Raw genomic sequence first — 72089 nt, forward strand, 5'->3', positions numbered from 1 at the left:
TCGAAGATGATCATCGAGTCAGGTCAAAGTCGGCAGGGGCTTGTGGGACGTGACGCAGCAAAGAATCAGCATTAAAAAAAATTTAAACAGCTAGTATTTTAAATAATTTTGAAAGTCGAACTTTCTCGATTTTATAAGTTTTGGTAAAGTTTCATATGTTCTTACATGTGACCCACAGAAGTGGGTCACGCAGGTCGAGTATTCATGGTTCCCACCAGTGCCAGGCAGCTGGTGTAAAGTAAGAAATATTCCTACCCGATGTCGTTGCACAGCCCCTTTAATCAAAGTAATTTTTTTATAACATAAATTTTGGAATTTACCCGTGTACCTCCGAATCACCTACTGTCGATATACTCGGAACAACGAGGAGGGGCGGCGCTCATGACGTCTAATTTTCTATCCAAGAGCAGATGACGCTTCCTACTCCACGGCATTGCGCGTTGTGGTAAGTGCACGTGGTTTTGCGAGTTCCGTCTAGTTTAAGCTGTTTACGGCATGCGATGGAGGGTAGGGAGAACTGATGAAGGGCTCAAACGTGCAATACCAGCAGAAACACAAAAAATCAGCAGAGTGACATCTTATTGGCTTTTGAAAAAAAAGTGTCTCGCACCCACAAACAATAAGCCAAGATAAGAACAAAAGAAAGTTTGGAGGAGCCCAATCTAAGTCTCTGCATCTCAATAGCTCCAGTGGGAGCTTCCTTCCTTGTTCGAGGGAGTACCTGCGCTCGCTTGAGTACGTGTTCACCTATTTTCACACATGGACCTTCTGAAGCGGCGATTTTCGAAAGTGGTCTATTCCGGTAAACCAGTAAGTTGACAAGCTTGTCTCAAAGATTGAAAAATTTACTTGAGATAATGAGCACAAGGTGCTAAAAAGTGAAATTAAGAAAAAGTGGTAAATACTTTTAAGTATGTTCGCAAGATATCGAATTCCTAAGAAAAGTAATTGAAATACAGTGTCTTGAGTAGAGTATTAGAGATAGGCAGAAGTCTATGCGAAACCTTGGCAATTTCAACGCCTAGAGCTTCGAAATATTCTGTCTCCCGAAGAAAATTAGCTACGACGTTCGCATATAGCTGAATGCTCCTCTCAAGAATATGTCTTTAACATATACTTTTTACATAAATATAAAAACAGTGACCCGAACCATCATTGTACGACCTGGCGTGGAAACACCCTCAAGCCGACGTAGTCCTCGAATGCTGTTTTGACCTTTCCTGCCGGCAACTTAAATGCCGCTACTAAAGTAAACGATTATGCGGTTAGTTCCAGTTTAAAGTTTTCTTTGTTTTTCTGTGAGTGGAATCGCACTTTTTTATTTTGAAACAGGGAGAAATTCGCGGAAGGCTTACGGCCGATACCCCTTTTGTACTTCCGCGCCTCCCAGGGGCTGGTCACGTGACATAATCATGCCTCGTTAACCGCGGCGTTTACATGTGGCTTTTTTTGCTACGTCATCGTACATACCAGTGCTCATGCCTTGCCGCAGGAGGTACGTACACAACAAGGAAAGGCCTCCGCAACTGCCGCTCATGTGGCGTCAGTTCAAGCCATGATTAGTATCCACCGCGATAAGCAGACCGCTGGTGTATTTTTTTTACGTTTGAATATGCCCTTTTCAAAAGATAGTCTACCCTACATGTGCCGAGCCAAACTCGACCACCTAATGGCGGCACTACGCAGCTTCTCGTAACTAGAAAAAGCGAACGTCTTCGAAGGAATACCCTAGGAAAGGAAGGAATCGTTGCAAACAATGTGGTACCTCTAAGTCGCCTTTGAGTCACCAAGTCGGGGGTGGTTCAAGTTAGGCGACCTTGTTCTCCTATCACCGCCATTTCTGCGAAGAAATCGGAGCTATTCGCACTGCTACTAGATGGCTCTCACGTTTTAAAAGGGCCACCTGCGAAATGAATGTCACTTCCCGAATACGTCACTATTTTTCTTCGTTTTTATATTCTAAATGTTGTATATTGTGGTTGTAAAGGGCGCTGAAGCTTTTTTTTCTTTTTGAAACGGTTTCTCATGGAAATTCTTAGAGTTTCTACTCTCCATTTCTCAGCTGTACGAGTGTTGTTTCACGGTAAAATGTAGTCGGCTGCACTGATTATTTTTAGCTTTGCTACAGCTTTTGCCGGTATTGTATAGATCCTATTTATCTAGAAGCATCTGTATGCCTTGACTAAGTTACGTAAAATCGAACTTTGATTTCAATAGGAGAATTCTCCAAGGTTCTGGACAAGGTACGGCTATCATGCAGTGATAGCCTAAGAAGGCGTAGGGCTCAAATGGAGTTGAGCAATTTTACTGCAGTGATTTTATTCATAGGTGCTTTCACAATCGCTGAGCAATAAGAAGAGCAGGGTGTGGCTTAATATTATAGTTTTGATTTTTGTTTTCTAATTGGTTGTTTAGCGCTCTTATTGGCAAATCTCGCAATCTCATTAGTTGAAAAGCGATAACGAGGTGCTCTTGAGTCAACCACGCCCTTAATTTCTTAAGTAGTAAGTGATTGAAGGAGCGTCCTCATAGAATTTAATAGTGCAATATTTTCTTTAAGAAAACGTGCTCATTCGGCCTGTTTATTATGCTGGTAATTTACTATACTAAAAATTATTTCTTTAGAGACAAAGCAAAATAAAATTGCTACTAGGCTAACACAAGCCTAGTGTAATTATACATGAGGAAGATACATAGAAAGGCGGGACGGACAAAGAAGACTTCGAAGTCTTTGTTGTCCGTCCCCCCTTTCTATGTATCTTCCTCATGTTTAATTACCGTTACCAACACGCTCGTTTTGTACTTAAGCCTAGTGTCAATTTGTTTATATTTGTGACATCAAGGTTGTGGCTGAAGTTTTGGTATCGTTGTGTAGTTGCGCTAATTTTAACCTTGTCGAGATTCGTCCGTCACTTAAATTGAAGATCGCCGATTAGGTCACGATTTCCAATTTTAAACAGCTTCCTCCTCTCCTCCTTTCTATCCTGTCCATCGTTGCCCGTTTTCTCTTACCCCAGGGTGAGGAGGATGTTCTGCCTAGCAGAATATCGCGTCTGGTCGTCGGCCTTTAATCAGCATCCACACGCTTAGTGCGGACTCCAAGCTATAGTGCCGTGAACGCATATCTGTCTGTTGCCGCGATCGCGTCCTAAAATGATATCCCTCGATTCGCGTCTCATGACAACGTAGAATTGCCATGCTGTCACCTGCCGCGATCCTTGCGATGTCACAACACTGGTGGTACGGGCAAAAGTACGAGCGTTCGCTTGTACGCTTTGCTGGCACTTCTAGCGCCTACCACCGGGATCACGACATCAGAGAGCATGACACTTCGTCTCCTGTGACGTCGTTCGTTGCCAAGTTTGAACCAGTTTTGATCTATACTTCAAACTTGTATCAGCCAAGGGGCCTCAAAAACGAATAGAAAGCAAACCCAAGCTCAGAATAACGGAAACAGATGTTTTCTTATTCGACAGCTGGTGTACGTCGACTCTACGTAAAGGTCATGAGCTTTGTTCCTCCCGCTACACGAAGAAATTTACAAAGGGAGTAAACAGCATACTGACGCAGAACGCAAGTTGCATTGTACGTGCACGAAATGCGCAGTTATGTAATGCTTGTATTTCGCCGAGTTACAAACTGCAAGCAGTCCGTTATGGTTGTTGGACAATGCAGGAAATTACTCTTCGCGTTGTTTCTAGCCTCTCGTTTGTTCTGTTTAGACGGTATTCAATCTACGTTAATAGATGTGCGTGACGGCCTCTAAACGTTGTGTCATCCATCATCGTAAAGTCAAATTAGATAACCGAAAAGCGAAAGCAAGTTACGAGTATCCATAAGATTTTTATATGAACAGGTGCGAAAAACGTTAAGATAATAATGATTATTGATATAAAGGCTGGTTACAAGGTAGCCTAGATCCTTTAGTTTTTTCTAGTTTATTGTGTGGTATGGGGGCGCCCTAAGGACACATTCAAGTAAAGCGAACTAGCTTCTTTCTTTCATGATGCGCGAATTGAGGATGCACTTATCCGCTTGGCGCACATGAAATCATGAATAGCTTAAAGAAAACCCGATAAGAATTTCTGGAAAATCCCAGGACACATCGCGGAGGGGGTGTTGTAGGCCTGTTCACGTGTGCGTCCGTGACGACTCGAACGCTTTATGTATCTTCTAAGTGGCACGATTAATTTTCTCTTATCATTACGAACACAAAAAGAGGTGATCACATAGCCTGTTTCGCTTTCTTTCGACTTCTCTGGGTTTTGAAATCACAAAATGTTGATCCGACGTCAATTTTGTCTTCGATTCCTGGATAATTTCAAGTGCCGGACATTGGAAAGTCATAATGCGTCCACCAGACGGTGGGAGTGCCACAGTTTTCCGGAAGGGTCTATTGGAAGATTTAGGGGGGGGGGGGGGGGGGCACATGAATCATTGGTTTATTTCCTGTCGTCTGCTTTACTATTTTACATCACCGAAATATTGACATTGTTCGGGGGTTATTTTATTCTAAATTTATGAGCTGTGTTAATTGATTTTTGCTTGTGAATTGAAACTTTACATTAGGGTCTAGTCGCGATTTATTTTCTAAGAATAACACCGTGATATGTGACCACAAATTTTTTTTTTCATTTTCATTTTGTCAGCAAGGACACGTCACGGTCGGATGACACTAGCGGTTACGTTCTAGGTGCCGTGTATCCCGCTCTGATAGAAATTAAAAGCAGAAATCTGAGAGGCGCTGTTCAACTGGCTGAAGTCTATATCAGAGAATTCGAGGAATCCAGTTTTTTAGGGAACAGTCTCTTTTTTACTGAGGCTGGGAATGAATATATGAATCACGAATTGGTGAGGAATGTTTATCTTTCTTAGAAAGGTATGAATCTTCCTCAGGTTTTCAAACTAAGCTATATATTAGAAAACAAATATATGCCGCCTCTTCAGCCGGGCAGCATTAAAAACAAAAACAAAAATGAAATTTGGACACTCGAAGCTGGGGTGGTTAAATGATGTGGATGTCGGTCGAGAGTTATTTTATACGTCTGCTAGTACATTTAGAGGTTCTTGCATAATTTAACCCGCCATTCAAACAGAACTGTTACTGTAATTGATGACAAAATGTCACCAAACCCGGGACCATAAGTGTATATAGGCTGTCCAATCAGATCTGCTGTTCGCACGATAGATACTGTTGACTAAAAGGTTAAAAGGCGCGAACAGACAGGACGAAAAAAGACGCACGTACGGCACGTACGACGTCATTTTTAGTCTTTTTTCGTCCTGTTTTTTCGCGCCTTTTAATCTTTTAATCGATATGAACCAACTGGCCCCAACCAAAGTTTTATTAGATACTATTTCCTTTGTACTGGTGTAAGTGGCCGGTACCACGGAACAACTGCCTCTCAGTACGGTTATTATCTATTCTGATGAAGACGTGCTGCGTAGCTTGGTTGTAGCGTGTTTGTAGCTCGGGTGTCGCGAGCGCCGAGTGCATGAGTGCCCCTCTTGGGTCATTTCTACTGTTGGCAGCGTGTTTTTTTTTTCTTTTTTTGAGTCGCACCTCTCGAACGGGACTGGATATGTGGCTGTTTCTTTTTTACGGGAGATCGTTGTTAGTTTTCGAAATTTTATGCGTTTTTCGAGTGTGGGTTAGAGGCTAATATTGTTGTCAGAAGTGTGTGGTTCTAACGCTCTCGTAGATTGTTTTCTGTTTTAAAAAATGCGTTTGAGTTTTATAGGAGCAACCATTATATAGCGGGCGTATGTACGATTTCAGTATACAGTGAGTGGTCATACTTTTTAGTTAAGGAATGGTTTTCCTCCTACCTACCTCTGGAACGTGTAGCATGACGGTCTTCATGATTTGTTTTTATTTTGTGGCATGTCCAACGATCGGAGGACTTTGGTTTCGCTCCGCTGTCTGATATAACGTGCCGGTATTCGTTTTCGCGCGATTCGCTGTCTTGAATATTAGGGACCGAAACGAACTTTCAGAGCCGGCGGGTGCCTGAGTGCCCGTCCGTGTTGTGTGCTGTGGTGCATCGGACCAGGTCGTAAACCGTGCTTCGTCGCTCGCGAGCTTCCCAGTGAATCAACGTTCACCGCTCACCTGCCTGGTTTGGTGCCGCCACAATCATCATCGAGGGTGCTCGTCATCATGGGCGACACTCAGCTCAGGCGAGTTTCCTGCAGGAGGAGCTTCTCCCGGGAGACCGTCCGGCCCCTCCCGACTCAAGCCTTCCGGAGTCGGAGCCTTGAGGGAGGGGAGGTGTGGAGATCCTCTGCCCGGCCCCCCGTTCCTCCTTGACCTTCCCGTTTCCCACCGCCGTCCTGTCGTGTTATGTCTGATCCCTCCGGGAGGGACGGGGCAAGCGCTCCCTCATTCAGCGCTGACGTCGAAGGGTCGGCTCGCGGCAGGGTTTCCGATTGGACGGTTGGAGGGACAAAGCCAGGAAAGTCTTAAAAGGGGAACCGAGACAAAGGGTGGCTCTCTCTTGGTGCCGACCTGGGGGTAAACGATTGACGGAGTGCAGCTCGGACGGTGGGGGACGCTAGCGCGGGGAGTGCGGGCACTACACCGATTGGCGGACTAACAACGGACCGGACAGCGACCCTGGACGACGACGTCCCCATGACGTGGAGTGGATGACTACCGCTGGGACTAGGGGCAGCTGCCATGGCGTCGGACATCCCCAAGGCCTCGCTGTTTTACCATTCCCCGACGTCGAAACCCCCAGGGAATAAGTGAGTGAATAAACCCTTTTGCCGAGAGCGAAGTATTGCTGTGTCATGTTCATCCGGAAAGAAGGTCTGTGGGAATCGAAGTTTGATGCCCACAACACATATCCGAAAGCGTCAGTGCCCGTAATATTGCGCGGCTCAAGGGTACGTCCTCAGTTGACGTGAACATGGCCCGCTACTCTGCTGATCTGATAACCATGGAGGAGGCCAAATGTGGCCTCTCTGTGCCGACACAGATTTCGTATACCTGGAACTCGTCTCGAGCGTGCTGTTTCTCCGAGAGATAGCACCTGCGCCGGCAATCTCAGGTCGCAATCCACGAACGTCTCGGTTGGACTGAGGCTAGGCAAAACTCGAGGACTGCCATCCATGCGTCATAGCGTTGGCGGGTCTGCAGGAAGGACCGTCACAACAACGACGCCACCATATCGTTTTTTTCAACCTAACAGAAGACGTGTTCCAGGATGATAAAGGTGGTCCACTGCTGTCAAAAATTTCAAAGGCAACTAACTGCCTGCACGATCTTCAACGAAGTCACCTACAACAAAATTACATATTTTTCTTTCATACAGCAGCCTGGGTAATGTTTTACGTTCAAGGCCACACCTACAGATACACGAATACCAGATCATTCCACCGTGACGTCATGTTATCACTGTTGAGAGGGGCGCCCTTATTGAGTGGGAGCATGATGACGTTTCAATGGGATTTAGGGTGACATGAAATTGATTTGCAGGTCGAAGTCTTTTCGCATCGCTCATGAGACACACAGATAAAGTTAAAGCCTGGGCGAGTGGGTATGACATACTTAAAAAGTTAAAACAGCGCAAAAAACGACGGATAGTGTAAAGAAGGACACGGACAGAGCTCCCTGTCCGTGTCCTTCTTTACGCTGTCCGTCGTTTTTTTGCGGTGTTTTAACCTTTTAAGACACACAGAATTCCAGAGAAGTGACCTCGGTAACTCCTTGACTGAACGTTTTTGAGCCCATTGAAGACTCCTTGCCGCTTGGAACCGTACAGCGAGGCGACGTCGCTTGCCACTTTAAGGTGAAGTGCCAAGCCTGCGAGAAAGTAATTTCGTCATCAAAAACTTCCACTTCATGCTTAATCTCAGTTGGCGTCTCAAACAAATTTGTAAAATGTATCGCAGTATCAGTATTTAAGTATTTTTATTGCCGCCCTCAGTAAAATGTATTCCTATATTTGTATTTCCAAAGACTTTATGCTTATTTTTAATATGTATACGTATCGCGATAGATTTTTCCAGATATATTTGATTATCAGTATTTTTGCTCCTATTTTTATGTCTCTTAGCATTTGTATTCCCAATTACATTTTTGAGTATTTCTGCCCAACCCTGGTATGGACCTTAATTTTTGTTGACATGATTTATTGCCATTCGCGTTGCGAACGGCGCTATCATATTATTGAGAACTATAATAGTTGCGTGTCGCTGTGGCGCATACCATGTGAGATAAAACGCCGTCACAGGCTCAACGGGAACTTCAATCAGATTTATTAACCCAAAACATGACGAAAGTATGGTCCTGATCGAGGAGGCTCGGCGTGAAAGCGACGGAGTCCTGGGCTCCCGCAGGGACATGTACCGATTTTTCCGTACACCCCAGGCGCAAAAAGGTCGGTTTGGATGAAAAGCTGGATGGATGTTCCGGAAAGATTGCGGCGTGCTAAATGAGGTATGACAGATACTTTTTAAAGGGACCCTGACGAGTATTGGAAACTGCAGTGCGTCAGCCTGGAACAGTTTCTGCAACTCCATTCGAGCGTGGAACTAAAAGCCGCGCCACAAGCCGAACGGAACACAGTGATTCGCCCATTTTGTTCTTCTAAAAAAAAAAAAAAATTTTTTTTAGATGTATTACACTAAATGCTTTTCAAGCTACAGAGATACTGAAGTGTTTTTTTATTTACGGGGGCACACCCCCAAGGGGGTCAACTTTTGAACCCTTGGCGAAAAATTAATGAAATTTACAGGGCAGGCTGATAGTCATGCTAGAGGATGCTTAACAAAATTTCAGGTCTGTCGGTCAATCGGGAAGGAAATAGGAGCACCTTCTATCAGTAACACGATTACATTGTGTAGTTAATCTATCGTCGGAAAACTATCACAATATTCTAATTTTTTGTCTGCTAGATATGTAGCGGAATGCCTAGGGGGCGCGGCTATGGAAAGTTTCTTGTAAAAAGTAATTTATTTCTGTAAATGTTTTCTTCTACAAAATTGGTCAAGTTTTTGGTCTTCTGTGGCTTTGATTTTTTTAATAAAAACATCCGTAAAGTGACGAAACAATTTCATAGCCGCATTCCCTATTAAATTTGAGTCAGGAAAAGTGAAGAACGAGCCGTCCCTTTATTGCCGTTACCAAACGATAGATTGACTAAAATAGAATTTCTAGCAAAAAGCGGAACGGAGAAAAGTGTGTTCAAATTGCTGCAAACCCTACCTTTTCTTTAGCTTCGCTGGACAGAAAATAATGTATAAAAAGTTAACTATGCAATGCAAACTAATTAAACTTTCTGCGGTAAACCTCTAGATGTTAGTGGATGCAAATAGATAATTTTTCAAAATCCACTTTTCTTCCAATTTTTTTTTTTTGTTTTTTGGTTAGTGGCTTGCCTTAAGGAAAAACACCAAAATCGTCTTCATTTGGCCTCCAAGATCACAAGTATAGAAAAATATTTTTTTTAATATGGCGCACGGAGGCTGCAGAAATTATTTTTTTAAAGTTAATATCAAAGTGCTCGGGGCGTGGCGCGATACTAGGAGTTTTCGGAATCCCTGCTTAGCGCATCTTCAGCACCTGTCAAAGCTGTGCGCGTGCACTCTTGCTGTGTTCGAAAAGGTCAGAGATAGACGTCACGACTGACGTCAGTGCGGAAAAATACACCTGGCAAGCTTCCGATTCCACGCGCTGCCCAAACAAGCGACACGCGCTTGGCGGCCCAAAGATTCTAGTATGACGTCACTACTGGTCGGAGGATTTTCTTGTTTTCTCATGTTTAGTATGAATCACCGTGGAAAATGAACGTGGTATTCAAGTTAACGGGACAAAAATACTCTAAATTTCTCCTCTAAATCATTTTTTTTTTTACGAATTGTTTCTGCTTTTTTTTAAAGGCTCTCCGGTATTCAGTCTTTTCACTCCGCGTGCCTGCAGACTGAAATAATATTTTAATTTATTGTAGTAATTTGTTCTGTCAAGAATATAAAAGTTTTGTTGTTACTAAATAAGAAAAATACGAAATATTTTATAACAACTTCCGATCAAAAACAAGGGCAAGCGGACTCCGTTCATTTCGACCAATCGCCCGACGTGCCTCAATTGATGTCACGGTCCACGTCATTCATAAGCTGGATTTTCCCGCAGTCTCGGCGTCGCTCGCATCGGTCCCGGAGTGACTGTTGCTGGTTCTATTCAATTAATTTGTGCGACGCGCAAGCGCTTGGCGTTCATACGAATCGTTAAACTGAACTTCAAAGTTGTCCTCATGGTCCCTTCAAGGTGTTTTTAAGAGATTCGCGTTTGATTAATGACGAATTCCACTCGTCGTTTGTCGCGTTCCGGGATGCACTTTTTTGGAGGGCGCGATCGCCACTGGTCGTTTGAGATTAACCCGAATGTCTTTCGCACGTTCTTTTGGAGCAGCGCAAACTCTGGTTGAGGGTTCGGAACGCCCAGATCTCGATCGGCTGATCTTCCCGGAGCCGAGTGGAAGCCGATCTCTGGGAGACGTAACTTCCTGCGTCGCCGAGCATGAGGGGAACGGCGATCGACCGACGGGTGATCGGGCTTTCGGGAAATTACAATATCCGAGCGCGATGGGGAATGCCGGGACGACAGTTGGTCACTCCCCGTAGCCTGTCGTCTGATCCAAAACGACCGGCGGAATGGTCGTTTTGACACGCCTGCGACCGCTTACAAAGAGTGAACACAGTGGCGTCATCTAACGGGCAGCCCTGGATACCTCCAGGTCTCCCTACAGTTTCAGGTGTCTTCCCTGGTCATTACTGTATTATCATGAATAAAAAAGTAGGTTGATTTAAAAACTGAAAATAAATGTACAATAAGGTGAACTCGCACCCCTAACTAAAGCAAAAGGAACAGCGTGCATCCCGTGACGGTGACAAGGAACCAATGTCCGAATCTTGCCGGATTCAGCTTCTTTCGTACATACTCTGTGGCCTAGAACATTTCGAACATGAACGAGGGATACGTTACAAGTTGAGAACGTTATAGAAGAGACGAGAAAGATAAAATGAGAACTTTGGCTGGTGGGGCCCTAGCCCCGTGCATTCCCGTGGGTGACGAGCGCGATGCCAACTCGGTCGTGAATATGCCAATACAAATCACTTGAGTAAAGCTAGCCCTTGAGAGCTGTTCAGACCTTCTCTAGTAGCAAGTCAGATGCCGCTCAGAAAGTACACGATTGTTTAATCCCGGTTTTACATGCTATGACTGTTATTCAGTGTATGGAATCGCACTTTTTGATATCGAAGCGACGAGATATCAGAGGAAGCCATTTGTCGAAAACCGCTGGTGTATTCTTCCGCGTCTTCGACGGGCCGCTTTCGTGACATTAACGTGTCTCGTTAGCCGCGGCGTTTGTGTGTGGCCGGCATGTAACGTCATATTACCTACTTATTTTCATGCATTGATGCACAACCCACGTGCTCAGCCAGCAATGGCCACCAGAATGGCCGGTGATGTGTCGTAAGTGCAAGCCATATTTAGTCTCAACCGCGATAACCAAACCGCTGGCGTATCTTTTTTGACGCGCTTCGGTAGACCATTTTCAAATGTTAGTCTCCCTACCACGTGCAGTGCCAAACTCGACGCTCTAATTGCGGCGCTACGAAGCTTCTGCACTCTTGGAGAATCGAACGCCCTTGAAAGCATACCACAGAGAAGCGGAGAATCCTTTCTAACAAGTTGGCCCTTGAAAGTCGCCTTTGATTCACAAAATCGGGAGTGTTTCAAGGTAGACAATCTTGATCTTCTATCTCCGTCATCAGTGCGGAGAAATTAGAGCAATTGAGACTGCCACGAGATGGCTCTGACGTTTGAAAAAGGTCCATTGCCGGAGTTAATGCTCGTCTCGTGCAAAAGCTGCCTTTAACATATTGAATGCAACTTCCTGTGTACGTCATTTCGCCTATTGTGTTCATTATCACGCATTTTGTGTATTATGTTAAAGGGCGCTTAACCTTTTCACCCTTTAAAGAGGTTCCTGACAAAGGCATTCTTTCATTTCCAAATATAAATTTTTCCCTTAAAGACGTTTTTATGACGGAAAATGTATTCGGCTACACTCATCATTTTCAGCGTAGCTACTGCTCATGCCGGTGATGTATTCATTCTATTTACTCAGGCGCTTCCGCATCGCGTTTTTCTTAGTGACCGAAAATCTAATTTTACATTTCTCCCTAGCTTCAACTTCCGAGCTTTTGGGCACGATAAACAAATATCATGGAAATTCCGCACACAATATTACAGACGAGAAATAATTTGTATTACGGCATGCACCATGCCCCCAAAGGCTTAGTTTAAATCTTTAAATAGACTTGGGTAGACACGCTGCATTGATTGTATTCACAGATTCCTTCATAGTCGCTGACAATTAAGGCGCGCAGGGTGTGGCTTGATCTTATACTCTTGGTTCTTGCTTCGTGATTGCTTTTTTCATGTTCTTATCCTCTAATTCCGCAATCCTACTGGATGAGAAGAAATAATGAGATGCTCGTCAGTCAGCACGTCCTTCACTTAGGTTGTCAATGATTGTAGAAGCGGCGTCCTATAAATATATGCCGCTATATCTCCCGATAACATGACGCGTTGATTGGGACATTTTAATACGTTGGTATTTTATCGGGTATCAAAAATAGCGGCCAGGCTATTTAAATCTACCGCAAATTTCGGTTTCTTAAGCCATCACTCTACGATTTTGTGCGGCGTTGCCCACAGGCGGCGCATTTTTTTTTATAAAATTTGCAAAGAGCGAACTTACCTGAGGAAAAAAGTAAAGAAAGCAATAGTCTTAATTCCTGCAGAAAACCAGCGAAGCCACCGGTCTTCAGTCAATAGGGTGCCCTACTGTTTGAAGACTGGTGACTTCGCTGCGTTTCCATAGGAGTTAAGCCTTTTTTTTACATTTTTCTCAGGTAAGCTCGCTCTTTCCAAATTTTACAGAACAAATGCACCACCTGTGTGCAAAGCTGCAGAACATCGTAGAGCGATTGTTTAAAAAAAACGAACTTTTCGGTCGATTTAAAGCGTTTGGCCGCTACCTGATACATCCGGTACTATATCCAAAGGTCTTTAAAAACACAAGCTAAATGAAATTGCGTCTGGGTTAACGCAAACCTAGTGATTCTATGTTTTTTTTTATATCTGTGACATAGAAGTTGCGAACGAAATTCTTGTACTCTCAACCACTCTGACGTCATATAAGTTCTATGCCGTTGGTCAGGATCCTGGGGGTGTCGCAGCGGTGGTTGTACGAGCCAAATGTACGAGCATTCCATTTTAATTTTGCCCGGGAATTCTGGCACCAAGCGCAAGGGTTGCGACATTCGTGAGCGTGACACTTTGGCTCCTGTGAGGTCGTTTGTGAAAAATTCGAGATTACTTTTAAGGCATGGGTGCGATAGGATCCTGAACGCACCAGTCACAAACGAGTCCTAAAGGCATCGTACCCCACAGTTCTGCCAGCCAAAGGGCGTCATAAATTGGTAGAAAGCGACACCGGGGTCATCACACTGGAAGCAGTTGTTCGCGTATCAACGACTGACAAAACGTCAGGTCTTTGTAAATACCATACACTCGGTTCCTCCTATTACTCCTACAAATAAAGAGACGATGCAATTGTGGCTTTTTAATTTGGAACGCCAATTGCATTGTACGTGCACGGAATGCACGATCACGTAATGTTTTTGTTTTCCCGAGTTCCAATCTGCCAGAAATCCTTTCGGGTTGTTGGGCCTTTGAGAAAATTACTCTTCGCGCTTTTCTTAGCCTGTGTTTGTTCAGAATACCTGTACAATCGTAGTTACCAAATGGATGTGACCGTCCCAAAACGATGTTCCATTCATCATGGAGCCGTACAAATACAGCGCTGAAGAGCGAAAGGTTTGATAGATTGCCAAAAGGTTTTCTCAAGAACAGGAACGTAGGCGTGGCACAAAAGATTAAGGTTATACCCATCATTAACAAAAATTTGGCAACATGGTAATCTAGATTCTTCAGTCCCTTTCTTTTATGTGGTATGGCACTCTAATAGCATTTTGAAGTCTAGGGAAGTAGCATTGGAACATATCTTTAACCATTCTATAACAGAAGGTGTATATCCAGATTCACTAAAAATCGCTAAAGTCTGCCCAATACATAAATGTGGGAACGTTAATGAACCTGTAAATTATAGGCCTATATCAGTTTTAAGCACGATTAATACACTATTCGAAAGATTAATTGTACGACGCATTAACTCATTTTTAGAAAAATACAATATTATCACCCCGCATCAACATGGATTCCGTCCAAATAAGTCAACTGCTAGTGCTGTTATCTCTCTCTCTCAGAAAATAAATGAGTCCTTAAATGACAATAACATTAGTATCGGTGTATTCTTAGATATTAAAAAGGCATTTGATATCGTAGACCATAAAATTCTTCTTAATAAATTACAACGATATGGTTTCAGAGGTCACTCTTTAAATTTCTTTACAAGTTATTTGTCATCTCGTTCGCAATTCGTTTCTTTGTTAGATCATAAATCCTCGATGAGACAAATAAACACCGGAATTCCCCAGGGTTCTGTACTGGGACCGATACTTTTTTCATTGTACGTTAATGACTTACCTAACATGGCTTTAAACTCTGACATAATAATGTACGCTGATGATACCGTCTTAATTTACACGGACCATTCATTGCATAACTTACAAAACACAATCAATCAAGAACTTACAGTTATCCAGGAGTGGTTTAATTCTAACAAATTGACTTTAAATATAAATAAAACTAAGTATATAGTTTTTCGTTCCAATAAAAAAGATGTTAATACCGACAGCTTCCGAATTTGCATCGGAAATTCTATCCTGGAAGAAGTTAGTTCATTTCAATATCTGGGAGTAACATTAGATTCTCATCTTCATTGGCAACAGCACATTATAAATACATGTAAAAAGTTAACGTACGCTTGTTATGTCTTACTGAAGGCGAGACAATGCTTTGACACTCCCACGATGAAACTTATATATTTTGCTATATTTCATAGTCATTTAACATATTGTATTGAGGCCTGGGGCGTAACTTATGACACTTACCATTTGCCATTGATTAAATTACAGATGAGAGCCCTCAGAATCTTGACATACTCCCACTATTCCCAACCGTCTCATATCATATTTCATCAACTTCACATTTTCACATTTCTGGAAATTAAACAATATAAGATTGCTTGCTTAATAAATAATATTTTAAAATCAAACAATCCACTGCCAGCGAACATCTTAATTAAGGGTAACCGATTAACAAGGGCGAACACATCTGGTCACTTTAACATAACACGGTCTCATAACGTATACGGCGAGCGACTGATGCAATCATGCGGAACTAAAATCTGGAACACTTTACCATCTTCAGTCACCCAGTCAGGCAACTTTAACAGCGCTTTGAAATACTATATTTTTTTTAAATAGAACATGTCTCCCACCATCCTGAAACTCAATCGCATATTCTGTTATTGAATTCATAAAAATTCATTTCACTTTGAATACACTCGTGCTCCTCGTGTTTTTATTATATAATGTATAAATTACCGGATATAGTTGAACAAGTCACTTTCTACGTTTATTTTCTATTGTCTTTCTTTGTTTCTTTTTTTTCTTTTCCTTTTATTGTATTTCCAGTAATATTTCTTAAGAGTGCTGCCTTCCTAATATGTTATTATTAAAATGGGCCCAAACTAGCCAAAAGGCTATGGGCCCAGATGGTTCTCAATAAATTGTACGATGCAACTCATGACAATAAACTCGATTGATTGATTGATTGATTGATATCTTCTGATGGGCTGCATATTAAGAAATGCATATGAAAGGATAAATAGTGTTAACGAAAAACGATTGAAAGATGCCCCCCTCCCCTTCCCCGTATTTTCTAAATCTGTTCCGTTCGAACTATTCACATGAGTGCAGGCTTGCTTTACGTGGTGTGCTTTTATTGCATTTCGTTTCCAACGTCTTGTCATTGCAGAAGGGTGTTCTTATTTTTGTTGAGTTAATTGTCTTTTGTTTGTGAAAGGCAACGTTGCTGAGAGATCTACGTACGATTTTTTTATAACAAAAACACCGTGACCTGTGACCACCGTTTTGTTTCTTCCTCTGTACCGAGAAGTTTGTTGCGAGTATGGAACGGTCGGATAACAGGAGCGGTTACGTTCCAGATGTCGTGTATCCGGTTTTGATTGAAAGCAGAAGCGGCAACTCAAGAGGCGCTGTTCAACTTTCCAAAGACTACGTCATAGACTTGGAAGAATCCAGTGTTTTAGGGGACAGTCTGTATTTTTCCGAGGCTAAGTATGGAGAGGTGAATCACGAATTGGTAAGAAAAGATTACCTTTCAGAAAAAAGCATGCTTCTGCCTCATTGTTTGAAATTCACTTAATTTACTTAGAAAATAAACATTCCAGCTGTTTTTTCGCTCAGAAGCTTTTTGATGTGCCCGCTAGTGCCTTTGGAAGTTTTCGTACATTTCAAGATGCCGTTCATGCAAAATTGTCTCCGCTAATTATAACGTAAAAAACGCACATTTGTTTAAATGACGTGCCGAATCCCACGATTTCTTTTTTGCATTCTTTGAGAAACTTTTACTTCCTCGATAATTTACACAACCATTCACACCGATATTCGTTGTGCGTCTCGTTGAAATTCATTAAATGTTATCATTTACTGTGTTTTTGTAAAATGCATTAGCTTGCAAAAAAAAGCATGAGCAATTCCACTCTGAGAAGGTGGATGACCAGCGAAGCTGTTTAGCAAACGACACAGGTGTGTCAAAGAATTTTGAACAAAGGTACGACCAGATTTATGGTCTTGATACGTGGTCGTCGTGACGAGCAGGAGCTCGCAAGCGCTTGGAGCGTCTACAAGGAGATAACGGTGCGAGAGTACACATAGCTGACACGAGTAGCACAGCCCCAAATATTTAAAAAACCTTTATTATCTACGTGGGAGTCTACTGATCTTGAAAATGGAGGCTATTGATAACTAATCTACTGAAAATGCATAACCAAGTGATGAGACATAAGCTTTTGCATAAAATGAAGCTAGTGTGCCCCAAATTGAGGGCCTGAGTTTTTGTTGACGTACACAAACAATCCACGAAACCCTAGCAATAGATAGCTTGGCTATAAATATAATTGTTTAGCATTTCAGCTGCTACTAATATGAATATTCCTTCGCAGTTATTTTACTCATAATATGTTCTTTCAGATGGATACTACAGACATACGTAAAAGTGTTTATGAAAATTCGAAACACAAGGCGTCCTTTACAATTACTGAAACAGACGTGGGAATTGAAATGGTATGTACAATTTTTTTTTAAAGTATATGTTCTTATAGGAACAATAAATACGATTATACAAATGTAGAGGAGGTTATGCAATCGTTATTTATAAATCCTGTATTTGCTAACTGCATAGATTTTCGCGAACATTTTATAAACCTGGAGTGCTTTTTTAAGTTTCATAAAAATGAAGTTGTATTAAGCATATTGGAAGTTCACATCGCCACAGCGTCTAAAGAACATTATTTATGAGAACTTTAAAATATATATTTAGAATACATTCTCCATAAATTGCTTCCAATTCAATTGAATTTTTAATAAGGATAAAAAGTTTGTTTAGTGATTCACAAACGGTCTGCAACGGACTATGCTTGCAATATTCAGAAATCTTTTACTTTTTTAACAGGAAGGATACCTAAACTTTACACATGGAATTGAGCCATTGAGAATACATAAAAAATCCGGCCGAGTCCCTCACAGAATATATCCGCTACCGACGCCTGAAGAGGCGATCCACTTGGAAAGTAAGTGACAGAATCAAACACTATACACTAGATATTTGTTGAGAATTCAATCATTAAAGGCTAGATTTCCTGAAGCAAAAATGATTACAAATTTTAAACGTACGACCGAATTCCTTCCTTCAGCGTTCGCTTCACGTGCAGTGTCAATACTGGTATGCTCTCAGTTATTTGCCATATATTCTCTCGATGAATTAATTCACCTCCCGTTTTTTCTCTATCAACACATTGTGTTTAAAGCGTGGCGAAATGAGCGCATTAATTGATTATCATGGGAAAGAGAAAAGGAGAAGCTCTTGAAAAGGCGACGGCCCCTCAGTATTTTTAGAGAGCAGCTCTGAGGGCCCCGTTTCCAGCCTGAGCGGAATATACTGACAATTATAACGTCTCTTATATTTTTATTTAGTTATGGTTGCTTTTTAGGTAACACATGCAAAAATATCACTTCGTCGTCTTTTCTTTCAAACAAAAAAAGTTATGTACTTTATTCCGGCATGGTTCAGTTTTGAGGTGATGGTATTTTGATAAACATATATGCACTGATATCGGACATTTTAACAATTTGAGAAAATTATCTTGAAGATATCTTAACGACTAAAAACCGCAAAAACAGGACAGCAAAAAAGAAAAATACAAACAAAAACTAATTGACAGCAAAACACGAAGTGTTCCTCTATAATTTTGCTGACGAAGAATGCCTTTAAAAAGATACAACCTTTGAATTTGATTACATTTCACATTCAGTATCACTATGATGTTTACAGTTCCCGTTGAAGAACGTTCCGATGGAAGTCTACTGCCAAAAAGTAAGCTTATTTTGTTTTTAAAAAATTTAACTTTTTTCAGCAGTCCTCTCAACCAATTCTACAATAACCAAGAAGCAGGCTGCAATTCTAGATACATGCGCGGCATACATACTGGCCATTTTATCACCATGATGCAATTTTCTGTACACAGTAGAAACCCTAATTTTTCTGGATGAGGATTTTGCTTTTAAATAATTCGGTAGACGTCAGCACGTGCTGCGCGAGTAACTACAATTCGAGACCGCACTTTGATGATATAATGAATTTGAAAACTTTTCTTTGGAGAGACTGTTTCACTATCTTGCACAGAAAACAAGATCAACATATCTGGCAGCGTGCATACTTAAAAAAAATTATTACACAGTTCATTCTAAACTTGCGAAGCACTGAGGGCGTGCCATGATTTGAAACCTTCTAGATGACGCTGCAGAGCCACCCACTGTGTGGCGACCTGAAATGTACGTCATGATTGACAGTGTAATACACAAGGCCCTCAAGGAAAGCAAATTAATACAGGCTCAATACATCATAAGGCTGATGAACATCGTGCGTATGGTTTATATTTGTTCTTGTTCAGAAATAATATAGTAATGTCAGTTTTCATTGACCAAACAAAAAGTGCTTATTGAGGCTTTCGTGCTCCGATTACTGACACCCGTTCGAATGCCTTATTTCTTCCACGAAGGTGAATGCAATCTTCAAGACGGTTCGCAAGCCCCGAATAAACCTCCAGCTTGTTGGAATATTCCGGTTTCCAGTGCGTATTCATTGTCCAACCTCCACACATTGGTATCTTTAAATTTGAAAGTCTTGCTATTGCCGACAAGAGTGCAACACAATTGTGCACTGAAAATTTTTAGAAGAAAACACAATTTTTGTCATATAGTTCGACTTTTTTATTTGAAGCCGTTCGGATCAGTTTGCGCTTTGCCTAGGGGATTCCAGGGAGCGAAAAACAATAAGTTTTTGTTTAACTACAAATTATTGGATGCCTATGATTTAAATAAGATTGTTTGCGTTATACCAGATTAGTGTATTTTACATTAGTAGAGCTATAAAAGAGTGCATTTGATGACTAGATGTATTACTGTAAATTTGCATTAAGGGACTGTTTTTTTTAGTAAACTTTGACTTTCTAGTAGAAAAAATAAACAGCTTAATATTGTGTGGTTCGATTTGGTCAGGCGCAACTTTATTTTGGATTTCAGTGCGTTATGAGATTTTTTGTTTTGATTAGCGATTCCTTGATTAAAAAAGAAAACAAGTAATATACAATGCATGATAGAAAGTAGTAACTTAAAAAAAAAACTATTTTAGTATTATTTTTGTGGAAATGTTTTTATTCATAATATTGTAGTGAAGCAGTATGATTTAAAGCACTTTTGAAATTATGACACAAATCACGATTTAAATCGTCCAGACTTTTATTATCCACCATGCTGTTAACGCTCATGTTTTCTGGGTTGCAAGAATATTGTATTGCTCAGCTTGATGCAATGTTGTGTTTTTGATATAATAGTGCTGCAGAGCAGGTTTAAAAAATTATACCGGATGAAAAAAATATGTTCAGTATTGTGATTTATATAATAGGTAAATAATGTAAATAATATTAGATACTAGAGAAACTACCCAGGTTTAGCAATTTGTACAAAAAGACAAGGGGCATGGCAGTAAAATAGATAAAAATGTCCGCAAGTGATTTACCGTTTCTACTTAGACAACTTCTTTCCTGAATTCGTGCGTTGGTCACGTGTCACAAAGTTACGGGACGTCATTTCTTCTTCTAAATTTAGCGGAGAAACTGAATTGGTGCTGAGGTCACGTGGCGTCAATTTTGCTGCTAAATCTAGCAGGCAAATAAAAATTTCGTTTTGGTCACGTGACCAAGTCACATGACATCACTTTTTCCGCCATATTTAGCGGAGAAAAAACATTGTTCTATAGGTCACGTGACATAAAGTCATGTGACGTAATTTCCCCGTAAATTCAGAGGGGGAATAGCAGAGGTCAAGCAAAAATCGGGACCCGGAATTCCATTCTTCTTTTTTCTGAGATGCATCGTGGGCGCTGCAGCAGTATTGTAGGCGTTACCGAAAAAAGTAACGAAATCCGTTACTCATTACAGCAGATGATATCAAGGCCATACCAATCATAGCTGTCGCGCATCTTTTGTGTTCTCCTCTACAGCATATATGTAACATTCCATTAGCAACTAGAGCGCCGTTCACATATATGCAACCGAGCACGGCCGAGAGAGACCAGACCGGTTTTTTAGCCGTTTGCGGTGTCTTTGGACCAGCCCCGCCGCAGTGGAGCTGCTCCTAAGAAGTCGCAAGAGGATTAAAAACCGGTCATGTCGCTCTTGGTCGTGCTCGGCTGCAAGAGTGTGAACGAGCCTTAATACTTTTCCCCATGGCATGGCACAAAGCCTAGGTTCTTTTGGCAACATTAATAACTATTGGCCCATATCCGTACTTCCCTTATTTTTAGATGTATCAGAACATCTGATAAAAAAACGCTTATGCAAATTGTTGAATGAAAGAGATGTCCTTGTAATGCAGCAATACGGTTTTCAAGAAAAAAAAAAGTCAACAGAAATGGCGGTACTTAGTACCAAAGAAAAATCATTCAACATTTTCAAAATAAACTATTTACCACTGGAATATTTTTAGACGAGAGAAAAGCGTTTGGTCTCATTAAACATGATATATTGTTTTATAAACTACTGTTTTTTTTAGAATTCGAGGCGTTGCTTTAGATTTGGTACGTAGTTACTTATCTTGACGGTCACAATATACGTGTTTTAATGGTTACCGGTCCAAGCCAGAACAAATTTCGCATGGGGTTCCATAGGGGCTTATTTTAGGTCCTCTGTTTTTTTCTAATATTTATGTTAATGATATTGTATCTATCCTAAGCACTCCTAAAATAGTTTTAGGAGCTTTAGCCGGAGAAAGAGGTGTGTGAAAAAAGTTGCAGTCGATTCGTTGTACCAGTGTGTGATGTGTGAGAAATAAAACCAAGATACGTTTATCGGAAACAGATGGTATCCCTCTAATCGAATACAGAGAAATGGTTTCGAACAAGCCTGAAAGGAGGGAGGCGAGGGGGGGGGGGGGGGGGCGGTGCTAGTGCGTGCCTGCACACATATCTTATATCTGATGGTATGTTGGTGCCCCGAACATGGTAAGAAAGGAGGGTCGGTCTGTGTTGCGAAGAAGGGTTCTAATGGTTCGGTGAAGGTAACAAAGAAACAACTTATTTCCGCCATCACCTTGCAGTATTTTTATGTCGCGATTACATAACACCTTCTATATAAATAAGAAAACGAAGACATATGTCTCAAAGTGATTGTGTCAATCAAGAGCAATTGGGGATTTATCGGTCTAAATGAAAGTTACGAAATCGCTTCTGTTCGCGCAGTCGAAGCCGTCAGTTTTATTTCGAAGTAACCTTCCATTTTCTATTTCAATTTTAAACAATTTTAATTTTCGTCGTGACAGATGGCGCAGTCAAAACAAAACTAGCTCCATCCTAATTCGTTTTCGCAAAGGCCTGTATGTTTCATTTAGCTTATTTTACGTAGTAGACTCAATGTCAAGCATTGCACATTTTTATAAGCATCGGACCTTGAAACATCATTGCATCTAGAAAGTACTACTTTTCGATGATACCCAAGCGCCCTTTTCAATGGCGGTCTAATTTATGATTGAGAAAGTAATATAATATGAATATTTTCGTCTAATTCTTTATGTTTACAGACGAAAGAAGATGAGTATTTCATTGTGGAAGAAGATAATATAGTCTCAGCGTATGAGTCAATAGAAGCCTTTGGACAATTCACCGAAAACACCACGTTCAAAAGGCCTGCTGATTTCTACCTGATGCTCGTTGGGTAAGCAAGATCACGTAATTCCTGAGGTCTAGTTGTGCCGTTGAGGCAGAGATAGCATATCCTATTTCCTTATGGCGATTCAATGCTTCCGAAGGATATGTGATAGATTAAGGCGATCGTAATTTTCGGGCTTACAATAAATTACGCACTGCTTAGATCAAATATTTGACTTTCATAACCCCCCAAAGCACAGATTAGCTTTTATTTCAACGCAAAAGCAGTCATAGAATTTTTGTTTTACGGAAACGAGCACAGTTGCTCCTTCTACTCGTGGCCGGAAGAAGTGGCCCCATGATCTTCTATTACGGATTCAGGCAGGCAAGTGGCGAAACCTTGCAGGAGGCCAGAGGGGTATTACTACAGGGGGATTCAAGGAGAGGCTAGGCTCTTTAAATCGACCGCAAAATTCGGTTTCTTAACCGATCGCGCTACAATTTTGTGCAGCGTTGCCCACAGATGGTGCATTTCTGTTTGTAATATTTGCGAATACCCTACTGAAAATTCTCATTTGTATGAGAAATTTCTTGTGTCCAATAAACACATATGAATCATACACGATATATAAGAACATATAAGAACATATAAGAACCGTATAAGAACCATATAAGAACTATATAAGATATATGAGAACACACAAGCACCATATGAGAAACTAGTGGGAACTTTCTTATAAGTTTCTTATGGGGTTCTTATATATCTTATATAATTCTTATATAGTTCTCATATAATTCTTATATGGTTCTTATATGTTCTTGTATGTTCTTATATATCTTGTATGATTCATATGTGTTTATTGGACACAAGAAATTTCTCATACAAATGATTTTTTTTACTAGGGTAGCGAACCTACCTGAGGAAAAAGTAACAAAAGAAAAAGGCTTAGCTCCTCTGGAAACGCAGCGAAGCCACCGGTCTTCTCTGCGTTGTATTTACCTTACCTAGTGATGAACAAACTCGCCTGCATCGCCACTTTTGCTACCCTCGTGCGTCTGTCGGACTCGTGCCAGCAAGCTTGTGTGAATAGCATATCAATCCAAAATTGTAACATGCTCTCTTTTTTATGTGCCGCTTGATTGGACTTTACGGCAAGGCGACAAGAGACGTGTAAACAAGTTGTGTTGCCCCTCGAAACGAGGGGTAGAGGTGCATAATTTCGGTTAATGCGCGCTGCATGCTACAAGTTATTCAAGTATTATTTCCGATAATATCAAAGTCTTTATTTATGCGAATCCTAGTGATCTCATATTGTCAGTAATAGGCTGTCGCAATCATCGCAGTTTCGGTTTTAAAATGTTCTGTCAGCAGACATTAAGAAACAATTTCCTGGAAACAATATTTCTCTTGCAAAGGTTAAGTAAAGTCTTCAATTTTGTCGATTGTATATGCATAGTAAATGTGTCTAGCGGATATTTAATATTTCTTGCGGTATCTTAATGTTCTAAATACAAAAAAGCTTATGCTTTTCTTGATGCACAATCTTTTTCTCTTTCTCTACGTTTGGTTCAAAGCGATAGCCTAGAGAAAGGCGTGGTAAGGGCCGCGGGAAAATGTTACGTTCAAAATCTTGTTTTTTTAAATTGGCAGGGCTGGTGACGGGTAAACGCAGACAATTATATTCTCATCCGAGAACCTTGCATCGATTTTACGGGTGGTAACGTCAGCGCGCCATAACCCTTCCTAAATGTTCCAAAATTTTCTAAAATCGACTGACTTAGTGCTTCTTGATTAGAATGATATGTTTTTTCTTACAAACCTGAACGTTCATTCACAAGTTTTAGTTAATAATCTTACTTATCGTGACAGCTGCTCTGTTACGTCCCCATCGCCTTGTAATTCACCTGCCGAGACTGTAAAAGTGTAGCCTTCACGGCTTTTCTAAAAAAAGACATGTAAAGCATAAAAAGCACAAGCTATATGTAAATTTATTTTTTGACGTGATTAATGTTCATATCAGCAGGAATACGCATAATTAGTATTTTCATATTTGCATTTCAGGCGCCGCTTAGGGATGCGTAACGAGAAGACTAAAAAATTATCTCCTAAGGGTTACGGTAAGAGAGCGGGGTCAGACGATGCTGCGGACCACACATTTATGCTGGATCTTGAGAAAATCGGAGTTTAACCAGTTATTTCTGAGAGATGTCTAACAAATAACGAATCATATACGCCGTTTCTGCTAGTTAGTAACACGAATTACTGAGTGGGATTTGGAAGTTGGTAGCCGTTTTTACAGAAGATGGCCTTTGCTGCATAAAATGAACGTCGCTTGATATGAAGCAGTTGAAGAAAGTCAAGTTCAAAATATTTTATAGCAAGTTTTGGCTACTTAATTCACAAATAAAATTTGACAAGAAGGGTTTTCGTCAGATGATGGACATAAAAATCACATTCAACAAATATCTCTTGGAAATTTCACTTATATTCGTGGTGAGTTTTGTAAAATACCAAACGGGAAAATCAACTACAAATTATGACTGTACATTTTCATTCTACGTAAAACTTTAAGGCCGCATGTGTACGTGTGTTCGCAAAAAAATTGTGATTTTCATGACAAGACAGCCTACGCGTTGCGCAACACTTATTGCCCTCTAACGGTACAACCTCATGCCAAAGTTTTAAAAGTCACTGTTTGCCGATTCAAAAGTTAGAAGCCATTTTTTTAAATTTTACATTTGCAAGAGGAGTCCTGTTTTTGGTAGCCGACGTCCCTTATTTTCGTGTGTTGCTATACTTCGTCGACTGCTCTCGTCCTATTGTGAATTTCCTAAAACTGTTCATAATCTTTCAGAATAACCTGATGCTAAAGTTCTAAAACTTTAGCATCAGGTTCGAGCACCGAGCGCTACATTTGGCCAAAGACTGAGCGTTTAGTTATTTGTAATTTAGCTTTGCGCTAAAAAAATAAATGTAGATGTTTGTTTGCATGTTTGCTTTGCTTGTATCTTTCTGAAAAAAAATTTTCCCTGTAAGCACATCGCACGACTTCTAGATACGACTTGTTTCCTAGGCATTTGAGAATTTCGCACAAGCGGTCACGCCTCGGCTAATTTTTAAGTTTTAAGGCTGACGTCTCATAATTCTAAATAGCTGCTTTTCCAAAAAAGGGGATTTTCATATCACAGCGTATTCTTACAGCTTGAAAAAAACGGTATTGAATGTATTTGGTAAGCAACAGATGAATTATTATTTCCAGGTATCTCATTTTTTGCAATGGTCTGCGTGAAAGGCGCCAATGTAGCAATATCCGAGGAAGAACCTGCTGTTTACTATAGTTTCACCACTATAGCCCACGAAATCGGGCATTTGTAAGTATCTTGTCACTACCTTTAGAAACTCATGTGCTCAGCGTATCATCCGGGAAGAGCTTTTTTAGTCACCCTTAGTGAATCCCTTGCCTTTTATCGTCGCTACGGACAATGCGATAAGCGCCGATAAGAAGTGTGACCATAATAAGACTTGCTTTGCATTTCTTAATCTGTCCCTGATTATAGTGTTGAGGATTAGATGGTTTTTTTAACATGTACAATACTTTCGCAGGCTCGGGAGCATGCACGATGGAAGCGGTCCCTTGGGGTATCCGCCGAATCATCCTGGTGCTGTTGCCTGCAAGTTACCAGAGAAATACATTATGAAACCTCGAGGGCCTCATGGACCGCCTTTCGCGTTTTCTTATTGCAGCGAGGTGCAGATGCAATTTGTTTTGAAGTAAGTATTTGCTTTAACTTTCTTAGGCACTGGTATCGTCGAACTTTTATTCTTCTTTTGACCCGTGATACTTCCTATGCTATTATTTCACCCTAATTTTGAATGTATCGTTTGCCAGTGTACAGGGATGTTACTTCCAATCGTAGTTACTTAAATCGTAGTTCACTTAAAGGGTAGCTGAATCCGCGAAACGAATGACGACAAGCGTTAACATAATAGGCGCACTATGTTCCTTAAGCTGTCAGCAATAGTTGAAAGAAACTTGCAGCTAACCTGTCATTGGAGAAGCAACGAGGCTGCAAGTTCACAACGACAATACATAGTATTGTGGTTGTGCTGTTATTCTCGAAATAAACAAACTGTGGCCATTATATCGACTTTAAACGTGACAAATAACCATTAAACTTGACAAATAATCTCTCTTTTTAGAGTCCTAGTACGTCCGTCAGTTGCTTAGTGTAAACGAACTAATTATCATAGTGGTCGTTTTAATGCTTTTATTTTTAACCTTTGTTTTTTTGCGTTAATTTAATTATACTTTATCAGCAGGCGAGTATAGGCATGCCATTTTATTTCACTAGCAGTAATGTTAGGTGGTTCTCTCGGTAGTTCCAATTTCAACACCAGTCTGAACGTTCACGACCGCCGCTGTGACCATTTCGACAAGCAGTTGCCATAATTATGCAGTAAAAACATTCATAAAACTATTTTAGCTGCACGGCAGCCTTAATTATTTATTGGATAACGTTTTTCAAGCCTTTATTTCAGTAAGCTCGTAAGAAAAGGACGTTGATTAAAAACTAGCTCTGCCCTTAAAGCTATCTGTGTTGTCTTGTTGTCGGCCTGAAATTCGCACAGCCAGTCATCAGAGCAGCACACGTTGTCCAACACAACTTGCTTCTGTTTTTGTTTAGGAAAGCTGTCATACCAAAGTAACTTTTTCGTTGTCATCCATGTTGTGCTAGTGTTGCCGCGATCTGACAGGGTTTTCGGACAGCATGGGAAGGGAGCAACAAGTTGCACGAATGTTGGACAACGTGTTGTGTTGCTGTTGCCGTCGTGTTGCCTCAGTGTGACACGGCCCTTAGAATTTTTGTAGCCACGCATTTTGGATAATTACACCAATTAAAGAGGCATTAGTATATCCGCTGCCTTACGCTAGTGGAAGGATACTTTTCTCCTTTCTTCGGGTGTGTTCATTAAAAATTTTAATGTTGTATTATTATTCTAATCTCATGAATCTGGAAAACATCCGTTATGAAAATATTCCCTGGAGAAGACGAACAAGGGGGAACAAAGGACAAACACATATCTCCAAACACAGTTAATTTCTCCTAGCTGTGTTGAGATTTGTTTTTGTCCTTTGTCCTCTCTCAGGTAGCACGCCAGAGGAATGCCCAACTTGAGCAAAGGTCTGGCAAACATAAGGGCCCAACTTTGGCGCAGTTAGGTTTTTGCACCATGACACTCATCAGTGCCAACGTACGGTGCCTAACTACAGCCTTAGTTGGGCGATCCTAAGGCATGCCAAAGTTTGGCTCTTCTCTGGTACGTCAGAGTAGTGCCAAAGTTGGTGCCATACTTGAGCCATACCTGCCATAGCAAATCCCAATCTGGGAATTCGGGGCAAGCCAAGGTTTGGCATTTCTCTGGTCCGCCAGAGGAGCGCCAAAGTTGGTGCCATTCTTCAGCCATTACTGCCAGAGCAACGCCTAATTTCGGTATTTGGGATGTGCCAAAGCTTGGCTTTGCCCTGCTCCACCACAGGAGGGCCAAAGTAGTGCCATACTTGAGCCATAACTACCAGAGCAACGCCCAATTTTGGTATTTCGGTCATGCCAAAGTTTGACGTTGCCGTGGTCCGCCAGAGGAGCGCCAAAGTTGGCGCCATACTTGAGCCATAACTGCCATAGTAAATGCTAACCTGGGAATTTGGGGCATGCCAAGGTTTGGCGTTTTTTTCTGATCCGCCAGAGGAGCGCCAAAGTTGGTGCCATAATTCAGCCATAACTGCCAGAGCAACGCATAATTTGGGTACTTCGGACACGGCAAAGTTTGGCTTTTCTCTGGTACCCCAGAGGAGTATCGAAGTGTGCCATTCTTGAGGTATAACTACCAAAGCAAAGTCTAATATCGGTATTTCGGCCTCGCCGAGTTTGGCTTTTCTCTGGTCTGATGCACTTGTGGCAAAGTAAGTGAGAAACTTGAGCCTTAATTGCCAAAGCAACGCCTAATTTGGGTATTTCGAACATGCTGTGTTTGGCTTTTCTTTGGTGCGCCACAGTTCTGCCAAAGTAAGTGCCATACTTGAGCCATAACAGTTGCAGTAAATCTTAATTTGGCGATTCGGGGCATGCCGAAGTTCGGCTCTTCTCTGGTTACCTACTGAAGTGCCAAATAAGTGCCAAAAGTGTCGAAGAAAGCCGAGAGGGCTGCCCAAGTTTCGAATATCTCTGGTGTGTCACAGAAGTGCTCTTTCACGTGTCCCAGAAGATAAATAAATTAAATAAGCGTTGGAAACACGATGGTAAGATGTCATCACCTCCGTTCCCAAGCAGCACGGCAATACTTTGCAGTATCGTGCCAGTGCCGGCCGAAAGTCGGTCCATTATCGCTCAAATGTCCAGTTTTGCACCACCGTTTGATATCCGGCAGGTATTGCCGTAAAACTGTTTCGCCCCGGCGTAGCGTCCGTGCAATATTGTGCGAATACCCTACGATGCGTCTGGTCCGTATTAGCCGAACGTCGTGCATGTATGTGTAGGCTGCATATCATTTGTTGCATATCCAATCACATATACGGATAAACAATTTTTTTCTATGGCTCCCAGATGTTTATTAAACCACTATGATCACACACAGTGCATTTGCGACATATTTACGAAGGCCACACTTTTCTGCAAAACGAAAAGCAAATTATAAAATAAAATTAACACTGTCCTCATGTCAAGCAAAACTCATCATACAAAAAACCGCGGAGATTGAGGAGAAAACAAGACTACTAAAAGAAGAATGCTTTCAGTGTACTTAGTAATAAAAGAGCGATATCAGGTAATCCTTGATAGATGCATAATCCAACTCAGGCACCCCACAAACGCACTCGAGAAAGAAGGTTGCGCACATTCAACTGACGTCTCGTCGTCGGCGATCAGCAGTTTTGTCGAAGCGTTTCCAACAAACTAATCACAGGAATTCCACGAACTTCGGTGAAATAAAATGGCTGTTACCAAAAAATTGGCATGGACGTATTCCGACCGTTTACGACGAAAAAACACGGCCGGGTCTGCAACGCACGAAAGCAACAGAACACTGAAGAGCGGCGTTCGAAAACCGGACCTACGTGGCCCGCCTATTTCTATAACTAGGCAAACGGCGAAAACAGCAGCCCCAGAGATCCCATCAGCGTGACAGAAAAAGTCATGTGACAAATTTTCGTCCAAACGTTTTTGTCGTACGCGCCCTACGTAGAGAGGTCATGCCGGGTTACGCATTCGGCGCCACCCTTTTGATTTGTTTAAAGCGGCTGTCGCGCTCGCTGAAAGCCACACGAAGACACAAAAGCAGTTAGGGAGGATTTGCAAAAGGCGAGGTCGAAGGGGCATCAACAACGCATAAAAGGAAAGGCCGCTTTTCCCGGTGACCTTGTCGCCTTGCCTAGTCTGTCAGCGATCGGCTTCCATTGTGGGACTCAGAAAGATAATCCCCTTTCTTGAGAGCGAAATGAAAGGAGTGCTTTGTTTTGCGAGCTTGTCGCCATCCAATAGGCCTCAATTGTTGCTCTCCCGTCTCGCTCCCAGTGGATTCCCATGGCTGTAGTGCCGGCGAAATTAGGAGCGCAGCCGGGACATTTTCTCCCGTGAATGATGATCGGGTACTTAGAATTCGAAGCAGCTCTTTCGGCGTACATTTGATGTTATCGGAGTCGGTCGTTGAGGCTTTGGACTGAAGAAATCAAGAGACACCCAAAATCAGATAAAGTTGCCAGCCGAATAAAACTTGATTTATATTTAGTTAAGATGAAGACCACCCGCGTACATCAAATCCCTCATCAGCCGAACTCTAAGCCAATAAGCCAAGTTCTGGCACTTGTTTGGCAACTCTGGCCCGTAGCTGCCAGATGACAGCCAGACTATCGCATCGGGAGCGAAGCCTAACTTTGGCACTTGTTTGTCGACTTTGGCCTGTAGCTGCCAGATGACAGCCGAACTATCGGAAAGCGAAGCCTAACTTTGGCACTTGTTTGGCGACTTTGGCTCGTAGCTGCCAGATGACAGCCGAACTATTGGAGAGCGAAGCCTAACTTTGGCACTTGTTTGCCGACTTTGGCTCGTAGCTGCCAGATGACAGCCGAACTATCGGAAAGCGAAGCCTAACTTTGGCACTTGTTTGGCGACTTTGGCTCGTAGCTGCCAGATAACAGCCGAACTATCGGGAAGCGAAGCCTAACTTTGGCACTTGTTTGTCGACTTTGGCCTGTAGCTGCCAGATGACAGCCGAACTATCGGGAAGCGAAGCCTAACTTCGGCACTTGTTTGTCGAATTTGGCCTGTAGCTGCCAGATGACAGCCGAACTATCGGAAAGCGAAGCCTAACTTTGGCACTTGTTTGGCGACTTTGGCTCGTAGCTGCCAGATGACAGCCGAACTATCGGGAAGCGAAGCCTAACTTTGGCACTTGTTTGTCGACTTTGGCTCGTAGCTGCCAGATGACAGCCGAACTATCGGAAAGCGGAGCCTAACTTTGGCACTTGTTTGGCGACTTTGGCCTGTAGCTGCCAGATGACAGCCGAACTATCGGAAAGCGAAGCCTAACTTTGGAACTTGTTTGTCGACTTTGGCTCGTAGCTGCCAGATGACAGCCGAACTATCGGGAAGCGAAGCCTAACTTCGGCACTTGTTTGTCGAATTTGGCCTGTAGCTGCCAGATGACAGCCGAACTATCGGAAAGCGAAGCCTAACTTTGGCACTTGTTTGGCGACTTTGGCTCGTAGCTGCCAGATGACAGCCGAACTATCGGGAAGCGAAGCCTAACTTTGGCACTTGTTTGTCGACTTTGGCTCGTAGCTGCCAGATGACAGCCGAACTATCGGAAAGCGAAGCCTAACTTTGGCACTTGTTTGGCGACTTTGGCCTGTAGCTGCCAGATGACAGCCGAACTATCGGAAAGCGAAGCCTAACTTTGGAACTTGTTTGTCGACTTTGGCTCGTAGCTGCCAGATGACAGCCGAACTATCGGGAAGCGAAGCCTAACTTTGGCACTTGTTTGTCGACTTTGGCTCGTAGCTGCCAGATGACAGCCGAACTATCGGGAAGCGAAGCCTAACTTTGGCACTTGTTTGTCGACTTTGGCTCGTAGCTGCCAGATGACAGCCGAACTATCGGAAAGCGAAGCCTAACTTTGGCACTTGTTTGTCGACTTTGGCTCGTAGCTGCCAGATGACAGCCGAACTATCGGGAAGCGAAGCCTAACTTTGGCACTTGTTTGTCGACTTTGGCTCGTAGCTGCCAGATGACAGCCGAACTATCGGGAAGCGAAGCCTAACTTTGGCACTTGTTTGTCGACTTTGGCCTGTAGCTGCCAGATGACAGCCGAACTATCGGAAAGCGAAGCCTAACTTTGGCACTTGTTTGTCGACTGGCTCGTAGCTGCCAGATGACAGCCGAACTATCGGGAAGCGAAGCCTAACTTTGGCACTTGTTTGTCGACTTTGGCCTGTAGCTCCCAGATGACAGCCGAACTATCGGAAAGCGAAGCCTAACTTTGGCACTTGTTTGGCGACTTTGGCCTGTAGCTGCCAGATGACAGCCGAACTATCGGAAAGCGAAGCCTAACTTTGGCACTCTTTTGTCGACTTTGGCTCGTAGCTGCCAGATGACAGCCGAACTATCGGGAAGCTAAGCCTAACTTTGGCACTTGTTTGTCGACTTTGGCCTGTAGCTGCCAGATGACAGCCGAACTATCGGAAAGCGAAGCCTAACTTTGGCACTTGTTTGGCGACTTTGGCCTGTAGCTGCCAGATGGCAGCCGAACTATCGGAAACCGAAGCCTAACTTTGGCACTTGTTTGTCGACTTTGGCTCGTAGCTGCCAGATGACAGCCGAACTATCGGTAATCGAAGCCTAACTTTGGCACTTGTTTGTCGACTTTGGCCTGTAGCTGCCAGATGACAGCCGAACTATCGGAAAGCGAAGCCTAACTTTGGCACTTGTTTGGCGACTTTGGCCTGTAGCTGCCAGATGACAGCCGAACTATCGGGAAGCGAAGCCTAACTTTGGCACTTGTTTGTCGACTTTGGCCTGTAGCTGCCAGATGACAGCCGAACTATCGAAAAGCGAACCCTAACTTTGGCACTTGTTTGGCGACGGGCCTGTAGCTGCCAGATGACAGCCGAACTATCAGAAAGCGAAGCCTAACTTTGGCACTTCTTTGTCGACTTTGGCTCGTAGCTGCCAGATGACAGCCGAACTATCGGGAAGCGAAGCCTAACTTTGGCACTTGTTTGTCGACTTTGGCTCGTAGCTGCCAGATGGCAGCCGAACTATCGGGAAGCGAAGCCTAACTTTGGCACTTGTTTGTCGACTTTGGCTCGTAGCTGCCAGATAACAGCCGAACTATCGGAAAGCGAAGCCTAACTTTGGCACTTGTTTGTCGACTTTGGCTCGTAGCTGCCAGATGACAGCCGAACTATCGGGAAGCGAAGCCTAACTTTGGCACTTGTTTGTCAACTTTGGCTCGTTGCTGCCAGATGACAGCCGAACTATCGGGAAGCGAAGCCTAACTTTGGCACTTGTTTGTCGACTTTGGCCTGTAGCTGCCAGATTACAGCCGAACTATCGGAAGGCGAAGCCTAACTTTGGCACTTGTTTGTCGACTTTGGCTTGTAGCTGAAAGATGACAGCCGAACTATTGGGGAAGCGAAGCCTAACTTTGGCACTTGTTTGTCGACTTTGGCCTGTAGCTGCCAGATGACAGCCGAACTATCGGAAAGCGAAGCCTAACTTTGGCACTTGTTTGGCGACTTTGGCTCGTAGCTGCCAGATGACAGCCGAACTATCGGGAAGCGAAACCTAACTTTGGCACTTGTTTGGCGACTTTGGCCCGTAGCTGCCAGATGACAGCCGAACTATCGGAAAGCGAAGCCTAACTTTGGCACTTGTTTGGCGACTTTGGCTCGTAGATGCCAGATGACAGCCGAACTATCGGGAAGCGAAGCCTAACTTTGGCACTTGTTTGTCGACTTTGGCTCGTAGCTGCCAGATGACAGCCGAACTATCGGAAAGCGAAGCCTAACTTTGGCACTTGTTTGGCGACTTTGGCTCGTAGCTGCCATATGACAGCCGAACTGTCGGGAAGCGAAGCCTAACTTTGGCACTTGTTTGGCGACTGGCCCGTAGCTGCCAGATGACAGCCGAACTATCGGAAAGCGAAGCCTAACTTTGGCACTTGTTTGGCGACTTTGGCTCGTAGCTGCCAGATGACAGCCGAACTATCGGAAAGCGAAGCCTAACTTTGGCACTTGTTTGGCGACTTTGGCTCGCAGCTGCCAGATAACAGCCGAACTATCGGGAAGCGAAGACTAACTTTGGCACTTGTTTGTCGACTTTGGCCTGTAGCTGCCAGATGACAGCCGAACTATCGGGAAGCGAAGCCTAACTTTGGCACTTGTTTGTCGACTTTGGCCTGTAGCTGCCAGATGACAGCCGAACTATCGGAAAGCGAAGCCTAACTTTGGCACTTGTTTGGCGACTTTGGCTCGTAGCTGCCAGATGACAGCCGAACTATCGGGAAGCGAAGCCTAACTTTGGCACTTGTTTGTCGACTTTGGCTCGTAGCTGCCAGATGACAGCCGAACTATCGGAAAGCGAAGCCTAACTTTGGCACTTGTTTGGCGACTTTGGCCTGTAGCTGCCAGATGACAGCCGAACTATCGGAAAGCGAAGCCTAACTTTGGCACTTGTTTCTCGACTTTGGCTCGTAGCTGCCAGATGACAGCCGAAATATCGGGAAGCGAAGCCTTTGGCACTTGTTTGTCGACTTTGGGCTGTAGCTGCCAGATGACAGCCAAACTATCGGAAAGCGAAGCCTAACTTTGGCACTTGTTTGGCGACTTTGGCCTGTAGCTGCCAGATGACAGCCGAACTATCGGAAAGCGGCCTAACTTTGGCACTTGTTTGTCGACTTCGGCTCGTAGCTGCCAGATGACAGCCGAACTATCGGGAAGCGAAGCCTAACTTTGGCACTTGTTTGTCGACTTTGGCCTGTAGCTGCCAGACGACAGCCGAACTATCGGAAAGCGAAGCCAAACTTTGGCACTTGTTTGGCGACTTTGACCTGTAGCTGCCAGATGACAGCCGAACTATCGGAAAGCGAAGCCTAACTTTGGCACTTGTTTGTCGACTTTCGCCTGTAGCTGCCAGATGACAGCCGAACTATCGGAAAGCGAAGCCTAACTTTGGCACTTGTTTGGCGACTTTGGCCTGTAGCTGCCAGATGACAGCCGAACTATCGGAAAGCGAAGCCTAACTTTGGCACTTGTTTGTCGACTTTGGCTCGTAGCTGCCAGATGACAGCCGAACTATCGGTAAGCGAAGCCTAACTTTGGCACTTGTTTGTCGACTTTGGCCTATAGCTGCCAGATGACAGCCGAACTATCGGAAAGCGAAGCCTAACTTTGGCACTTGTTTGGCGACTTTGGCCTGTAGCTGCCAGATGACAGCCGAACTATCGGGAAGCGAAGCCTAACTTTGGCACTTGTTTGGCGACTTTGGCCTGTAGCTGCCAGATGACAGCCGAACTATCGGAAAGCGAAGCCTAACTTTGGCAAATGTTTGTCGACTTTGGCTCGTAGCTGCAAGATGACAGCCGAACTATCGGGAAGCGAAGCCTAACTTTGGCACTTGTTTGTCGACTTTGGCTCGTAGCTGCCAGATGGCAGCCGAACTATCGGGAAGCGAAGCCTATCTTTGGCACTTGTTTGTCGACTTTGGCTCGTAGCTGCCAGATAACAGCCGAACTATCGGAAAGCGAAGCCTAACTTTGGCACTTGTTTGTCGACTTTGGCTCGTAGCTGCCAGATGACAGCCGAACTATCGGGAAGCGAAGCCTAACTTTGGCACTTGTTTGTCGACTTTGGCTCGTTGCTGCCAGATGACAGCCGAACTATCGGGAAGCGAAGCCTAACTTTGGCACTTGTTTGTCGACTTTGGCTTGTAGCTGCCAGATTACAGCCGAACTATCGGAAGGCGAAGCCTAACTTTGGCACTTGTTTGTCGACTTTGGCTCGTAGCTGCCAGATGACAGCCGAACTATCGGGGAAGCGAAGCCTAACTTTGGCACTTGTTTGTCGACTTTGGCCTGTAGCTGCCAGATGACAGCCGAACTATCGGAAAGCGAAGCATAACTTTGGCACTTGTTTGGCGACTGGCCTGTAGCTGCCAGATGACAGCCGAACTATCGGAAAGCGAAGCCTGGCTTTGGCACTTGTTTGGCGACTTTGGCTCGTAGCTGCCAGATGACAGCCGAACTATCGGGAAGCGAAGCCTAATTTTGGCACTTGTTTGTCGACTTTGGCCTGTAGCTGCCAGATGACAGCCGAACTATCGGAAAGCGAAGCCTAACTTTGGCACTCGTTTGGCGACTTTGGCTCGTAGCTGCCAGATGACAGCCGAACTATCGGGAAGCGAAGCCTAACTTTGGCACTTGTTTGGCGACTTTGGCCTGTAGCTGCCAGATGACAGCCGAACTATCGGAAAGCGAAGCCTAACTTTGGCACTTGTTTGGCGACTTTGGCTCGTAGCTGCCAGATGACAGCCGAACTATCGGGAAGCGAAGCCTAACTTTGGCACTTGTTTGTCGACTTTGGCTCGTAGCTGCCAGATGACAGCCGAACTATCGGGAAGCGAAGCCTAACTTTGGCACGTGTTTGTCGACTTTGGCCTGTAGCTGCCAGATGACAGCCGAACTATCGGAAAGCGAAGCCTAACTTTGGCACTTGTTTGGCGACTTTGGCCTGTAGCTGCCAGATGACTGCCGAACTATCGGAAAGCCAAGCCTTTGGCACTTGTTTGTCGACTTTGGCTCGTAGCTGCCAGATGACAGCCGAACTATCGGGAAGCGAAGGCTAACTTTGGCTCTTGTTTGTCGACTTTGGCCTGTAGCTGCCAGATGACAGCCGAACTATCGCAAAGCGAAGCCTAACTTTGGCACTTGTTTGGCGACTTTGGCTTGTAGCTGCCAGATGACAGCCGAACTATAGGGGAGCGAAGCCTAACTTTGGCACTTGTTTGGCGACTTTGGCTCGTAGCTGCCAGATGACAGCCGAACTATCGGGAAGCGAAGCCTAACTTTGGCACTTGTTTGGCGACTGGCTCGTAGCTGCCAGATGACAGCCGAACTATCGGGAAGCGAAGCCTAACTTTGGCACTTGTTTGGCGACTTTGGCTCGTAGCTGCCAGATGACAGCCGAACTATCGGGAAGCGAAGCCTAACTTTGGCACTTGTTTGGCGACTTTGGCTCGTAGCTGCCAGATGACAGCCGAACGATCGGGAAGCGAAGCCTAACTTTGGCACTTGTTTGGCGACTTTGGCTCGTAGCTGCCAGATGACAGCCGAACTATCGGGAAGCGAAGCCTAACTTTGGCACTTGTTTGGCGACTTTGGCTCGTAGCTGCCAGATGACAGCCGAACTATTGGAAAGCGAAGCCTAACTTTGGCACTTGTTTGGCGACTTTGGCTCGTAGCTGCCAGATGACAGCCGAACTATCGGAAAGCGAAGCCTAACTTTGGCACTTGTTTGGCGACTTTGGCTCGTAGCTGCCAGATGACAGCCGAACTATCGGGAAGCGAAGCCTAACTTTCGCACTTGTTTGGCGACTTTGGCTCGTAGCTGCCAGATGACAGCCGAACTATCGGAAAGCGAAGCCTAACTTTGGCACTTGTTTGGCGACTTTGGCTCGTAGCTGCCAGATGACAGCCGAACTATCGGGAAGCGAAGCCTAACTTTGGCACTTGTTTGGCGACTTCGGCTCGTAGCTGCCAGAGGACAGCCGAACTATCGGGAAGCGAAGCCTAACTTTGGCACTTGTTTGGCGACTTTGGCTCGTAGCTGCCAGATGACAGCCGAACTATCGGGAAGCGAAGCCTAACTTTGGCACTTCTTTGGCGACTTTGGCTCGTAGCTGCCAGATGACAGCCGAACTATCGGGAAGCGAAGCCTAACTTTGAAACTTGTTTGGGGACTTTGGCTCGTAGCTGCCAGATGACAGCCGAACTATCGGGAAGCGAAGCCTAACTTTGGCACTTCTTTGGCGACTTTGGCTCGTAGCTGCCAGATGACAGCCGAACTATCGGGAAGCGAAGCCTAACTTTGGCACTTGTTTGGCGACTTTGGCTCGTAGCTGCCAGATGACAGCCGAACTATCGGAAAGCGAAGCCTAACTTTGGCACTTGTTTGGCGACTTTGGCCTGTAGCTGCCAGATGACAGCCGAACTATCGGGAAGCGAAGCCAACTTTGGCACTTGTTTGTCGACTTTGGCCTGTAGCTGCCAGATGACAGCGGAACTATCGGAAAGCGAAGCCTAACTTTGGCACTAGTTTGGCGACTTTGGCTCGTAGCTGCCAGATGACAGCCGAACTATCGGGAAGCGAAGCCTAACTTTGGCACTTCTTTGGCGACTTTGGCTCGTAGCTGCCAGATGACAGCCGAACTATCGGGAAGCGAAGCCTAACTTTGAAACTTGTTTGGGGACTTTGGCTCGTAGCTGCCAGAGGACAGCCGAACTATCGGGAAGCGAAGCCTAACTTTGGCACTTGTTTGGCGACTTTGGCCTGTAGCTGCCAGATGACAGCGGAACTATCGGAAAGCGAAGCCTAACTTTGGCACTAGTTTGGCGACTTTGGCTCGTAGCTGCCAGATGACAGCCGAACTATCGGGAAGCGAAGCCTAACTTTGGCACTTGTTTGTCTGCTTTGGCCTGTAGCTGCCAGATGACAGCCGAACTATCGGGAAGCGAAGCCTAACTTTGGCACTTGTTTGGCGACTTTGGCTCGTAGCTGCCAGATGACAGCCGAACTATCGGGAAGCGAAGCCTAACTTTGGCACTTGTTTGGCGACTTTGGCTCGTAGCTGCCAGATGACAGCCGAACTATCGGAAAGCGAAGCCTAACTTTGGCACTTGTTTGGCGACTTTGGCTCGTAGCTGCCAGATGACAGCCGAACTATCGGGAAGCGAAGCCTAACTTTGAAACTTGTTTGGGGACTTTGGCTCGTAGCTGCCAGATGACAGCCGAACTATCGGGAAGCGAAGCCTAACTTTGGAACTTGTTTGGGGACTTTGGCTCGTAGCTGCCAGATGACAGCCGAACTATCGGGAAGCGAAGCCTAACTTTGGCACTTGTTTGTCGGCTTTGGCCTGTAGCTGCCAGATGACAGCCGAACTATCGGAAAGCGAAGCCTAACTTTGGCACTAGTTTGGCGACTTTTGCTCGTAGCTGCCAGATGACAGCCGAACTATCGGAAAGCGAAGCCTAACTTTGGCACTAGTTTGGCGACTTTGGCTCGTAGCTGCCAGATGACAGCCGAACTATCGGGAAGCGAAGCCTAACTTTGGCACTTGTTTGTCGGCTTTGGCCTGTAGCTGCCAGATGACAGCCGAACTATCGGGAAGCGAAGCCTAACTTTGGCACTCGTTTGGCGACTTTGGCTCGTAGCTGCCAGATGACAGCCGAACTATCGGGAAGCGAAGCCTAACTTTGGCACTTGTTTGGCGACTTTGGCTCGTAGCTGCCAGATGACAGCCGAACTATCGGAAAGTGAAGCCTAACTTTGGCACTTGTTTGGCGACTTTGGCTCGTAGCTGCCAGATGACAGCCGAACTATCGGGAAACGAAGCCTAACTTTGGAACTTGTTTGGGGACTTTGGCTCGTAGCTGCCAGATGACAGCCGAACTATCGGGAAGCGAAGCCTAACTTTGGCACTTGTTTGGCGACTTTGGCTCGTAGCTGCCAGATGACAGCCGAACTATCGGGAAACGAAGCCTAACTTTGGCACTTGTTTGTCGACTTTGGCCTGTAGCTGCCAGATGACAGCCGAACTATCGGAAAGCGAAGCCTAACTTTGGCACTTGTTTGGCGACTTTGGCTCGTTGCTGCCAGATGACAGCCGAACTATCGGAAAGCGAAGCCTAGCTTTGGCACTTGTTTGGCGACTTTGGCTCGTAGCTGCCAGATGACAGCCGAACTATCGGAAAGCGAAGCCTAACTTTGGCACTTGTTTAGCGACTTTGGCTCGTAGCTGCCAGATGATAGCCGAACTATCGGAAAGCGAAGCCTAACTTTGGCACTTGTTTGGCGACTTTGGCTCGTAGCTGCCAGATGACAGCCGAACTATCGGGAAGCGAAGCCTAACTTTGGCACTTGTTTGTCGACTTTGGCCTGTAGCTGCCAGATGACAGCCGAACTATCGGAAAGCGAAGCCTAATTTTGGCACTTGTTTGGCGACTTTGGCCTGTAGCTGCCAGATGACAGCCGAACTATCGGAAAGCGAAGCCTAACTTTGGCACTTGTTTGGCGACTTTGGCCTGAAGCTGCCAGATGACAGCCGAACTATCGGAAAGCGAAGCCTAACTTTGGCACTTGTTTGTCGACTTTGGCCTGTAGCTGCCAGATGACAGCCGAACTATCGGAAAGCGAAGCCTAACTTTGGCACTTGTTTGTCGACTTTGGCTCGTAGCTGCCAGATGACAGCCGAACTATCGGGAAGCGAAGCCTGACTTTGGCAATTGTTTGTCGACTTTGGCTCGTAGCTGCCAGATGACAGCCGAACTATCGGGAAGCGAAGCCTAACTTTGGCACTTGTTTGTCGACTTTGGCCTGTAGCTGCCAGATGACAGCCGAACTATCGGAAAGCGAAGCCTAACTTTGGCACTTGTTTGGCGACTTTGGCTCGTAGCTGCCAGATGACAGCCGAACTATCGGAAAGCGCAGCCTAACTTTGGCACTTGTTTGGCGACTTTGGCTCGTAGCTGCCAGATGACAGCCGAACTATCGGGAAGCGGAGCCTAACTTTGGCACTTGTTTGGCGACTTTGGCCTGTAGCTGCCAGATGACAGCCGAACGATCGGGAAGCGAAGCCTAACTTTGGCACTTGTTTGGCGACTTTGGCTCGTAGCTGCCAGATGACAGCCGAACTATCGGGAAGCGAAGCCTAACTTTCGCACTTGTTTGGCGACTTTGGCTCGTAGCTGCCAGATGACAGCCGAACTATCGGAAAGCGAAGCCTAACTTTGGCACTTGTTTGGCGACTTTGGCTCGTAGCTGCCAGATGACAGCCGAACTATCGGGAAGCGAAGCCTAACTTTGGCACTTGTTTGGCGACTTTGGCTCGTAGCTGCCAGAGGACAGCCGAACTATCGGGAAGCGAAGCCTAACTTTGGCACTTGTTTGGCGACTTTGGCTCGTAGCTGCCAGATGACAGCCGAACTATCGGGAAGCGAAGCCTAACTTTGGCACTTGTTTGGCGACTTTGGCTCGTAGCTGCCAGATGACAGCCGAACTATCGGAAAGAGAAACCTAACTTTGGCACTTGTTTGGCGACTTTGGCTCGTAGCTGCCAGATGACAGCCGAACTATCGGGAAGCGAAGCCAACTTTGGCACTTGTTTGTCGACTTTGGCCTGTAGCTGCCAGATGACAGCGGAACTATCGGAAAGCGAAGCCTAACTTTGGCACTAGTTTGGCGACTTTGGCTCGTAGCTGCCAGATGACAGCCGAACTATCGGGAAGCGAAGCCTAACTTTGGCACTTGTTTGTCGGGTTTGGCCTGTAGCTGCCAGATGACAGCCGAACTATCGGGAAGCGAAGCCTAACTTTGGCACTTGTTTGGCGACTTTGGCTCGTAGCTGCCAGATGACAGCCGAACTATCGGGAAGCGAAGCCTAACTTTGGCACTTGTTTGGCGACTTTGGCTCGTAGCTGCCAGATGACAGCCGAACTATCGGAAAGCGAAGCCTAACTTTGGCACTTGTTTGGCGACTTTGGCTCGTAGCTGCCAGATGACAGCCGAACTATCGGGAAGCGAAGCCTAACTTTGGAACTTGTTTGGGGACTTTGGCTCGTAGCTGCCAGATGACAGCCGAACTATCGGGAAGCGAAGCCTAACTTTGGAACTTGTTTGGGGACTTTGGCTCGTAGCTGCCAGATGACAGCCGAACTATCGGGAAGCGAAGCCTAACTTTGGCACTTGTTTGTCGGCTTTGGCCTGTAGCTGCCAGATGACAGCCGAACTATAGGAAAGCGAAGCCTAACTTTGGCACTTGTTTGGCGACTTTGGCCTGGAGCTGCCAGATGACAGCCGAACTATCGGAAAGCGAAGCCTAACTTTGGTACTTGTTTGGCGACTTTGGCCTGTAGCTGTCAGATGACAGCCGAACTATCGGAAAGCGAAGCCTAACTTTGGAACTTGTTTGGGGACTTTGGCTCGTAGCTGCCAGATGACAGCCGAACTATCGGGAAGCGAAGCCTAACTTTGGCACTTGTTTGGCGACTTTGGCTCGTAGCTGCCAGATGACAGCCGAACTATCGGGAAGCGAAGCCTAACTTTGGCACTTGTTTGTCGACTTTGGCCTGTAGCTGCCAGATGACAGCCGAACTATCGGAAAGCGAAGCCTAACTTTGGCACTTGTTTGGCGACTTTGGCTCGTAGCTGCCAGATGACAGCCGAACTATCGGAAAGCGAAGCCTAACTTTGGCACTTGTTTGGCGACTTTGGCTCGTAGCTGCCAGATGACAGCCGAACTATCGGAAAGCGAAGCCTAACTTTGGCACTTGTTTAGCGACTTTGGCTCGTAGCTGCCATATGATAGCCGAACTATCGGAAAGCGAAGCCTAACTTTGGCATTTTTTTGGCGACTTTGGCTCGTAGCTGCCAGATGACAGCCGAACTATCGGGAAGCGAAGCCTAACTTTGGCACTTGTTTGTCGACTTTGGCCTGTAGCTGCCAGATGACAGCCGAACTATCGGAAAGCGAAGCCTAATTTTGGCACTTGTTTGGCGACTTTGGCCTGTAGCTGCCAGATGACAGCCGAACTATCGGAAAGCGAAGCCTAACTTTGGCACTTGTTTGGCGACTTTGGCCTGAAGCTGCCAGATGACAGCCGAACTATCGGAAAGCGAAGCCTAACTTTGGCACTTGTTTGTCGACTTTGGCCTGTAGCTGCCAGATGACAGCCGAACTATCGGAAAGCGAAGCCTAACTTTGGCACTTGTTTGTCGACTTTGGCTCGTAGCTGCCAGATGACAGCCGAACTATCGGGAAGCGAAGCCTGACTTTGGCACTTGTTTGGCGACTTTGGCTCGTAGCTGCCAGATGACAGCCGAACTATCGGAAAGCGAAGCCTAACTTTGGCACTTGTTTGGCGACTTTGGCTCGTAGCTGCCAGATGACAGCCGAACTATCGGGAAGCGAAGCCTAACTTTGGCACTTGTTTGGCGACTTTGGCCTCTAGCTGCCAGATGACAGCCGAACTATCGGAAAGCGAAGCCTAACTTTGGCACTTGTTTGGCGACTTTGGCCTCTAGCTGCCAGATGACAGCCGAACTATCGGAAAGCGAAGCCTAACTTTGGCACTTGTTTGGCGACTTTGGCTCGTAGCTGCCAGATGACAGCCGAACTATCGGGAAGCGAAGCCTAACTTTGGGACTTGTTTGTCGACTTTGGCTCGTAGCTGCCAGATGACAGCCGAACTTTCGGAAAGCGAAGCCTAACTTTGGAACTTGTTTGTCGACTTCGGCCTGTAGCTGCCAGATGACAGCCGGACTATCGGAAAGCGAAGCCTAACTTTAGCACTTGTTTGGCGACTTTGGTTCGTAGCTCCCAGATGACAGCCTAACTATCGGGAAGCGAAGCCTAACTTTGGCACTTGTTTGTCGACTTTGGCCTGTAGCTGCCAGATGACAGCCGAACTATCGGAAAGCGAAGCATAACTTTGGCACTTGTTTGTCGACTTTGGCCTGTAGCTGCCAGATGACAGCCGATCTATCGGGAAGCGAAGCCTAACTTTTGCACTTGTTTGTCGACTTTGGCCTGTAGCTGTCAGATGACAGCCGAACTATCGGGAAGCGAAGCCTAACTTTGGCACTTGTTTGTCGACTTTGGCTCGTAGCTGCCAGATGACAGCCGAACTATCGGAAAGCGAAGCCTAACTTTGGCACTTGTTTGGCGACTTTGGCCTGTAGCTGCCAGATGACAGCAGAACTATCGGGAAGCGAAGCCTAACTTTGGCACTTGTTTGGCGACTTTGGCTCGTAGCTGCCAGATGACAGCCGAACTATCGGGAAGCGAAGCCTAACTTTGGCACTTGTTTGTCGACTTTGGCTCGTAGCTGCCAGATGACAGCCGAACTTTCGGAAAGCGAAGCCTAACTTTGGAACTTGTTTGTCGACTTCGGCCTGTAGCTGCCAGATGACAGCCGGACTATCGGAAAGCGAAGCCTAACTTTAGCACTTGTTTGGCGACTTTGGTTCGTAGCTCCCAGATGACAGCCTAACTATCGGGAAGCGAAGCCTAACTTTGGCACTTGTTTGTCGACTTTGGCCTGTAGCTGCCAGATGACAGCCGAACTATCGGAAAGCGAAGCCTAACTTTGGCACTTGTTTGTCGACTTTGGCCTGTAGCTGCCAGATGACAGCCGATCTATCGGGAAGCGAAGCCTAACTTTTGCACTTGTTTGTCGACTTTGGCCTGTAGCTGTCAGATGACAGCCGAACTATCGGGAAGCGAAGCCTAACTTTGGCACTTGTTTGTCGACTTTGGCTCGTAGCTGCCAGATGACAGCCGAACTATCGGAAAGCGAAGCCTAACTTTGGCACTTGTTTGGCGACTTTGGCCTGTAGCTGCCAGATGACAGCAGAACTATCGGGAAGCGAAGCCTAACTTTGGCACTTGTTTGTCGACTTTGGCCTCTAGCTGCCAGATGACAGCCGAACTATCGGGAAGCGAAGCCTAACTTTTATTTATTTATACAGTACCTACATCGCCCAGAGGGCATTACAGTAGGGGGGTTAAAATACATAAAAGATGGTTACATCACACTTGTTAAACGCAAGTAAAACATAGTGCTTGAAAGCACCAATACACAAAAAAATGCAAAAAACATCAAAGATCTGTTGCAAGAAAAAAGGAATACAATCAGCAAGCACATTACTAACAGAAAACACGATACCAGTATAACCAATAAACAAAATACAGGATATTGAACACTGAGGGAGTTTTATAGGTCCAATAGGAGAGAAGAAAACCTGGCATCTGAGGTTTCTGCCACCACAAGTTCAGGAAGGGCATTCCACTCATGAATGCTCTTTGGAAAAAAGGAATGTTTAAACAGTTCTGTTCTACATCTAATTTCTTTTATTTTAAGCGAATGATCTACCCTTGAGGAAATGTAATCAGGACTATGAAGATACTTATCCTTGTTAATGCGTGTGCTCTGTAGGAAAATACTTCTAAAAAGTTTTAATCGCAAGCACTTTCGCCGTGAAGCCAGCAAGTGCCAGTTAAGTTGCTCATTAAGTTTGGTGAGGCTTGACCGAAAGGCGTAGGTATTTGTAACGAAGCGCGAAGCTCTATTTTGTACGCGTTCAATTTTTGAGGACAAGTTGAGGAAATGAGGGTCCCACACTGAACACGCGTACTCTAAGATAGGCCTTACGTTAGTAGTGTATAGCAAAGCTTTTATATCTTCAGGAGCCATTTTAAAATTCCTTTTTATAAAGTTTAGGACACGGTTCGCCTTAAGTGTTACTGTGTCCACGTGTTTGGCCCAGGAAAGAGTGCTGCTAAAATAGACCCCTAAATACTTTACCTCCGTAACCTCTTTAAGGTCAGTGCCGTTTAGATTGTACCTTGATAGAAAAGGGTGGCGTTTTTTGGTAAACCGAATATAATTGCCTTTATTAATGTTTAGGCACATTCCCCACCTGTTACACCACGCCGCCACTGTTTCAAGGTCAGTCTGGAGTAAGTAGGAATGATCGTCGTTGCAAACTTGCCGGTAGATAACGCAATCATCCGCGTATAAACGAATACTAGATGTTAAGTTTTGAGGAATGTCATTAATATAAATTAAAAAGAGAAGAGGTCCAAGTACGCTCCCCTGGGGAAATCCTGACGTAACCGCTGCGTACGGGGATTTAACACCATTGACAACTACACACTAAGTACGATCAGTTAAATAATCTTTCAGCCACTTGATAAGATAACCAGGTAACCCCAAGGATGACAATTTGTGCATAAGAAGGGAGTGGGGCACTTTGTCAAAAGCTTTTTGGAAGTCTAAAAGCAATCAGTCAGTTTGTATATTTTTATCGAATGAGAGAGAAATATCATGGACAAATTCAATCAACTGCGTAGAGCACGACAAACCCGAGCGAAAACCATGCTGCTGCGGGGTAAAATAATTATTTAACTCTAGATGAGATACAATATTTGAGTATATGATGTGTTCTAGCAGTTTGGAACAAACACTAGTCAGCGATATTGGCCTGTAATTAGATACCTTGCGTTTAAGACCTGCCTTATGGACGGGTGCAATATTAGCAGTCTTCCAATCCGACGGCAGCTTGCTCGAGAAAAGCGATTTGTTAAACAATATAACTAGGAAGGACGTAATCGCGGTAGCACACGATTTTAACACGTGGTTAGGGATTCCATCGGGTCTTGTGGCTGAATGAGGTTTTAAATACAAAGAAGTTTAAATACACCATTATCCTCAATTACAAATTCTGGCATCCCATTAAGTTCTGACATAGATGGGGCCAATTCGTCTGTCTCTGCTGGACTAGAAAAAACAGACTGAAAAAAATTATAGAAGCAAACCGCTCTCTCTAAGTCGTCCGAAGTCAATTCATTGTTCTGAAGTATTGGGGGTATACCTATGCTTTCGTTATTACCCGTTCTTTTCACAATTTTCCATAATTCTTTTGGGTTGTTAAGCAACCTGGGACCCAGGGTAGAGAAGAAATGCAGTTTAGCTTCCTTAACCTCTTTTTTAAAGGCGTAATCGAGGCATTTTAGTTCACTTTTCGTTGCCGGGTTTTTTGTTTTTTTATACTTAAGAAACAGACGTCGTTTTTTATTTAGGAGGCAACGCAAGCTTTTGTTTATCCATGGTTTATCGTGTCTACACCTTCCTGATAACATTTTACAGGGAACATATTTATCGATAAGAGCCATAAGTACACTTTTAAACAACAACCACAAATCTTCAATGTCAAGTGACGTACATGAGCATTCAAACTCGGGGAGGAAAGCCAACAGGTCAAAAGACAAGTTATCATAATCACCCCGATCGAAAACATACACTTTTTTGGGGCGTGACTTGATGATGACATCGCGCCTACAAGTTATTTGTGTAACTACAACTTCATGGTCACTGAGGCCCGGTGTCGTCATTACTGAGGACACACAAGAAGGACGATTTGTAAAAAAAAGATCTAGAATAGATTCCCGTGCACTATATCTTGTTGGAAGGGACACGAACTGCTGCAACTCATGAGTGTTTATCAGTTCGTCAAACGTGGTATAAAGAGAGAGTGAATTACGCAAATTAGGTATATTTTCCACCCAATCTATATCGGGAAGATTAAAGTCTCCACTAAGTATGACGTCATCAGGGGTTATTGCTGACAAAGTATTAGATAAACACAAAAGGGGATCCAGTGCATTATTACCCGGGGGTCTATAAAATGAGCCGACTGTGAGAAATTTCGAGCCTCGCAGTTTGATTTTACACCAAACAGATTCGCAAATACAGTCGTGAAATTCAAGGGCTGTGCTTGGTAGGTCTGTAGACACAAGTAAGAACACACCCCCGCCCCTTAGATTTCTATCTTTGCGGTAGACCTCATAGTTAGCTAGAAATATTTCAGAACTGTCTATAGAACCATCAAGCCACGACTCCGTACCAATAACCACATCAGCCTGTGTTGAATTCAGAAGAAAGGCAAGTTCGTCTTTTTTGTTTTTAACACTTCTGCAGTTGACAGTTATGAAGACTAGTTTTTGAAAGCTAAGTTCTCCATTTCCGCTTGAATGCTTTGGTGGTTACCGGGCACTTTCGAACACAGTGTCATTATCTGGATCGTACATATACGTTCTGTTGCCTATAGTTAACTTGTTGTATCGCAATTTAAATTGCGCGTTCTGCTCACTGGCGTAGTCTAGAAGTCTGCGTCTTGCAAACTGTACTGCAGGGGAAAAATCGTCGCTTATAGAAAAACCACTTCGTTTTAGTTTGAAGGCCTTGGAAAGAACCCTTTGCTTGTCTTTAAATGACAGGAACTTCGAAATCAAAGGGCGGTTTTTATCAGCAGCAAAGCGGCCAATCCTGTGCGCTCGTTCAATGCTAGTAGCTTCAAGGTGTATATCGAGCTTATCGGCGAAAAAAGATAAAGCCTTAGCCTCTGAAGCTTCCCAGGTTTCAGCCGCCACGTCGGGCAAACCGTAGATGAGCAGGTTGTTTCTCCGAGATTGATTTTCCAGTTCTTCTTGACGTAAAGCTGTTGTTCTAAGCTGCGTATCGAGTTCCCGATTTGACGCTTTAAGCTCTTCAAATTCTCCCCTCAGTGGTTTAATTGCAGCCACATCGCTCTCAATTATGGCTATACGAGAAAATAAGCCCTCCAGTTTTCTTTCGAATGTGGTTTGCAAATCTTTGATGGCTTTCAGTTCGTTTATTACAGTCTTTTGTCCTTCGTGCATACTAGGAATTAGTTGCATTGCTTCAACTAGCTGATTTTCTTGCGCGGCAGAAAAAGGGCCGGGATTTAATTTAACGTCACCGCACAGCAGTAGCAATAAGAAATAGAAAGCGTAATTGTGCAACAACACGAAACCTCTCCGAAATCGGCAGGTCAAGCCGCGTGATCTAACGTCAGCAAATACAACATGGGGTGGAACCGGCAGAAGAGCAAAACGAAATTTAGAACATTTAGAGAAGCTGGCACCAACCTGCATGAGCAGCAGAAAACGAATATGCGTGGAGGGATTTTGGCAACACTAAAAAAAATTTTGGCGCATGTTTGGCGACTTGGGCCCAAAGATGCCAGATGTCAACCTAACTACAAGGTAGTAAGCCTAGGTCTGGCACATCTGTGGCAATTTTGGCCCGAATGGGCCAGATGACAGCCGAACTATCAAAAGTAAAGCCTAACTTCGGCATTAGTGTGGCGATTTTGGTTCGAAAATGCCGAAGATCTGCCGAACTACAGGGAAGTAACCCTAAATCTGGCATTTGTTAGGCGATTTAGGCCCAAAGATTCCAGATGACAGCCGAACTACTAGGCAGTGAAGCCTAAGTTTGGCAAAGTTTTGGCGAATTAGGGCCAAAATACCCAGACTGTTGCCAAGGGAGCTCAGGTTTGGCTCTACTTTGACTACAGACGCAAGCCAAGTTTTGGCCCAGAACTTGGTGCTGCCTGAGCTTGCTCTTTTTCTACAGCGTTTATTTTCACCATTCTTTTCCAGCTCGCTTGCACCTTTGCATTAATTTCGTTATTATAATTACCTTGATATGCTGGACATTTACCCTTCCGTATTGAAAAATCTCATTTGTATGAGAATTTTCTGCGTCCAATAAACAGATATGAATCATTCAAGATATATAAGAACCACATAAAAATATAAGAAACTTGTGAAACGTTTCCTATAGACCCATTTCGGAATTTTGGCAACACTAAAAAAAATTTAGCCGGAATAGTAAAACATCTAGCAACATTGGGTGATCGCCGCCATTACGCAGGGTTCGACTCGTTCGACCGGTCGGCGCGCAACCTAGCCGCCGTAGCGTTTCGAGCTATGGGTTGTGCGGGTGTTTTCCCGATCACCTGTTGGACTAATGATCTATCGAAACTGCTACACATAAGTGACAGAGAGGTGTAGCAGTTTCACAGGAGCCGGTCAGGCACAGACCGGTGCACGGAAAGAGGCTACAACTTCTTCGTCGAAGCATACGTGGTCCCCGCATCGATAAAGGCTAACTACTCACGGTCCAGGCAAGTTCTTTCTTGTTTTGTAGTGATTTTTTAGTAACATTCTATAATTTTAATACAGTTAATCATGGTGATCGCGCTTTTAGCGTGGCCACTCCGAACGACCCGGTACGCTGCCCCTGTCGTGAGCTTGTCGTTCGGCGACAGCAGAGAACTCGCTCGTTTCGTTTTTTTGTACCCCTCCAATAAACTTACGTCCGCGTACCAGTAACTGCAAAAGATGCCTCACGAGTCACAACCTTGAGTGTTTGAGAAATCGCAATTGCAAATCGTACAGAACAGCAGAAAAGTTTGTAGGTGTGGGTGGCAGGCAGGCCATTTTTAAAATCCTTCCTCGGTAACCTTTTGAAGACTACGAAATTACGCGGTTTGTGGCATTCATCACAAAGCTACAGAGTAGACTTTCCAGAACCACTGATGTATTGGGTTTATTTCACGGCGTTTGTAAACGTACCACGTTTGTTCGAACCAACTCGAAATGCGACATTGCAAAAAAAAGAAAAAAAAGTGCACTGGAACTGATTTTTATTTGCACAAAAAATACGCACAGCTGTTTCAAGTGTAAAACCGGTGTTTTTTTGTTTTTTTTATTTCATTCAGTGCAGGAAGTTTCTTCATCAAGGGTTCCTGCTACCGAAGCAAGAAGACGACCCAAGAACAACATACAATGTGTTCAGGAATAAAAACCGTTGAACAGAATAACAATTGTTGAACATGCTCTAAACTCTTTGGCTGCATTATCATAAATTTACAAACTGATCAGTAGCGTAACGTCCCTAAACGTCTAGCGGTACGCCCTTGGCACTCTGTTCAGGCCACCACTCCAATAGTTCCCACGATCGCAAGGCGGGTTCGAGTGATCTTCAGATTCGGTGTACACTGCATTTAGTCTGTACACCCCCTCCACCCGACGTCTGTTTTCTGGAAAACTCTTTACCGGCGTGAGTAAAGAATACGAACTTGCGGAAAAGTAATCATGCATCTACACACCGAACAAGTACCTAAAATGGCCTCGGTTGCAATGAAGAAGCACTGAAGGAGGGAGCCGCTCGCAGCCGCGCACTGAACCTCGACCATACCTCTCTAGTTAAAGACGGGGCGCGACACACAACCACACTACTACAACATATAATCGCTTGCGATGCTTCCGCTTACGGATGATAAGAGCGTTTTCTTGTCTAACCCGCGAAAGTTTTGTAAACTACACGAGGACTAGATTTTTCCTTTTAAACACTTTAGAACTTGTCTGACACGTTGCAGTTGCGTGCAACAGGTGGCGCTCTACTCCGAAAGGGGTCTATATGTTCTTATATATCTTATATAATTATTTTCACGGTTCTTATATGTTCTTTTTCACTAGGGTTGTTGGTGTTCGACCGGCGGCAGTTGATAAACCCGTTTGCTCTACTGACGCCTAAACCCTGGTTAGCTCAGTTGGCAGAGAGCTCCACTGGAAATAGAGAGGTTCCTGATTCGATACCAGGACCAGGCGGACCTTTTCTATCGTACGCCAGTCACCCAGCTGTGTTTGGAGAGCGGTGTTCTTTTCCTTTGTCCCCGATGTTCCTCTTCTCCAGGGAATATTTTAATCATTCTAGTGAAGCTCCCTGGCACCTTTGGATTAATTGCATTATTATCAAAAACATCCGTATTTCTCCCATTGGACACACACAGATTTTGATATATTATTTTAAAACATATAACGATCGATTCTTGTTTATTCGCAGGCTACGTGGAGAGGAATGCTGGAAAACCCAATCCGACTATGACTTTTTTACCGTCACCAAGGAGGTTGCGGGCCATTTGATCACACCGGAGACGTTCTGTCGACGCATTAACCCAGAGCAATACTCATCGGCCGTGAGCATCACTCCTCTTCCCCTTTGTATACCTTTCTTCACCTGAAATTCGCTCCCCTACCTCTCGGCAATGCGCGCAGCATGCTGAAGGTCTGTCCAAACAGGACACGTTTTGTGCAGCCACAGCATTTGCTGTCGCTGGAAATAAATGGTTTCCTTCAGTTCCGGCCCGCTTGCGAACGTTGCTTGCTTGCGAACGTTGTTTTTTTGTTTTTTTTGTTTTTTTCCGCTGGGAGAAATGCTATTCATGACTTGGGTTCTTGGAGAGGGGCTTGAAGGGTGCTCATCACGTGGATCCGAAGTCACACGCTCTGCTGGCTGTCGTCAAGACCCCAATGTTGTTGGCAATCGCCAATCTTCCGAAATCAAAGGAAGGAAGACGACGATAGTGGGAATGCGAGGAGGAAAGGCGTGCTGTTTGTATGCTTGATGCCCTCACTGAAAACGCAGGCGCGCGCAGCAAACTTCACGCTTTTTAGAAGCGTGCACACTTCTTTGGGTTTTTTTTGCCGCGTACGGGCGTTTTTTTTCTGTTTTTTTTTTTTTTTTGGGGGGGGGGAGTTTTTGAGTCCTGCCTTAATAAACACGTTTCCAATAAGAAAAGTTAGCTTTCAAGTAATGCCGATTATGTCTCTGCTGTTTCATGAAGGCTCGCATCGAGCGCAGGCTCGCATAGAGCGACGTTCTTTATGGTTGGAGAAGTACAATATCGATTTTTGGTCTTTGTAAGAAAGAACAAACACTTGTTTAAAATTTGTTTATTCACATTACCTCAAATGCCTCTTAGGTATTGCATATATAGGGACTAGACCGTTGGAAATGAAACCTAGACATAAACGGACGTGAAATCGCTAAACATATATCGAAAATAGAACCTACTGCACGACACATTATCTTCTATAAAAAATAATACAAGTACCACTAAAGTTTACTGTTTTAACCCAGTTAGGGATCTTACAGGCCCATAGGCAGAAAATATGTCAACACCTCCCCATTCGCTGACCATCTAACTCAATTGAAAAAGCCATCGCTTTCGGAGGCCCTTAGACATTTGCTGTAGCATCTGTGGTTATGTGCACATATGTTCTACACAATTTGAGGTCAAAATAATATTGAAAACGTAATCAAACATTCGTCCCACAACATATACTTGAAGTTAACTACCGTTCTTGCTACAAATATTTTCAGAGTATGAAGAACTGCGTCATAACGTGCCGTAATAATGTGCCCACCAAAAACGGTTACTTCCAAATAAAAGAAAACACCCACTTCGCTCCATTTGGCTACCCATGCGGAAATAATGGAGAGGTAGGACATCCCAAAATACTTTTCTTCTCTTAGTTTTTAAGCAGCTTGGGAGCATGGGTGTTTCTGATGAGTGCAAAGAAGGTAACATGTCAGTTAGGGGAGCTAGAGCACCAACAATTTAAGAAACGCATTAAGTGCCGGGTTCTGAACATCTTACCATTGCTCGGTAGCCCATAAGATCTCGGCATCAGTTTATAAGAACGTCGAAGAGCCGATCACGCTCTCAGAATCGAGGCCATAATGGTCCACACCCTGCGACCTTTCAACTGACAGCGACTCTATGTGTGCTTCAAGAACGGCTTACCAGTATATCATCTCCTAGAGAACACTACGTAGACAATTAGTGTGATATATATTTTCAGTTAGCTCGACTCTTTAGAGGTGCAAGTAATGTCCGGCACCAATGAGTCTTCAGTTGTATACACAGCCTGTTCTTTTAGGCTTTCTGATTTTGTTTTCAAAAAGGCAGAGATTGCTGCATTAATAAAGTCTGCCATCTTTAATGGTGAGAAAATATAATGTCGCCCCCAGCGACACCTAAAGGGACTAGATGCAAACTACCATGCTTGACGTACTACATTTTTCGTAAATAAACCCGGTTTAGCTGTGATGGTGCTTTTTAACTTTTCGTACCAGGTACACCTGAGTCACCTAGGGTGGATAGATTGGACGAAAGAAAAAAGCGGAACTTCTCTTTGTTGCACCATCAGAGGAAGATAAGCTACCCCACTCTTGATGCTTAGAGGTTTCCTTTTCCCCACTCTCCTCTTCTCTGGAGTTCCCTTTGCTATTGTGGAAAGAGTGAAGGAGTTCGTGAGCGAAGCTTATTGTGCGATTTTTAAAATCTGCTTTTCTCCGAACCAGTTTTAAAATAGAATTGAGGCCTTTTTTTTTTGTAAAGGGGAATGGGGCGAGTTCACCAAAAAAATGTTTTTCTTTTTTTAATTTGTGGTAAAAATCGGACAGTTAAACTCGGCATCGAATGTAACGAGATAACTAAGCCTGTCACGGTTTTGCAATGCAAGTGGTACATCGATTTTTCTTTCTTTTTTTAGGACTGAGATACAAATTCATATTTCTCATGTAGCTTGAAAGAAAGATACAGACACTCAAAAGGTTCTCTAAGATTCTATCGGGATACCTGTGTACCCCGACACTGCCCAGTTCTGTATATCTCCAGTTTCACATTGAACCGTGAGGATCGCCAGCAAGAGCAGTCTTTCGAACACCGTAGAAGATAAAAAAGACAGCAGATTTATCAAGCGCCGCTTTCCCATTTCAAGCATTCTTAGTCTGATGTTAATTACCAACCACTCTTTGACGTGAAGCTCAAATTAATTGAAACTGTGCTATCTGATGACTCGTTCAAAGAAACCAAATCCATTCGGCACGCACACCCATTGTAACCGGGCGGGAAACAAATAAGGAGAGTTCGTCACAAATTGCAAACAGCTCAAACCTACGTAAACTTGATACTGACGCATGAGGCGCTTTTCCTATGTCAGTATATAGTGTGAATACGCGTGTGTTTGTTTTGTCTTAAGTTGTTCGCACATGTATATACAAAAGTACTACAACTATATGTATTCAGACAAATCTTTTTGCTAACCTTGTAAGATTTTTGCTTAATGCTTAATTTTAACGTATATTACGCTCCGAAAACCGAAACCATACCAGTACGAGTAATTGAGAGATCCTACTTTAAAACTTCTGCGTGGTGCTTAGAATCGCGTACAAAGCATACATTGACGGCTGGCTAACATTTCTCGGTGTTTCCCCGCGACGAATTTGAGAAACCTGATATAAAAATGTTCCCTCTTTTTCAGCGGTGCTGGTTCGGAAACTGCACAAATATTGACAGCGAGGTTTCTTAAACAGTTACAAGGTGGAAAATTGCGGCCTCAAATATCCACGCCTCTGAAGAAGTATAAATAAAAGCGTTTCTTTTTGCCTTTCGCATTGAGTGTTATATTGTCACGGGTGGTGACTAAAAAAACAATAAATAAACAGGAAGAAATAAACGTTTAATGTGGCGAACTTGTGCCAAAAATAAAAGATTACAAAAGATAATAATAGAGCGTCGCGGGCGTCGAAGTCGGCGTGGCAGCAGCGTCGAACGATGGGGCGAGACTGGCTCCGGCTTGCCCGCGGAGCCGCTTTTGTACACACGTTGGCTTCTGGAGCATTCGACGTAGAAGGTTCGACGCGTAGAACATTCTGACCTCGAATCAGTTAGACGGTTCTCGATTTCACCAGAACATCACATTACAGTGTTAACAAAAATGCATAGTCGCGGCCAGGAATCGAACCCTGGCCCTTCGCGAGGGAGGCAAGCGCGATAACCGTTAGGCTACGGCCGCGCTGCCTACTTGGCGCGCGGCATTACTCCCCCCTTAAAAAGTGCATCGCCCCGATGCATCCCAAAACAAAACAAAGCACATAAAAAGAACGGCAAACTAAAGAGTCACTTGAAACACATAAGATCCACAGTCCTATCGAGCATAGTACGGCTTCAGGCGCACGACGTGGACGACTTCAGGTCGTGGTGGACGGCGTGATGATGTTCTTGTTCCGTCGGGCATCACCTCGTAGTTCAGCTCGCCGAGGCGACGAAGTACCTTGTATGGTCCACAGTACCGTTTCAGCAGTTTCTCACTGAGGCCGCGGCGACGGATGGGCGTCCACACCCACACCCCCGTCTCCGGGCTGGAAGTGAACGTCCCTGCGACGAAGGTTGTAGCGGCCCGCGTCGACACGTTGCTGGTCTTGAATCATGAGTCGGGCGAGCTGGCGGACTTCTTCGGCGCGTTGAGCAACCGCCTGGGCGTCGTCGCTCTCATTGTCAGATGGCTCATGGGGCAGCATTGCGTCCAGCATGGCCGTTACCTTCCGACCATGTACCAGCTGGAAAGGGGTGAATCCAGTGGTCTCCTGAACCGCCGTATTGTAGGCAAACGTGACGTAGGGCAACACCTCGTCCCACGTCTTGTGCGCTACGTCGACGTACATAGAGATCATATCGGCGATTGTCTTGTTGAGTCGCTCGGTCAGCCCGTTGGTCTGCGGGTGGTATGCAGTGGTTCGACGATGGCCGGTGCCACTGAGACGAAGGATCTCTTGCGTCAGCTGGGCCATGAACGAAGATCCGCGATCTGTAATCAGAACTTCGGGAGCGCCGTGCCGGAGGACGATGGATTCGATGAAAAACTTGGCGACTTCCACAGCAGTCCCTGAAGGAAGAGCTTTCGTTTCGGCGTACCGCGTGAGATAATCTGTGGCGACGATGATCCAGCGGTTCCCCGACATCGAAGGCGGAAAAGGACCAAGTAGATCCCTTCCGATCTGCTGGAAGGGTGTAGTTGGAGGAGAAATGGGCTGCAGAAGTCCGGCCGGCCTCGTCGGCGGTTTCTTGTGTCGCTGGCACTCGTGACATGATCGTGTGTATAGGGGGACGGTCTTGGGGAGCTTCGGCCAGTAATACTTTTCACGAATACGGGCCAGTGTCCGGCTGTAACCAAGGTGTCCGGATGTCGGGTCGTCGTGGCAGGCTTGGAAGATCTCCTCTCGAAGGTCACTCGGGATTACCAGCAACCACGGTGTGTTGTTGTCGCCGAAGTTCTCTTTGTAGAGTACACCTTGTCGGATGGCGAAGGTCGGCAGTACTCGTGAGAAGACACGTGGCACGGTACTCCTGCCCCCTTCCAGGTGCTCGATTAATGCGCGCAGCTCAGGATCGTCCCGTTGACGTCGTGCCATATCGTCGGGGTTCACTGCTCCTAGGAAGCACTCGTCGTCATTGTCGTCGCTGCAGCCAAAAGGGGTTTCGACGGGGGCTCTGGACAGGCAGTCGGCGTCGCTGTGCTTGCGGCCTGACTTATAGACCACTGTCATGTTGAACTCTTGTAGTCGAAGACTCCATCGAGCGAGGCGTCCTGACGGGTCCTTCAGGTTCGCAAGCCAGCAGAGCGAGTGGTGGTTTGTGACTACACGCAACGGGCTCCCGTACAAGTACGGACGAAACTTCGTTATTGCTCAGACGACCGCAAGGCATTCTTTCTCAGTCGTGGAGTAATTTTTCTCCGCCTTGCACAGTGTCCAACTTGCGTAGGCGATGACTCGCTCGATGCCTTCTTGCATTTGGACTAGTACTGCGCCTAGTCCCACGTTACTTGCGTCCGTGTGAATTTCTGTTTCCGCATCCTGCTCGAATTGTCCAAGCACAGGAGGAGTCTGGAGTCGTCGTTTCAGTTCGTCGAATGCCTGCTGTTGCTCCTCGGCCCATTCGAACTTCTCGGCGTCTTTCGTGAGATTCGTAAGTGGTGCGGAAATCCTTGCGAAATCCCGAACGAAGCGTCGATAATAGGCACAAAGTCCAAGGAATCTTCACACGGCCCTCTTATCTGTCGGCGCTGGAAATGCCCAAGGGCTACACCCGGAATACGGACTTTTACCACCCAGGACCAGGCAGCCGACGATGGCCAACCAGTCGCAGACCCCCGCCGCTCCTACCGTCGTCTACCTACCCGTCGCTCCTCGGACACCGGCTCCATTAATCGCGTGACCTGCCGGTGGGGCGGGGCGACACAGGGAGCTCAAGGTCGCATGACACTCCCTCAACGCCGCATTGGCTGGGGTGGCTCCTAGCGTCCGCTGTGCTCGGACGGAAGGTGAAACGAAGTATAGACGGTTCTCGATTTCACCAGAACATCACATTACAGTGTTAACAAAAATGCATAGTCGCGGCCAGGAATCGAACCCTGGCCCTTCGCGAGGGAGGCAAGCGCGATAACCGTTAGGCTACGGCCGCGCTGCCTACTTGGCGCGCGGCAATATGAGAAACTAATCACAATAAATTTATGTATTTACAATATCTTGGTTACAATAAAATGCCTATTAGAACTTTTTATGAACTTCATTTAGCGATAGCTGCAAAAGTAACACGAAAACCGAAATACAAAGACTTGACCTAACGGGTCGTTTTCTTTAATTTTACTAGAATGTAAAAGATTCTTCGCGGCAGTCATTAGTCTTGGTTTTGATACCTGCCCTGCTACAAATCGATGAAGAGCGAGAGCACTGTAGCAACTTGTATCAGATCAATCGAGGTCAATCAGTTTTATTTCTGAAATACACAACAGCCTGCACATATAAAGCCTTTATTTCGGATGCGCAGGATAGCTTTCTGGTTATCGCGTATCCTCTCGCACGTGTCAGCATATTTCGTCGCTATTGCAACCCAACGTCTTCATCACGTGACAGAAATATAAAGTGAGCAAGAAGTAGATCAAAAGAAATGATGTCTCATTTGAAGGAGTCCTGGGTAAATTGAAGATACTATGTTAGTTCTAGGAAATAAAACCGGTTTTACTTTTTGCACAATAAAACTAAGTATCTCAGAAATTGAGATCTTCGTTAATAAGGCGAATTCGAACGCATTCAAACGCCGCTGTGTGTAGGAACATTCTTTTTTGTCGACACCGTTTATTGCCAATCGCGTTGTGAGCGGCGCTATCCCATTACGAAGATCACTAATCGTTGCGTGTTGCTGTGGCGCACCAAGTGAGACATAACACTGTGAGAGACTGAACGCAGAGTTCAATCAGCTTTGCTAACCCAAGACATGACACAATTGTGGTCCTGCTCGAGGAGGCTCGGCGTGAAAGAAGCGCAGTCTTGGGCTCGCGAAGGGACGTGTTCCGATGTTTCAGCACACTACAGGCGCAAAAGGGTCACGGATGAAAAGCTGCATGGATGTGCAGGAAAGATCGCGGCGTGCGAGAAAAGGTCTGACAGAAGATTTTTGACATGAACTCGCGAAAGTACAGGAAACTCCAGGTGTCAGCCTAGAATCGTTTCTGCAGATCCCTTCACGCCTTGAACCAAGAATTGGGCGAAAAACGGGACAATACACAATGATTCCCCAGTTTTGTTTTTCTCAACAGAAAACAAAAACAACAACAACACGATCTTATGTTGATACCAAACTAAACGCTTTTCAAGTTACAAGCCTCTCGGCTCTTCAGTCTTTTCCCTCTGCGCGCCCGTGGACTGAAATATTGTTATTTTTGTAGTAAAAATTAGTGCTATCAAAACAAAAAATTTTCGTTGCTACTAAATAAAAAAATGACACGAAATATTTTAAAGAACTTACAATCAAAAAACAGGAGGAGGGGACTACGCTCATTTCGGTCAATCACCGTACGAGCCTCAATTGATGTCATGGTCCACCCATAAGCTGGATTTTCTCGCTGTCTAGGGCGCCAATCTTCTGGGTCTCGGTGTGATTGTTGCTGGTTCTCTAAAATTAATTTGTGTGACGCGAATCAACAACCCGAGGCCAACCTGGTTCTTTCACGGGAGCGGCATTCCGCTCCCCATTTATTGGTACAATGAAACACAACGCTACAAAACACCCAATCTAAAGTGCAAATAATCCCGGCATTATACAAATATTTGCAAACGCACGTTAAGCCCCAAGCTAAACACAAAGAGGGCCCCCAGGCCTCGTGTCCCGCGATTACTCTAGATCCGGTCGCCCTATACTTGTTTGGGCTCGGTAGCGTCCGAAGTTCTAAGAGACATTTCGCCCCCTGTCTACCGAGTATATCTCGATCGATGGCGAGAAGCCTTCTCCTCGCCCGACGATGGATGGATGGATGATTACGGCTGAGCCCTTTGAATCGGGCGGTAGCTTACGCCACCTAGCCATTTTGTTTTACCATTTAAGCAGCTTTCTCTCCTAGCCACTCGGTAGCGTTCGAAGCTTAGGAGACTCTTCGACCCGTGTCTACCGGGTATAGAGCGATCGATGGCCACCTCGCCCGCCAAGGGGCGCCTGCAGCGCCATCCAGTGGCTAGGAGAGAAAGCGGCTCGTCGGGAGCCGAATTCGAGATCCCCATCGACGCCGCGGCGACACGACCATGTGATCATATCTGAGGCGAGGCAACTGCATAGCTGCCTCGCGGCCGAGGCGGCAGAGTGGTTTGATGGGCGTCCCCGTGAATGCACGGTGCGCCATACAACGTAACACAATGATCATTTGAAGAATTTGGGTATAGCACGAGCGAAGCCATCTGTGAGAAGTTATTTCTGTGGCACCGACGAACCTGTATCCGCGGGCTTTATGTTTACATGTTAATCACGTCAGCAGACTCCGTTTTGCATTTGGAACTCCATCCAACCCAAGTTTTGAATATGCCTTTTGCATCTTGGACTTAGTAGTGATTTTGCTGTTTCACTTAAGGGATAGGTAAGAAGAATGCTTATTTTGAGTGCCGTACCTAACACCTGGTGGCACGAGGACTCCCCTGTCCCGACGCTAACCAAAAGTCACAGGCAGGGAGATACTGCGATGTTCTTGATGCTAGGATTTCCTCCCCCTTGGATCTGGCCAAACCACACAAAAAGAGTGAGTCCGAGCTCCCAAGTAGCTGAGAATAAACACAAATGAAACTTAAGTACTTGGCAGAGATACATTACAAAGGCTAGCATATTCGTTTGAATCAGCACATATATCCTTTTATTTTTATACTTTGTACTTGTACTCACAAAAAGAACTGCTCCTTTACTGCTACAGCCATAGTCACTCCCGAGGACAAGGCAAAATAGGCCTTGAAATGACAGGAACCTAATTAAGTTAAATGATTAAACATGTTTATTGAACCCTTCTCCGTCCCAAACCTGAGATATTTCTGTCGACTATTAGCATTCAAATGTAAGACTACAAAAAAAAAAAAAAAAAACTACCACTGCAATGGAAATTTTTCCTAACCTCACGCTCAACCAGTGTCGACTGGGAATAAAACTCCAGTTCATGCACTCACTGGGCATGAGGGTAGAGTGTACCAGCAGTGGGCAGGTGTCTGCATCGAAAGAGTTAAGTTGGCGCATTAAGAGGGTAACTGATAAAAATTGGTGCTACTTACAGAAAAATCCCAAAAAAGCGCCGATCTCGACTTGGCACTAACAGTGGCACACAGTATCGATTTTACTGACTGGGTACTCAATCATTATTTTCAGCTACCTAATCAAACTAAATATTCTTTCCGGCTTGCTTTTTAGGAAAATCTCTAAATACCGTAAACCACTAAATTTTCGGGAGGACCTAATTTTTGCGAATTTCCCGAATCGCCTACAATTCGCGCAAAATACGTCTCTCGAAACATTCGGGCAATACGTGAACGCTACGGAAGCTATACTCGATTCGTGAAAATTAGAACCTGGGAATAATTTTAAGATTCCTGCTTTGGCCCGATTCGTGAAAACTTGAGCCCGCGAAAACAAAGTCGTTTACATTATTCAATAACTGTTGCTATTATTCAACAACTGCTAAATAAAGCAATGGAAAGCTAACATTCGATTTTGCCTTCTCTCTCCAGTAGCACAAATCTATGGCATGCAGGCAAAGCTACATAATGAGCAAACAGTCTAAAAACAGGGTATGTCTTATGCAGTGCCTAAAGTCTCCCGTAAGTTGAGGGGGTGCCTACAAAAAGGTGGTGGTAAGAGGAGCCAGGGTGTTCTGTCGAGATGTAGTACATGAAGAAAAAATAAAACCCACTATTCATTCTGTCCACACTTTATTTGCAACCCTCAAATTGCTAATTCATGTCACATCCGTAAAAAACAAGCTATTTTATTGCAATATATAATTTTGCTTTGCCAAATGCTGGGGCTTCGGAGAAAGATCTCAGACTACCCGTTAAAATCAGTGGGGAGTCTGAGACCCCCTGAGACCCCCCCAGACTTTAAGCCCTCACTCTTATGTATATATTTTATCGCGCTGCAGAGCAACTGCCGGAAGGAAGTTTAACGCAACCATTTTTCTGCGATCAGTTGAGAACAAGTTCGAGCAGTGAACTTGTCCTTGCCGCAGGCTTAACGTTTTATTGCTGCCCACGGAGAATTTCAAACAAATTTATAAATAAAAACAACAAAGACCAACCTTCATTAAAAATCTGTAAGTTTGGCAAAGATAAATGATCTTGACGGAGATATGCGGGATACTGTTTCCCAGCGTCTATTCGTCTGCATAACTAATTTTGAGGCGAATTGGCGACAATGAAAAGAAAACACCCGAATACCAGGGAAAGACAGAGGATGCATACCTACAACAGAAAATTTTAGAACTAACGACAACGGGCAGGGAACTCTGGTGATGCTCTCGAAGTGACTTCCTGCAATGGGCCTGCGCAAATCACAGAACAAGATCCACTCTGGTTGCAGCCATAAGGTGCTTCATACCATAGTGCACGAGAAGGCGCTTCAATTGGATGTAAGGCGCCTTGAATTTCTCTGCAAAACGGAGAGTTTAATATCTATTATGCATCCATTAGGCGATACTATCATGAACGCGCTGACATTTAAATGCATCACTAGATCAACAAATTGTTATCTATGGCGGGCAACACAAAAACCGGAAGCATTATTCCAATACCATCTCAGCTTAAACGGAGGGGCGGGGGGTTGCAACGATTTCCGGTCTTCAATCAGAAACTCGTGTAAGTTGCCCTTTAACACTTCTGAAGTAAAGATCAGAAAACCGATTTCGCCTGCGTCACCTAGTTGCTGTGTAAAAAAAAAAATAAGAGACGACCATTGACATTTTTGCACCCCTTAACTCACAGTCTTCAGCAACGTTACTAGAACACTCTGTTGGGAAACTCGCCGTCGAAACTTGGGCCTCTGGCGTCCACCGAGACCGAGCTAAATACGACAATAGCGCCACTTTTTATCATTTGTCTGTACTGTGGTCATCTTGAGCTTTTAGAGAGCATGTTTTTGCGTAAAAACAAACATAAAAGACTTTTTGTATGAACTTTATTGGAGTGTAGTACCAAATGATGGGCGCGTGATGTTTTTAAAATCTTTAGGTTGCAGGGTTTTGCTGCACAATTAATATTGTTTCTATACATCCATGCCTCACCGGTGCTTTCAGGTAGCGCGTCCCGACCTAGGTGCCTTTTAACTTCGGTACTAAGTCGCGAGGCGTCCACTGGGGAGACGGGGGTGGCATCCCTGAAACCTCTTCCGCTGTATCTGCTTCGGCTCCACGATGGCCGATTAAAGCCGTAATTGAAGTCACGAAAAGTTCTTTGAGAGGAGAAATGGCGGCGTTGTGTTCGTCATTACCTCAGTTCTTGACGACAGATCGGGGCCACTTTTTCTGATTAGACTCTATGCCAGTTTCCCAACTGAGTGTTTTAGTAGCGTTGGTGTTCAGGGTCATACCTGGTCTCACTCCTAGTGACGTAATTCGGGGTGGCGTTATGGTGCCTGGAGCGCGTCTTCAAATGGTGTGTTTAGCTCCCTATCCCGCCCATAGATCAAATGTGATCCCAAAGTGGCAACAAATGACGTCACAGAAGCCGGCGTGTCATGCTGTTGCCTGTCGCGATCCAAGCGGTTGGGCGTAGAAATGCTGGCAAAAAAGCACGAGTGAGCGCGAGTGTCGCTGTCGTCACGGCGTCCCAGGCGTCCCAACTTCCGGCTGCTTCAACTTCCATGGACTGTCACAGTGGAGAGCGACCTACAGCAGAACAGGCGTCTGCCATATACACCACAACTGTTGAGACGCCGCCAGGATCTCGATCGGCGACAGCATGACACTTCTATAACGTCATCAGGCGGAAATCAAGGGACCACTTTTTTGGAGGCGGTAAACACACCAGTCGGAGACGCGTTCCAGGCACCATAGTGCCGTGTAGGTTCGCGTGTGCTCTCTCGGAGGACGCTAACCCTTCCTCTGTCTGCTGACATTAGCGGGCGTTATGCTGAAGCTTAGAGCCAAGCGAGATCAAGCAAGCTACTCGCCCATTTGAAAAATGTAATAGATTACAATTACAAGTTACCGAGCTTCAAATGTAATGCATTACTGTTACCAATCACTTTCGCTGAAAAGTAACGGATTACTTTACTCGACACGTTACAAATTATTTTCACTTTACTTTCTCCGTACACTTATCCAGAAAACAATAAAAAAATTTTACATTTTTCACAATGTGTCACAAAATTTTTTACAAAACGTTTAATGAACTAAAATAAAATTCATATCATTCAATGAACTCGGATGGGCTCAAAAAGTGACGACAACATGATTGTTGTTGTTGGTTTTGCTCCGGCATACAAAGAAAAGTGACTCTTCTCTTTCTTTATGTACATTAAAATTCCTTATCTTCGCGATTCTTCTTCTTCTGGAATCGGTCACAGAAGACGTAATGGTGGGCACTAAACATCGTGAATTTAAAGGCCGCAATGAAAGTCTTAAGGACCGAAATTTCCCCGCGCCCTTTTATTTCGCGAACTTCTCAATTCGCGAAAATTAAGGCCTGGTGAACATTAAGGGGTTTACAATTTTTCTGTGTGTCACGGCATGTTAACGTTTGAAGGAGGCTGAACGTACTGGTTTAAGAAAAAATTGGCCTCTACAACAAAACACCCCTTCTCCAGGTTAGACACGCGAGGCTCCTCCGTATTACCTATAAGACGGCAGAACCGTTTTGGCATAGCTTTTGGTAAAACGGAGTCTCAAGATAATATAGTAAGGGTGCATGCGAGCTGGTGAATGTTCACCCTGTTGAATAACCTGAGACTGGAGCAGAAGTGGACAAATAAGTCGAAGGAATAGAAAAGGAGAGGACGACGTCTCCAACTCAGTTTACAGGTGCTAGTCAAAGCAACAGAAAAGGACAGGACAACGTTTGAGACGTCGCCTTGCCCTTTTGCGTTCCTTCAACTTGTTTGTTCACTTTTTCCCCAGTCTCAGCTTATTCAACATGAGTCTCAACACTAGCTATACTCGGCGTCAACTATTTTGTGCTGCATTGTCAAGGCTAGAGTAGCTCCCACAGTGCTTCGTCCCAGCACTGCTGTGACAGTGTGTGGTTTAGTGTTGCACCTCATTTGCATGCTCTAGAGAAACTAGCATTGACAGAGTTGGAGCACTGCGGAAGCTACTCTAACCTTGACAGCGTAGCACATTATAGTTGATGCCGACTATAGGAGAATCGAGGAATGTGCACATGCAAACTGTGCATCTCTTAAAAGAAGTGGATTTGAGCAAAGGTAAAAAAGAGTATGAGTACTTACGGCGGCTATACTTGCATTTCTCAAGCATGATCAGTTGTCTCTCGGTAGCACCATTCGGTAAGAAGCAAGAGCAACACCCCCATGAAGCACCGCTGACTCCTGGATTAATTGACAACGACGCGCCTGAGGTCTTGGAAGGAGATCTGAAATACTGCTATATGCCAGATGTTGTATCTGACAGAGCAAAGGCTAAAAGTAGAAATTTGCAGATTTATCAGAAGCGATAGATTCCTATAGCATAAACTCTAGGATAGCAAGATTTTTCAGGTCAGCGATGTGTTTTAACCAAAGAAAGAAATGTTTGGCTTATGTGATGAACCGGCAGTCCCCGTTTTTCATAAATGTGATCCAGAGGGTGAAACACATCGCTAGTATGCGTTGGTCAAGAGAACGCTCGCGGTGTATAAAAGCTTGGTTCGATTTACATGCACCTCCTGCACCGGTGCAGAAACGTATAGGGTGGTGTACAGTCACCGGCAATATGAAAGACCCACTGGGAGCGCGTGGCCGAGGCGGTGGCTGGCGGAGGCGCTGCGAGCACTCCGGACAATTACATTCTGCTTCAAGGAAAGGACGCTCACTCGGGCTCAGCTAAAGCGGAGCGCGCTTATCAGACTGTGCTGAGCCCCGAGAGAGCGTCCTCCACCCGAAGCAGAATGGAATCGCCCGGAGCGCTCGCAGCGCCCCCGCCACCCACCGCCTCGGCCACGCGCTCCCAGTGGGCCTTTCATATTGCCGGAGGCTGTACTTCATGTAAGCGACTTGGCGAGCGACAAGACAAGTGGCAGCGACGAAGACCCGCTGTCACTCAGTCAGTCGCGTGACGAGACACACCTTATGAAAGCGATGGGTGCAAGTGACCAAGGCGATGAGCGACGTGTCTAGAAATCTAAAAATAAGCTGGTGGCTGGCACTCGTAGCTTGTCGCCGTCGCTGGTCTTTTCGCTCACTAGGTTGCTGGAATGCGGATCAGAAAGGTGCTCTAAGTGCTTACGGCTGCATTGGGAACAACGTAGCATGCAGCCATAACCACTGTTCTTTTTGTTATTTTATGCCGCCCAGGTAGAAGTTAACATCGTACACTGCTTTGAAGCATGGCTCCGCGTTCATTGGCGCGATTTACATTTTTGGTAAATGAAAAACCGGGATTAAGCAGAGTTATTTTAACCCAAAATTGTGACGAACACTTAGTGCACATGTTTACATTAAAGCGCACCTAATACAACTTAAAAGTAGAACGAAAAGGGGACGATATTTGCTTACCGCTTCACGGAAAAACGCCTTCGATTCCGTGACGATCGTAGGCCTAGCTTGGAAGTCGTCGGGCAGTCGGGCGAAGCCAGGCGGCCCGTCGACCCGCTTTGTCTTCTGCCACGTCCAGCGTCTCTGTGACGACGTAAGGCACGGAAGCGGAAACGGAAGCCACTGTGGCGTAAGCTTCTTGTTTCACTCGTCGCCGACGCCGGCGGCGGTGGCGGGGTTGTAGCTGATTGCGGCGCCGAGAGGCGCTCCTCCGCTCTCAATAGCACAATAATGTAAAAAAAAAAACAAAAAAAAAACGGTCCGACGGTTGGGTTTAAGGAAATTCGCAAATCTGACCAGTGCTCTTCGGTGGAAGGAAGTCACCGGGAACGTCGGACGCATGGGTATTACACTAAGAGAAGGCCACAGATACCTACGCTTCAACAGTAGACGTAGCGGTCGTTTATTTGCGGTGGTCAATTGATAGTGGCACGTTAGTAGGATCATAATGGCTGCAAGCATTACATTTCGAAGTATGTTGGCACCTTAGTGGAATCTCGATGTTTGCATTTGATAAACATGACAGAAAAATACAGGAACCAGTGTGGCGGCATGCATACCGATTATAAGCATGACAGCAAGATAGAGGAACTGGTTGCATGTGTAGCGATTATAAGCATGTCGTCACGATACAGGAACCGTTTTGGTTACATGTATGTATGACAATGAGATTACATGTTGGGACCTTGATGGAAGCATATGAGCTGCTTGTTTGTTTCCGCTATTTTTTTTTTAATAGGGAAACGGAACTTGAAATTCGTCTTAATGGTCTCTTCAAGATTTTTTTTTTCACAGATTCGCGTTTGAGTGATTACGAATTACACTCGTCGCTGCTGAGCGCTCCGGGATCGACATTTTTGGAACTGGCGTTCACTCCTGGGGCCGGACCCCCGAAACTTTCTTACGACAAAAAAGTTCGTAAATTTATCTTACGACAAAGTTACAAACTTTCAAGTATTCCCGAAGAAACAGGTTTGTAAGTTTTGTGTAAGTTACGGATTTCGCCGTAGCTTACGCAAAACTGACGAACATTTTGCTTCGCAAATATTCAAAAGTTCGTGACATTGCTGTAAGATAATCTTACGAACTTTTTATCGTAAGAAAGATTCGGGAATCTGGCCTCTGGTCTTTTGGGATCAACCCGGATGTCTTTCGCAAGTCTTTTTGGAGCAGCGCCGACTCCGGGTCTCGTTTCAGAACGCTCAGATCTCGATCGGCCGATCTTCCCGGAGCCCAGTGGAAGCCGATCTCTGGGGGACGTGACTTCCTGCCTGGTCGTGGATGACGGGAACGGCGGATCACAGACGCATGCAGGCGCTTTCCGGAAATGACGATAGGCCAGCGCGATGGGGAATTCCGGGGCGACAATCGGTCACTCCCGGAGGCCGAAGAATAGGGTGGTTATAACATTGGAAGCCGAAACTACAAGACCAGCAGCAATAAAAAAAGAGTTAGACAGGGTTGCCCATTGTTTCCCCTGCTCTTTATGATATACCTCGGTCAGATGAAAAAAAAAAAAGATAAAGCAGTGCAACCTAGGTTTTGACCGGACTTACATGGAGGAAGGACTTACGAGCAAATAAAGTATTGCCAGGGTTAATGTATGCAGACGATATTGTAGTCGTATCAGAAAGTAGTGAAGCAATACAGGAACTCATTAGGATTTGCAGCAGGGAAGGGGACAGTTTAGGCCTAAAATTCAGTAGGGAGAAGTCGGGTATAATAGTTTTCAGCGACGAGAAAAGAGACCCCCTGGAGATACAGGACACAGTGATAGAGCACGTCGGAAAGCTCAAATATCTGGTAGTATTTTTGAGTGCGGGAAGGGAGTATCTAAAAGAACTTGAACATATTGTAATAAAGAAGGGGAGACGGAGATTCGGCTGTCATGAAACACAGGGCACTCCGCAACTATAATATATATAAAGTCGTTAGGTGTGTATGGAAGGGAGTCATGGTCCCAAGACTTCTATTTGGAAATGCGGTATCGTGTATGAGCTCAGAAATCCAGGCAGCTTTAGAGATACAGCAAAGGAATATGGGTAGGTTGGCATTGGGAGCACATGGGAATACACCAAATAAGGGTGTACAAGGGGATGCGGGTGGGGCATCTTTCGAGTGTAGAGAAGCGATTAGTTAATTAAAATGTTAAAAAAAGAATAGCTGGGAATTGAGGACAGACGGTGGGCAGCGAAAGGCTGTAGAAGTATCGATATATGAAAAGACTAAACACTAAGTGGACAAACCGAGCCCGCAAGCTGAGATCTAATTACATTCAATGAGATGGTGCCGATCAAAGAATATCAGTAGAAAAGGGAGTAAAGGAAACACAGAGGAAATTGTGGAAGAGAGATTACAGGGGGATCAGCTTTAGCAATATACAGGGCACAAAAACACGAAATAAAGAAGGAAGAGTTGTATGATAATTCATTGGGCAGCTCGTTGTTGTTTGAATCTGTAGAACAGGGGTGCTAAGAACGAAAACATATAGGGCTAAATTCCAGGAGATACACTCCATGCGTCATATGCAACCGCGAAAGGGGAAACTATAGAACTTTTTCCAGCTTTTTTGGGGGATGACTACGGATTTGGAGGGGGCACTGGGGGATTTGCTGACTTGGATGTACGAATGGATAGGGAAAGAATTCCGGTAACTAAGAGGAGATTGGAAGATTGGCGGAAAAGATCTAGGGAGGAGTGAAAATACAAATAAAAATAAGCAATAGAATCACTTTAAAAAGAGGAGGGGGGGGAGGGTCGTTTGGGTCGTTTTAGAACAAAATTCATATGAACTCTAAAATAAAAGGGATGCCGAAATGTTAGGCTAGGTGGCGCAAGCTCCGACCCGTTACAAAGGGTACAGCCATTATCATCCATCCATCCAGACAACGCTCTAGAGGCGGCGCCACGCAGCGTCTCCACCTTTGGAGAAGCGAGCGTCTTCGAAAGCAAACTATAGAGAAGCGGGTAATCCAATCTAACAAGTTGGTCCTTGTAAGTCGCCTTTGATTAAAATAATCGAGGGTGTTTGAAGATAGACGATCTTGATCTTCTGTCACCGTCATTAGTGAGAAATTCGAGCTATTAATACTGCCCCTAGATGACTCTGACTTTTGAGAAGGGTCAATTGCCGGTGTTAATATTTGTCTCGTGACAAAGGACTCTTTTACGGCCGAACGAATGAAACTTCCTGTGTACGTCATTCGACTTTGTATTTTCATTTTCTCGCATTTTGCGGAATGTTTTGTAAAGGGCGCTCACCCTTTTCACCTTTCAGAGGTGTTTCTGACAAAGGCATATTTGACTTTTAACTATAATATTTTCTCGCCTTTACGCCCGTTTTCACACGGAAAATGCATTCGGCTACACTTATTATTTTTAGCGTTGCTACTGCTCATGCCGGTGATGTATCGATACTACTTATGTAGATGTTTCTGCATGACATTTCCAAGGTTACAAACAATCAAATTTTACATTTTTCTTAAGCTAAATCCTTCCAGCTTTCGGGAAAGATAAACAGTTATTGTGGAAATTCCGCGCACGTTATTCCAGACGAGAAATAATTTGTATTACGGCATGCACCACACCCCCAGAAGGCGTGCGGTTTAAATAGGCTTCGGTAGACCTACTGCGCTGATTGCACGTTGAAACAGTGACCACTTAGCGTTTTTATTGCTACTGGAGCAGAGCCGCAATACATACGGCCCGTGTACTGCATGCGGCAGTCAAGTGGTTCTTCTCAAGAACGCGAACGCGTCCCCGCTGACCGAAAACCTGCGCACCCGTCGGCAGCACTCTGACCGGGGATCTTGATATACATTCTCAATTTGTTTTTTAAGCCCACAGCCATTTGATGTTTTTGACCGGTCTCTTGTGGTCCGAACTGTTTTTCACGTATGCAGTTCTAGAGCTTTAACGACTTCGTAGATAGTGGATTGTTGGTGAAGACCTTTTTGGGGTCATGCTTGTCAGTCACGGATGCCGAGTAGTTAGCGAAAATTGGCCTGAAATACCTAGTACACAGAAGTTACAGGAAATCTTTGTAATGGTTGTCATATTTCTCTACCTTTGCGTATTTCAGAGCGCCATGGTGCATAAGTGTATCCACCGCAGTATCACCAGCTGCATGCAACGGCTTTTTCAGCATATTTCGTTTTCTCTGTAAAACCTCTACAAAGTTCTTCAGCTCACACAACACCCTTACCAGCTTCTCTGATGGATAGTATAGTCCTCCCCTGTCCTGGTGCCTGAGGAGGGAATTACAAGGAGCCATAAAAGCCTGCTTAATGACCAATACGAAGTGCAACTTGCGAGTCCGAGTTGCACATAGGCACACAACAGTAAGGTATCAGGCAACTTAGAATGCAGCACAAGGAGTCAGGGCTAAGTACAAGTTGCTTATGTGCCCACGATCAATAAGTGGAATGAAATGACCGCGCGTGTACGTGTGCCGTCGCGGTGTGCGTGCCACGAGCCTCAGACAGCCTCGTGCTATTGAGCTATGCCGGCAATTTGCTGAGCGCTCTTTCTATCTGCCGGTCGAACGACGACCGAAAGATTTTACTCGTGTCACAAAAAATTACATGATCAAGTGACCTATTTGATCACGTAAGGTCACGTTACCGCGTAACTTAACATAGGAAACTTACGTTATCACGTAGCTTAACGGATAACGTACCTTACGCTAGCTACAGTGAACTGTAGCAGCAGGCAGCGGACAAGCGTCGTCTGCATTTCTGTATGGTGTTTTGGCGCCCCTAGTAGCCAATCTGTGAAGTAAGCGCGATGACGACAAAGCAACCATTGGGCAGGCATTTTCAGTATAAAGGAGGCTATGGTCAGGTATACGTAAAGATCAAGCACTTGGTTTCTCCGCTTACACCTTCAAATTAAGAGAGGGTGCAAATGTGGCTTATTAATGCGGAACGACAATTGCATTATACGTGCACAGAATGTACAAATATATGATGTTTTTTTTTTGTTGTCGTTTTTTTGCCGAGTTCGAAACTGACAGAAATTTTTCGCGTGAGGTTGGACACTGGAGAAAATTACTCTTCGCGCTTTTCCTATCCTCTATTTGTTCAGATTAGGTGTACCATCGAAGTTACTAAATATTAAAAAAAAAAACATTGTGACGTGCTGGGCTAGTTGGGTTGAGGTGAACATCTTGGGAAGGAACAGCGGCAAAGGAACTTGGACGAGAGTAAAGAAACAGACACGACAAGACGGCGCTGAAGTAACAACTCTTGTTTATTACACAAAAGGGGGAACGAAGTAAACAAGAAGCATCCTAATCAGAAAAAATAGACACACATAACGTGCCAACCAAGCAGCATATTTTGACACGATAGGCCAAATCAGTGGCTACGTAATGCCTCTCATGGTCGATTGCAGATACCCGAATTTTTCTTCAGATAACGCCACTGACGGTTTGCTGACGCATCTCACGCCAAGTTCTGAGATAAAAAAAGGCCTTTATAATTTCCCTTGTCACTCTGTCTCTATGTCTTTCTAAAACAGAGACTTCACTACAATTAGGCTGGCACTTGCAGTCCCCGCAGTGTTACTACCTTTACACTGCAGGGAGAGAAAGTGCCAGACTAATTTTAGTGAAGTCAAGAGCGCATTTCAAAAACCGGACCTACGTGGCCCGCCTGTTTCTATAACTAGGCAAACGGCGAAAACAGCAGCCCCAGAGATCCCATCAGCGTGTCAGAGATAGTCACGTGACAAATTTTTGTCCAAACGTTTTTGTCCTACGCGTCCTACGTAGAGAGGTCACGCCGGGTCACGCCGGGTCACACGTTTCGCTTCACTCTTTTTAATTTGCTTAAAGTGGCTGTCGCGCTCGCTGACAGCCACACGAAGACACAAAAGCAGATGGGGAGGATTTGCAAAAGGCGAGGTCGAAGGGGCATCAACAACGCATAAAAGGAAGGGCCGCTTCTGCGGTGACCTCGTCGCCTTGCCTAGTCTGTTAGCGTTCGGCTTCCATTGTGGGCCTCAGAAAGATCATCTCCTTTCTTAAATGGAAGGGGTGCTTCAGTTTTGCGGACTTGTCGCCATTCGATAGGCCTCAATTATTTCTCTCCCGACTCGCTCGCAGTGGCCTCCCATGGCTGTCATGCCGGCGAATTTAGGAGCGCAGCCGGAACATTTTCTTCCGCGAATGACTATGAGGTGTTGAGAATGCGAAGCAGCTCTTTCGACGTCCATTTGATGTTCTCAG

The 72089-nt window shown here is 45.0% G+C and overlaps 1 protein-coding gene across 1 annotated transcript; it reads left to right on the top strand.

The window, feature by feature from the left end:
• The first annotated feature begins 12050 nt into the window (after nucleotides 1–12050).
• Nucleotides 12051–54369, top strand: LOC120836093 (venom metalloproteinase antarease-like TtrivMP_A). The gene is made up of 14 exons (XM_040212248.2): nucleotides 12051–12111; nucleotides 16209–16366; nucleotides 17257–17349; nucleotides 17738–17855; nucleotides 18617–18658; nucleotides 19077–19204; nucleotides 19344–19415; nucleotides 22420–22553; nucleotides 24549–24604; nucleotides 25747–25858; nucleotides 26091–26258; nucleotides 51031–51163; nucleotides 52351–52470; nucleotides 54297–54369. Exons 1-14 carry the CDS (start codon nucleotides 12063–12065, stop codon nucleotides 54342–54344), a joined length of 1431 nt encoding a protein of 476 aa, XP_040068182.2. The 5' UTR covers nucleotides 12051–12062; the 3' UTR covers nucleotides 54345–54369.
• The last annotated feature ends 17720 nt before the right edge of the window (nucleotides 54370–72089 follow it).

The sequence above is a fragment of the Ixodes scapularis genome, unplaced genomic scaffold (genome assembly GCF_016920785.2).
Source record: "Ixodes scapularis isolate PalLabHiFi unplaced genomic scaffold, ASM1692078v2 PGA_scaffold6__148_contigs__length_123643588, whole genome shotgun sequence".
Classification (NCBI taxonomy): domain Eukaryota; kingdom Metazoa; phylum Arthropoda; class Arachnida; order Ixodida; family Ixodidae; genus Ixodes; species Ixodes scapularis.

Excerpts from the sequence above, each read along its gene's own strand:
- LOC120836093 (XM_040212248.2), top strand. The coding sequence starts at position 12,063 with ATGTATTCGGCTACACTCATCATTTTCAGCGTAGCTACTGCTCATGCC. Across the intron at positions 19,416-22,419 it reads TTGGAATATTCCGGTTTCCA|ACGAAAGAAGATGAGTATTT; the intron begins GTGCGTATTCAT and ends TTATGTTTACAG. Across the intron at positions 22,554-24,548 it reads TTCTACCTGATGCTCGTTGG|GCGCCGCTTAGGGATGCGTA; the intron begins GTAAGCAAGATC and ends TTTGCATTTCAG.